We start from the raw sequence: 72089 nt of genomic DNA, 5'->3' as shown, positions 1-72089 counted from the left end.
CTTGTCAGTTGCTTATTTTGTCGTGGGAGTAACAGGTGTTTTGGGTAATCCTCTCTCATGAGAAGGTGCTGGTGGTTTAGAACCACTAACCATGCAGACCAATGCAGAACTACTACGCCCTCAGTGCTCCTCTGTCTACCAGAGATTCAGGCATAATTTTGTAGTCTAAGGATGACACCTTTTCTTATTTTTAAAAACAGTCTGTCATTTCAAGGACTGTGAGACAGGGTATCAGGCAATTCTGGGTCTTCAAAACAGGAAACCTTCCATGAATTTTAAAGGAGGGGCAAGGAATTGGTTTGCTTGCAAAGCTATCGAAAGAACCAGAAAGCAAAGGTCCAGGAAGGCATTGAGCTGTTTCTGATGTGGTTCGCCCCCTTTCCTGTGATTGGAGAAGTTACTACTGAATCAGATCAGGAATTGCAGCAAACTCCTGCCAATGGGCACAGTGTCAGCACCAAGCACCAAGGCTGTTGATCCTGTGGAGAAAGTCTGGGGACGACTACAAAGTGCCACGAAAAATGGAAATAAAAGATGATGGGATTTTTCCCAGAATATTTTGAGCCTTTAGTATCTCATTGGGGGAAATTAAATTTAGCTAGCATAGTGGTGGCAAAAGATTCTGAGGAGCACAGGAAGGGAGCAGAGACAAATGCTTGGTTGTTAAAGCTTACATCTGGAATTCTCACAAACGGACGCTGTTCTTGGGCTTCGTTCACGGTCCCAGTTCCCCTTCTCTATGCAGGAGGCTCAAGATTCTAGCTGGTCACCTCTTTGTAAACTGTGTTTTTGGTATGATGCATTTACATTAATCTGAATCTTATTTCACTAGTAAAAATTGGTAGTTAAAAATGTAAATAATGCTAGTTAAAATGTAGTCTTGGAAATATATCTTTCAGGGTTTGCCCAGTTCCACACATAATACCTAGAAGTCATGTACCTAGAAATCTATGGCTTTTAGGTGTAAACTGGTATTTGCTATTAAGTTGAAAAATGGAAATGGACAGGAGGATAGACTCTATTATTTTTCAGCAGTACTATAGAAATATGATTCACATATCATGCAATTCAATAGTTCAATCATATCAGAAAGAGTTGTATAACAATCACCAATGAACAGTTTTAGAACATTTTCTTCATTCTTGTATTCATTGTTTTTAGCTCCTCATGTTTCCCCGAGGCCCACCCACCTATCTCCGTGACCACATAGATGTACTTACCTTGTATTTCATACACAGAAAAATATTAAAGAGTGAGCAATAATAACATAACTAACATAAAAATCTCAATCAAAAAGAAAGCAGAAAATACTAAAAACTAGAACAGTTCCTTCCCCTCACTAGATAATCTATTTTCATTTCCTGTGGCACTCCCTTCCATGGTGGGGGTCGGGCTAATTCTGGTTGGGGCTGGGAGTATGGTCCAGTCTTTTTGTGGATTCCTCCGCAGATTACATTACCCTCCTGGTTTGACGCATCATGGTAGTGGGGAGGAGATGAGTCATTCAGGGTGCAGTATAGTATTGATGAAACCCACAACCTTCCTCTAGTTCTTAAATTCCCCCCCCCCCCCCCCCCGCCACATACACTTTCATGATCCCAATTCTACCTTGCAAACCCGGTTAGATCAGAGGATGCATAGCAATGCAGATGGGAACTGGAAACACTGGGAATCCAGGACAGATGGACCCCTTGGGGCCAGCGGTGAGAGTAGAGACACCGGGATGGAAGAGGGTGTAGAAGGGGGGACCCATTACAAGGATCTACATATAACCTTCCTTCTGGGGAATGGGCAACAGAAAAGTAGGTGAAGGGAGATGCCGGGCAGTGTAAGATGATAAAATAATAATTTATAAATTATCAAGGGTTCAAGAGGGAGGGGGGAGCATGGAGGGAGGTGGGGAGAAGAAAAATGAGGAGCCGATTCCGGGAGCCCAAGCGGAAAATGAGTGCTTTGAGAATGATGAGGGCAACGAATGGTAAGTGTGCTTTACACAATTGAGGTATGTGTGGATTGTGATAAGAGTTGTATGAGCCCCAATAAAATGATTTTTTAAAAACTAGAACAATTTTAAATGGATCATAAGGGAGATCAAACGATAGGTGCTAAATTTCAATCTAACTGTATCTGCAGTGATCCATTTTCCAATGGATTCTTTATATTAGCAAGGCTATTGACATCTAAGGCTGGTCCCTGGTCAAGAGGGGATTTGTCACCAAGTGCTTAATGCACATGTATTTCCCCTTCACTTTTCTTTTTAAAAATGAAACCGCTTTAAAATGGATCAAACAGATCAGATACTAGTGCAATTTTACCTAACTTTGTCTACCAGAATTGAGTTTCAATTCTCTCTCTGATAAGTCACATCCCTCACCTATGACCAGGGGAGACTCACTGGAGGTTTAATCCACGTGTAGACCCTGAAAATGGACTTTGGGCTTTCACGGTCATTTACAGCCTTCTGCAAACCAGGTATTCGCCATTTAAACTCTGATAGCGTTCCCTCCTTTAGATTTGGATGATATTATTTAGAATCCTTGGATCACAGCGCCTAGAGTGCTTCTTCTATGTGGACTCGGTTGTCACTTCACTTAGATGGCTGTTTATTTTAAAACAAACCTTTAAGACCCCAGACATTATTCTTTCTTACAGCCGAGTACTATCTCGTTTCTTCACCGCATTTTTCCATAGCACCCATATCTTCAGATCTCTTCATGAGCTTGAGCATCATACAGGGATATGCCATAAGAATTAATTGTTCTTAGAATGGGGATAGAATTAAGTGCAACCCCCCAAACCACTCACTATATTTATATATGTTTCTGATTCCCCTTAGAGAAATCACTGTCACTTTATGTTAGAGAATGTTATCAATCATCTCTCATAAGGCATTACATCCACTGCCATCGAGTCAATACTGACTCATAGAGATAGGACAGTGTAGAACTGCCCTTGTGTGTCTCTGAGCCTTATCCTTCCACTGGGGAGCTGGCTGGTGGTTTTTGAATTGCTGACCTTGTAGTTAACAGCCCAATGCATAACCATTATGCATTAACAATGTCATTAGGTTAGCCAATGGTAAATAATTTAAAATTCTGTTGAGAAAAAGGAAGTTATAGGAGTATAGACCAGCTTTAAACCACAATTGAATTGTTGACTTGTACAGACCAAACTCTTAAGTAACTGGACACTATTTACACAAACAATAGTAGTTGGTGATAGAGCAAATCTTCCAATAATATTCATGCACAGCAACATAGCCAAACCTACCAGATTAATATATGGCATAATGAAGTAAGGAGGGCATTAAGATAGTAAGCATACGGTAGCTCCAGACCACCAAGAGAATTTTTGAACCAGAGTCCCATGTCTGCCAGTTCTCTGCCCTTGGACTGCTAGCCATCTGCTTCTTATTGCACTAGGGAGCTTTAGTCTCAAGTTTGAGGTAAAACCCAGTTCACTTAGTGAAGGTTTCCACCTGGAGTTTTCCTGGGGTGGCCTATGAAGAATGTTGTGCACCTTATAAAACAGAGTCTAACATATGAGTAGTTTACAGCACACCGACTGGGCCAGACAGACATGTGCTGACTTAAACATCCCTTTAACAACATAAAATATATGAAAAATAAATCAGAAGATATATTGTGTCTGCAAGAATTGAAGAAAAGCTAATAATTACAAGCATATATGTGCAGGCACATTTGTCTGTCTATCCGTCCTTATCCTAGGAGACCAGTATATGAGAATAGGCAACAGGAAATCAAAAATCCAAGCAGAGAAAAGAACTTTTAATGATTAATTGCAAAGCAAATTGAATGAGATAAATATCCCCAGGAATTCATTGAAATTATCATATGTGCATTTTCTATAACTTTTTTTAGAATTAAGAGGAATAGGGGTATGGGGGATGTAATGCGATATTATTTTAAAATATGACTCTGGAGAGCATGAAAGATACTCTTAATTTTCACATCAAAAAATATTGGAAAGCATTATAAAATTTTCATTTATAAGTTACCTCCAAAATCTTGATTAATCACTATCAGAACTTTGGTGATACAAACTTTAGGTAGGTTAATCTGATATATTTCTGTTGATAAGTACTAATCCAATTGATATACTTAAAGAAATGCTTATAATAGTTCATAGTTTCTTTGTAGGGAACAGAAATGATTTAAAGTTTGAAAAACAGATTCTTCTACATCTGGGGAGCATCATGAGTGTCACATATGACCTCTTCCTCCTCCCAACACAGACTGTCACAAAGCAGCATGCCTCCCTCCTCCATTTCTTTTAACCCTGTTCATTCAACATCTGTGGCTTGCTATGATAATTCATTGTTATAACCATATAGAACTCACAGACAAAACTCACAATTTGGGGATTTATTAAAGAAGTTAATAGGCATGAGCTGTGAAAGAGACAGTAATTTAGTCAGGACATTTTCTTCCCTACCATTCCTGCAGGGTCTCTGTGTCTTGGTCAGAGCCTCTGCCCTGCTTAGGCGATATAACAAAACGATTTAGAGCTGCTAATATGTGCCCAAAGGGCATGCCACTCCACTATAACACTATAAGCCTCAAACTGAAGACACTCAACTCCATCTGCACTCTGTGCAAAGCCACCTCCCCGAATCAAGTGCTTAGAAGCACCCCACTTCCAAAGCCAGCCTCCTGCCCCAAATCACTTAGCTCTACTGCTTCTGTGGGCTGGGAAGTCTGCTTACTCCTCTACTGCACGCTCCAGCTCCTGGTTCTGCTGTTGCTGTGCCTTTCATGTCAAAGCCGTCTCCTGGATCAAGAAGTTTCAATGCACAGGGATCTCATGTTCAGTCATGCACCCTACTCCTGACTCTTCTCTCTAACTAGGAGCGAAGTCCCACTTCCTGCATCTGAGTTCATTTCAGACCCAGCAGGGTAGCAATCACCATTAATGCTGTGGCTAATCTCAATCACAGCTGAATCACACAATCCAATCATGATCTTCTTCCACCTTCTTACCCAATCTCATCAGGAAAACAAAAGTGGTTTGGTGGGAATGACAAAGGCTATGACTAGAAAAGCCATATTCAATACTTCACTGCATCGTAATGTCTCAAAGATAAAATGCTCTAAGGGCAACTAATGGACCTGCAGGAGTTTCAGGGATATTGAGTGGGTTCTTCTGCAAAATTTGTGTCATGTGACTTAATAAGGAGAGAGTAGGTTTCATATGAATCAGGAAGGGTCCGTGTTAGATATTAGAGAAGCTCTTTTGATTGAAGAATGGGAAGCTTTGGAATATGTAATATCCAGAGACGCTGGAGGCTCACTCTCAGGGACATTGTGAGAATATGGGAAATTCTTTATTGAGAATTACCATATATACTTGTGTGTAAGCTGAGTTTTTCAGCATATTTTAATGCTAAAATTAGGTGCCTCGACGGATATTTGGGTCGGCTTATAGGATAACGTAAGGAAAAACAATTCTACTGAGAATTAAGTTCTAGACTTAGTGACTCCTTTCCAGTATATAGATCAAAAATAGGATTAAAAACCCAGATTGTAGTTACAGACCTCCAAATAATCCCTAGAGGTTATAAAAGGCAAGTGGTCCAGCAGGCAACATGACTAAGAGTGCTCGGTTATTAAGAGGCCAACTGGGGAGAGACCAGTAAAAAAAAAAACCTATTTGCCTAGAAACTCAGTCTTCAACATTTCTTTAACAAAACAGTAAATAGAGCTGAATAGAAGTTAAGTGAGAAGGAAAGCAACAAATGGTCCCTGGATGGCACTATGATTTGAGCTTTACCACTTACCTAAGGTTGGCTGTTTAAACTCACCTGGCAGCCCTGAGGAAGGACGTCAGTGGTCGCCATGGGTAGAGATTACCACCAATAAAGTCCTATGAAGCAGTTCCACTCTAATACATGTGGTTGCCACGAGCAATTCAATAACAATGGAGACTAATAAAAACCTACATGTTACTGTTGGACTGTGGCCTAAGTCTTCCGACAAAGCTGGAAACTCGGCTGCTGGCATTTTAAGTATCAGCAGATGAGGTAGTTAGTTTATTGTGCCAACCTGGACAATAAACACATGTGGAGTTAATTGAAAGGTGGAGGGATAAATGGCTCAGCGAGTCTCGCCTTTGGAGTTCTCGGGTATCTTGCTTTGTGATGCTCGGACCAGGGTGCAGCTACCTTAGACAGTTACCTGCTTCAGCTTGCAAGACTGACTTCCTGCAAGACATCCCTGAGGAGAAGCCACATGGACCTACCCCGATGCAGCCCAGGGATGCTGGAGCAGCCGTGTGGAGACCCCTGCCAGCGCTGAGATGCTTACACATTCACTGACTTGGCTTTGCTCCTGCAGTCGGTGTGATTGCGTCTGTTTTGTGAGATGGAGGAGGACTTTATGGATTGGTGCTGGACATAGAGGTTAATGGGTTAATGTTGGACTTGTGGGCTTGGGCAGCACTGAGTTGGGATGTTTTCTTGATGCAAATTTAACCTTTATATAAAACTCTCTCTTATACATTAGTTTCTGTGGATTTGTTTCTCTGAAGTACCCAGACTCACACAGCAGAGTTACCCAAGGCTTCAGTGGAACTTCCAGACTAAAATAATCAAGGGAGAAAGACCTAGTGATCTGCTTTAGAAAATTAGCCAACAACACTGAGCTAACCAGATATTGTCCAAATAATACTGGAAGACGGTACAGGGCCAGACAACCTCTTCTTCTGTTATACATCCGATCATCCTGAGAACCATCTCAGCAGCAACAAATAATACTGGGAAGGACACGAAGAGTTAAACACGTCTACAGCAGTCACTAGATGCCAGTCATGAAGGATTTCTAAATGCTTTTATGTGTTAACACGGAGAGAGGAATAAAAAGCATCGGATGATTAGAACTCAGCTTATAGGGAGGAAGAGACCTGAAATTCTCATTTAAGAAATCTTAAAGTTCTTACTTTCATATGCCCCTTTGATTGTCAGGGAAGGCATTATTTATGGGAGTAGCAAGCCAGATCTTTCTCCCGAGGAGCAGCTCATGGTTTTGAACTCCTGTCCTTGCAGTTAGCAGAGCAATGCACTGTCCCACCAGGGTTCCTCAGTAATCTCTGTAGCTATGTGTTATTATTACTATGTGATAGTGAAGAAACCAAAGCTCAGAGCTGATAAGTCATTATCTCTCAGCTGCCTGAGATCCATCAGCTGTTCAGGTCTTTGAGTATGCAAATGGTTTTTGCTCAACTTGCTAATGTCCTGGGAGAAGGACATCCTGTTTGGTAAAGTAGAGGGGCAGCCAAAAAGAGGAAGGCCCTCAAGGAGGTGGATTGACACTGTGACTGTAACAATGGACTCAAGCATAGGAACACTGAGATTGACTCAGGACCAAGCAGTGTTTCATTCTGTTGTTCATAGGGTTGCTACGAGTCGGCACAGACTTGATGGCATCTAACAACAACAACTAATTAAAGGTTTCGGTTTGGAACTTATTCAGTGGTGTTACAAAAGATAAGGCAATCTTCTTTCATTAAGACGAGAGTCAAGAAAACCCCATGGACAGAAGGGAGAAGGAAACAGGAAAGCTATCGGAAGCAAAGCTATGGATAGAGGTATAAACAGAGGTGTGCACTTAATGTAAATATATTAATTCATAAAAATAGAGGTATTAGCTGATGTACATATTATATGGCAATATATCGAGGAAGTGGATGGATTTTGGGCCTCTGCTCAAGCCCTCCCTCAACGCAAGAACACTTTGTTCTATTAACCTGGCATTCTGTGATGCTCACCCTCCCTACATGATTGCTGAAGACAAAATGGGTGCATAAGCAACCATGGTGAAGAAAACTGATGGTGGCTGGCTATCATCTGGGTTCTCAAGGGCTTGAAGTTAAGCAAGTGGTCATCTAGCAAAAAAGCAACAAGCTCACAAGGAAGGAACACACCAGCCTGGGCAATCATGAAGTGTCAATGGTAACAGTCACCAGAAGACCCCAAACAAGCAAAAAAAGGAACATGGGGGGTTGGAGCAGAGACCCAAACCCATCTGTAAACAATAGGACATTCCCTTACAGAAGGCTCACAAGGAAAGTATGAGTCAACCAGGGTGCAGTATAGCTCTGATAAAACACACAGTATTATTCTGGTTCTTTGAGGCTTCCTCACCCCCACCATCATGACCCCAGTCCTGCCTTTCAGTTCTGGCTAGACTGGAGCATGTGCACTGGTACAGATAAGAGCTCATGACACACGGAATCCAGGTCAATAACCACCCCAGGAACAGAAATGGGAGCAGCAATCCCAGGAGGAGAGGAGGAAGGTGAGGGTAAGGAAGGGGGAACCAATCCCAATGATTGATGTATAATCCCAACCCCTCTGCCCACGGAGACGAGTAACAGAAACCTGGGTAAAGGAAGACAGTGGTCAGTGTTAAATATGAAAATAATTTATAATTTATTAAGGGGATATAAGCGTGGGAGGGGGGAAGGAAGGGAAAAATGAGGAGCTGATACCAAGGGCTCAAATAGAAAGTAAATATTTAGAAAATGATGATGGCAATGTATGTACAAAGAGGCTTGATACAATTGATGTATGGAATGTTGTAAGCTGTAAGAACCCTCAAAAAATGAATAAATAAACTGACATTAGAAACAAAAGAAGAGAAACCCCCATGGAACAGTTTCCCTCTGCCAGACACAGGATAGCCACAGTTCAGAATCTGGTTGGAATGGACTTGGTTTGATTTTATTTCTTTGTTTGGTGTGTTTATTTTTCTTTTTTAGAATTCTATGATATAATCTTACCCAATTATGTAAACTACTACATAATGGGTAACAATGTTTTGATCAATGAAAGATTGGTTGGGGGGGAAAAAAGGTATAGTTTAGAAGACCATAAATCTACGATCAGCACTCTGTGCTAGTTATTTATTGCTAAGTATCAAACATGTTAGAGATATGAAACAACAATGATTTTAGTATGTCCATAGATTCTTCCGCTCAAGAATGAAGGAGAGATATTCCTGGTCCCTGCTCTACATGGGGGATCTCAACTTGAAAAACTTGAATGGCACAAGGTGGCGGGATCAGCTGGGACTCCAATCATCTGGAAGCTTCTTCACTTGCATTTCTGGTACTTGTACTGAGAGGACACTAAGGGTGGGTTCAATTGGGACTATTGACCCGAGTCACCACTTATGGTCACACCATGTAGTTTGATGCCCTCACAAGTTGCTTCAAGGGGCACCCCAGAGAAAACACCTGGACGATGAACTTTCACAGAGAACCAGACGGACACTGTCTGACCTTTTATGGTCCAGCCAAAGAAGTCCTGGGACATCACACGTGAGTCATAAGGTCAGGCCAAGTGCAAGAGAGGGCAATAAAATGCTGTTTTTTGAAGAGTGAGTGATAAAGGTACTGCAGGATAACAGGTGGAATGGAAAAAACTGTGTTGAACACTTTCGGATAGATCTATCTGCCGTATGTCAGGCAACGGCCCTCCAAAAGTGGAGGAACGATTGGAATATGTGTGTGTCTTTGCCTTTAGTTTTTTTCCACCTGTAACATAACTATGCAAAAAGGTGTCTAAATGGTCAGTATACTCTTTGAAGGCAGGCACCACTGTAGCCGGAATAGAGAGACTGGCTCCAACTCCTGGTCTATTGACCATGACACCGTGATAGAAGTGGAAACTGTAGGAATTATGTCCTAAACTAACTAGAGTACGTGGTAAAAAGAAACAGTGTGTCCTAAGGTCTGGAAGGGATATGACTATCTGTTTTCTAGGTTAATATTGTGACTTTTTCAAAAAGACCTTAAACTGTTGCTTATAAGGGCTTAATTTTGGTTCAAGAAAAATCTCTGTCCAGTAAAGTTTGTTAGAAACTCCAGTGAGCTTTCTGGAGGAGGATGACAAAATCTTCATGCTTTCAGTGGTTTACTTAAAGGTGTGTGAAAATATAACTTACACAGAATGAGTGATGTACTACTTAGCAGTTAGCAGTTAGGTTTAGCAAGTGCTGCTGGATTGAATTTACTTGTTCATAAAAGAAGAAGGTGCAGGGCTGGATAGGGCAGAGGTTGTACACTGGTGCATATGAAGGCTGGAGGCACAGGGAGTCCAGGGTGGATGATACCTTCAGGACCAAGGGTGTGAGGGGCGATGCTGGGAGAGTGTAGGGTGAGTGGGTTGGAAAGGGGGAACTGATTACAAGGATCCACATGTGACCTTCTCCCTGGGAGAGGGATGGCAGAGAAGGGGGGGAAGGGAGACTCCGGATGGGGCAAGATATGACAAAATAACGATGTATAAATTACCAAGGGCACATGAGGGAGGGGGGAGCGGGGAGGGAGGGAAAAAAAAGAGGACCTGATGCAAAGGGCTTAAGTGGAGAGCAAATGCTTTGAGAATGATTGGGGCAGGGAATATATGGATGTGCTTTATACAATTGATGTATGTATATGTATGGATTGTGATAAGAGTTGTATGAGTCCCTAATAAAATGTAAAAAAAGAGGAGAAAAAAAAGAAAATGATTAGGGCAAAGAATGTACAGATGTGCTTTACACAATTAATGTATGTATATGTATGGACTGTGATAGGAGTTGTATGAGCCCCTAATAAATTGTTTTTTAAAAAAAGAAGGTGGAAGAAAGGAAGATCCATTTTCTGATCTGAGGGTCATTGTTTTTCTGTCTTTTGAGTCCAGAATTTTCCCGAGTTTTGTAATGGATAATTTGTGTGTGTGTGTGTGTGTGTGTGTGTGTGTGTTATTGGAAAAAGGATGCCCTCTGCCTACATTTGGAAAAGTATCACCTGGCTTTTGCCCAACTGTTCCTTTATCAGCTAAAGTTTTCCCCAAAATTCTTAGTTGGTAACTTTTGGGTGAATTTCTACAGCTCTGTCATAGCAACCCAATAGAAGTATGAAATTGGTCCATAGAACTACATGTGCATGATGAATAGAGCTTGGTCTCCGTTGAGTAGCCTCGGGGTATTACTGAGCAGGGACAAAGTAGGAGCAGACACCAATGTGGAAGCCAGTCTAGATAAATACTTTATTTAGTGCAAATAGTAGCAAATATTAGACGGACTTAACAAATACCCGTGGCTGTCACTTATGGTTTGATCCAGTCATACTGCAAAGAAACTTCCAGATTAAATTAGGTGGTACTTAAGACCAACAAATCAAGCCTACTGTCATCAAGTTGATTCCAAGTCACAGCAACTCTGTAAGACCGAATAAAACAACCCCGCTGGGTTTCCAAGACTCAATATTTACAGAAACAGGAAGCCTCATCTTTCTCCCACAGATCGGTTGGTGGATTTGAACTGCTGATCTTGTGATGAGCAGCCCAATTCAGAATCCACTATGCCACACATCCAAACCTGCTGCCATCAAGTTGATTCAGATTCAGAGTGATCATATATAGCAGCGGTTCCCAACCTGGGGGTCGCGACCCCTTTGGGGGTCAAACGACCCTTTCACAGGGGTCACCCAATTCATAAAAGTAGCAAAATGACTGTGATGAAGTAGCAACAACAATCATTTTATGGTTGGGGAGTCACCACAACATGAGGAACTGTACTAAAGGGTTGCTGCATTAGGAAAGTTGATAACCACTGCTGTATATATTTTACAAGACTATAATGTTATGAGTGTAGAAAGCCTCATTCTCCTGCAGTACTTGGATGCATTAAAAATTAATATTGCTTCTATGAGAGTGTATAGAAATTATTCAAGGAGTCCTGATGCTGTATTGGATTACACATTGGGATGGCCATTGCAAGGTTAGTAGTTCAAATCTACCAGCCACTCCTTTGGAGAAAAATGAGGCTTTCTGTTCCCATAAAGATTTACAGCGATGGAAACCCACAGGGACCATTCTACTCTGTCCTATAGGGTCTCTATGAGTCAGAATTGACTCAATGGCATTGAGTTTTGCTTTGGATGGAAACTAACTTGGTGGGATTAATTTTATTAGTCTTGTTCGCTGAAGGTGATCATTTCCCAATTGTAATGAATATAATTTGCATGCAATTTTTTCAAAGACACTGCTTTCAGAGTTGATACGCCTAGTTTTATTGGTGTTAAAAATAACTTCTGGAGAAATCAAGAGAGTTTTTTTAAAAGGCACTCTTTTTTTTTTGTTGAGATTTTCTGAGTATAAAATACAAAGGATGGACTGCATTTTGATTTGTTCTTCCTGTTTTACTCTTTTGCCTGTTGACCAGTATTTCTGCCCACCATCTCTTCTTGAGAAAATAACATGGGAAAGCAGTTTAATTCCCAGGAAGAGGGATTAAAGCTAATTACATGGCAAAAAAAAAAAAAGCCTGTCCTTGAGAGTTGTTGAGCAAGTCCTGCTGCGGGTTGGGCAGATCCTTCTCACACCCTACAAGGGCATCCAGGCCCGGGCCCGGGCCCGGGCGAGAGAAGGGGTGTCAGACCAGTCTCTGCTCCACAAAGCAATGCCGCAACATTAGAAGATACACCTGCCACTGTCACCGTGGCCAGTCTACATGTGAAGTGATCGAAACAACCCAAAGAAGGTCTTTGTCGACAGATGTGGAGATGAAGTGGGCTTGTTTACTGGTTTCCCAGCCCGCCTGATGATTCTTAAACTGCCTTCCGAAAGGCGATGGTACAGGCACTGAGGGCCAACACAGCAACATAATGTGCCAACACCCAACAGTGACCATGACAGAAAAGAAAGAATCTTTCCCCCATTCATGGAAATGGAATCATCTGAGCCATGAAATCATAGACAGTGATCTGTTTAGATTTTATTCATTCAATATTTTTAAATACATGTTCTAATTTGATGACAACGGTGTTTGACATTCTGTCAGCTAATCCACTCTGGCTCATGGGGACTCCATCTGTGACAGATCAGAATTGTGGTCCATACAGGTTTCTGATGGCTAATTTCTTGGCAGTAGACTTTTCTTCTAAGGACATTCCTGGCGGATTCAAACCTCCAAACTTTCCATTCACAGAGCACCTTTACTGGTTTTACCACTTAAGAGATTCTCATACATATTTAAGCTGGTTTAAATATCTTGGAACTACCAACATCTGTAGTTTGAGTTCCAGTATTGGCAGGGGTCCTGTCTCTTTCTTTTCCTTTTTTTTTTTTTTTGATAAGGCTAATGACATAACTCAATGCATAGTATTTTTTCTTTTAACTGATCATTTACTTGGGTAGATAGAATAACACCTATGAGTGTTGAGGAATGAGATTAATGAAAAAGTAATAAACACAGATAGCCCAAATGTTTGAGTACCTATGACCTATGAGGTCGACACGCTGATCATCATTCCATTTTACAGATGATACCTGAGGCTTACAGACATGAACTAAATCACTTTACATCACAAGCCAATAAGTGGCTTGGACAAGAATAGAAAGTAGCTCTGTCTAATGTCCAAACTCAAGCTGGTATCCGTCTTCCCTCTCAGGAGGTTATGAGGAATGACAGCCGAGTACAGTGTCATGCTGATGCGGCAAATTCAGAAATTGCTTGGTTCCAGTGATTGACAAAAACAGTTAGCTCAAGAAAATTCTTATCCATCCAAAACTCCAATTTAAGTCACACTGAAGTGATGCCAGGAGGCCAGGGACATTAATTTGACAAATGAGAAGTGTACACTGTCACCCTTGGGCATGGGAGTATGTTTTCAGAATAGAGTTGCTTGTCTCTCCACTGGTTTGTAAATCCCAAGCTTTCTGAATACCAAGGATGAAATAAAGGACCAGTTGGGCAGCACAGAATGAGGCCTGGACTAGACATGACCAATTAAAACATTCTACCAGGATAGCAAAGAATATACTCCCAGAGTGGAAAACCTCCACGAGAGTCTGCAACTTAGAATTAAAATCTCATCTAACATCGTGTATATTCAGAAAGAACTCCTCAGGCAAAATTAATTTCTCCAGAGGTACTAATCGGGGCCAATGCTTATTGAGCATTTACTATGTACCAGGTGCCTTGCTTTTGTGAAGATGGAGCAGGAGTGCACAGTGTTTTGTTCTGTTGTACACGGGGCGGCTCTGAATCTGAACAACAGAGTGCCTTCTTGCACTTTCTATGTGCAGACTCACTTAGGTCTCACACCAATTTATGAGGGAAGAACTATCATTATCCTCATTTTCTAGTTGAGAACATTTAAGCTCCGAGACAGTAAAGAACTTGCAAGATTACAAGGTAAGTAAGGGAGCCAGGACGGTACGACGCCAAAGCTAGTGCTTGTGGTGCTCATTGTACTGATGGTGCTGGCGTATGTTTAGAACACACGAGAGGAAACAGAGCAAGCTGAAGTCAGAAAAGCGAGAGTCTGTTACCTTCGCTCTTTTTTCTTGCTTTTTGGAGATAAACTCTTCAGAGGCACCCCTAAGTTGACAGCAGTAGGCATTCCTTTCTCATTAATTTTCTCAGTGCCTGCCTACTTCGTCTTTCTACCTAAGACTCTATGTTCTATAACGTCTCCTAACCGATTCCCTGTACTATCCTTTCCCTCCGAACTTATCCACAAAATGTATTGTACAAACCTCCAGTCCTGCGTGGACCAAGTCCTTGTCTCTCTTTGAACTAAGCCAGTCAAACTGCTGGGAAGTATAAAGTATAAACCCTTCCAGTCAAGTGGTGGTGCACCCAAAATGCTTCTTTAACAAGTCCATTGGATCCTCCTGGTCACAGGAGTCTATAATTTTTTTCTCCAGCTCAGCTGCAGAGAGAGAAGTCTGATTGCTTGTAGGCAGTGTCACATGGGTGCTCCAGAGCTGTTTCCAATCTACCAATGATGGAGATAATCTCTCCCCTCATTAGGACACCCCTCTACGGACATTGACTCTCCACCCCAAAGTGCTTTACCTTGCACCCCCTCTCCGGGTCCATGACACCGACTTTTGACCAAAGTACCCCCTTTAGGAGTCACCTAAAAATAGTAACACTCACTTGCTTCATGAGATTGGGCATCAAGTCCCGAAATGTCTACAGACGTAACAGCGTTCAAATCTGAGCCTGCCTTTGCGCTCCCGGCGTCACTCCCCCACGTCAGGCTCCCAGTTTCACTTCCCTGGACCCTCGTCCCAGCCTCACAAGCGTCTCCCTGTCCACTGTCCATCACGTACGCCGCTGCCAATTTAACTACCCTTTTAATATTCCAATATACAATCGTGACTCCTTTCTTTCCATAAAAGAAAAGGCCTTTTATTTGTTTGTGATGGGAAATTGAGATTTCTTACCTTAGCGCATACGCCATTTTGTAGTCTAGAGATCTTCGACGTCATCTCCTGACCTGCTATCCCATGCATATTTCAGCGGTATTTGCGATCTCTCCGTGTGTGCCTATCAGCCTTTAAAACTCTTCTCTACCACAGCCCTGTGCCGATCCCAGGTGCTTTCACTGATGTGGGGGAAGCCTTTCCGCTCCAGAATTCTGCCCTGCTCTGCCCACCGAACTTATGGGTTTCAGTCGTGTTCTCACAGTGCGATGTGAATACATCCACTACATCATATCCATCCAAGAGTGCATTCGCTACCTGTTGCTTCTAAGTGGCTTTGTCCCTTGGGGTTATAAATTACTAAAATGGGTTCCTTTTCATATTAATTGGGTTTAATACACATATAAAATCATTCCATTGTTCAATCTCTTCCAGCAGAATTATGCATTTGCTACCACAATCAGTGTCCAAACATTCCTTTTCTGTAGGGACTCCTTGTCATCACCCCTTACCCGCCATCCCCTCTGAGCATCCTCCCCCCAAAACCCTTATGCCACTTGCTGACTCTATAGGTTCATTGGCCCTCATTTTCTTAAGACGAAAAATTAAAAAAACATATACCCCACCTTCAAGAGGGTGACCCCCCCCAATGACATAACACTCCCGAGATACCCCTAATATGTACAATCAAAAACCAACAAAACAATACAACCTCCAAATACATAAGATTGTGGAAACCAGATCAGGTCTAGCATGCATGCTAGTGGGAATCTGTTGCCATTTTAACTGTTCGAGTCAGGCTCCTGCCTTCCACCTTCTGCCCACTTCCTCCTATCCTGCAGCTGTTGGCAGAGGGAGGTCACTGGACGTTAAAGGGGGTTCGTTTTTTAAATTCCTAGAACGCAGGACAGAGCCTGGCATGAGGCAGATACTCAACATGAACGGTGAGTAGGCTCTTTGGCTGCTAATTGAAAATAGACAGCCATATACACTTCCGCTTGATGTCTCGTAACTTCGCGAGAACAGCTCCGGGATGCCGACATCTGACAGGAAGTGACGTAAGAATCTGACCACAGACTGCTTGGTTGTAATTACGTCATATTAGGAGAGCTCGGAGAACTTTTTGTAGCAGGCAATTGCAATTTGATTTATTTATCCTTATGAACCTTCCCTCCCCCCACATTCCAGAAATTACAGGGAAGCTTATCAAGATAACGTAAAATTCCTGAAGATTATTGTGCTGATGATAATTCCCCACCTCTTTCTATTGCTCTGATTTTGTCCGCATGGAAATGAGCCCAGCTAAAACAAACAAACAATGGGAAAAAAAATCCGACATTTCCCCGCGTCCCTTCCAGCTAGGTTGGTCATTAGATAAAATGCTGAGTAATGAAAAACAAGCAGAAATGATGTAGGCCTTCTGATCCCTGGGTTTCTTCGTCGTCATTTCTGGAATGAAGATTTATTGCCGGAGAGGAAAAAAGCTGTCTTGAGACCAGGAAATAGCAGTCATGGGATGAGAGCCTCCACGTGTATTATGTGAACAAACTCAGACCCTACTCGTTTAAGCAACTGCTTGGAGGAGTTTCTGGTGCTCAAGCCAAACACACGCCTAACTGATAGATTAACAGAGTAAAAGTAGGGAAATGTGAACCCAAAAAAACAAGGGCAGGGTCAAAAAACAGAGCCAAAAATGTGGCTTATACAAAACATGTCATGAAACGCTGCACACATTCTGTGGGTGAGCCGTATATTGGTTTCTAAAACGTCCAGGAAAAAAAAAATAGGATGTGGGACTGGGGGTGGAGTAAAATGTACTCAAAAGAAGAAAATAGAATTTTGATAGTAAGATGTTGCTCTTAAAATGTGTTTCTATTGTGGTGAAAATTCCCTGAGCACACACGTTTCCTGTTGGATGGTCTGAACATTAAGTGCATCCCCACAGTGTGTCAGCCAGGCCCTTTCCACCTGCGATCCCTGTTTCCTTTCTTTCGAAATATCTACCCTTCCTACCCTTGCATCTTTGCTTTCAGGGACATGTCCTTGGATCTCACAATTGATTGCATTCAGGAACATGTTCCTTCTCAAGTATTACTGTTTATTTCATGCTTTCTGCTTATTTTTTTTAATCAACTGTTGGGCTGAAGGGGTCTCTGGGAATGACTTTCGTACCAGATCATTGGGTGTTTGAGAGCACCCGTCTCCAGGGTTCTCCTAGTTTCTGCAAGACAGAGCATTTATTTCCAAGCTTCCTTTTATAAAAGAGAGACTGCATGGCCTGATAGCTAATGTGCTTGTCAGCGTCCTTACAGTGACAAACAACTCTGGGCCATTCTTGTAACTGATGGCTCACCCAAAGAGCACTTGAGGAAAACCATCAGGGAGTTTTCATAGGTAGTCTTTCTCGAATCTTTTGTAGATGAGAAACCTCATGAAAAAAATCTGATGAAAATGGCGCATTTCCTAACAGAAGAATGCACGTACTCATGAGATACTAATTTGAAGGTGCCTACAATTTTAAGGTGCTATTGATTTTGAAGGATTTGAGAGAGTGAGTCACTGGCAGAATTCTCATTTCCTTTGCAGGAGACACGGGCATGGGGCATGATTGCTAGTGAATATACCTCATCATACTCATCACCTGTCTGACGATGGCAGCTTTGCATATGGCTATGATGCTTAACATGTTCCCATGGAGCTTCTAGACTAACACGGGTTGACTCAGGGCATCGAACAACAGCAAGGGATTGGAGGTTTAGAAGTCCAATCTGGACTCATGATGGATATTTAGCAGCCACAAAGACTTTGTTTACAACTCCTCTGTGTTATCATATAAGTAGGGTGACTTACTGTGCTGATTTGCAAGGGACTGATGGGTTTTGTTTCCTGGAACACGAGACCTTGAGTGCTATAACCATGCCACGCCACTCCTAAGCAAACTGCAATGATTGATTACCCCACATATAAATACAGTCATTGAAGCGGTGTGTAGGGGTGTGCTGTGAAGGAAGTCGGGCTTCTTTCTCTGAAAAGTAAGGGGCTCACCAAAAACAAACAAACAAAACACCATGATTAAAGTCAGCCACAAGGCCAATAAACTCTCTTAGGCTGTTCCTAAACTGACTTGAAAGAGCAACATTTTAAATAATTTTAGATTTAAATCTGGATTTTGATCATCATAGATCAACTTGATCTGTTTATGGGTCCCTCCATTGACACTCTGTTAATTCCATCCTTCAAGACATCTTGTACTTCTATGATTAATGGAGACTCGTATCCTCAAACCAGAGAAATGCTAAGTGATGGATGAAATCCTAAAGTTACACCAGCTCAATCCACTCAGAATCCACATGCAAATGTACAGAGGCATAGCCTAGGCTCATGCTGAAACTGCTAAATTGGGCAATAAATCTCATGAGAGTTTAGCACCAGAAATCTCTGGTATTTCCTGCTTTTAAGTTGTCCAGAAATACTTCAAGGATAGCTTTTCTTACCATATTTCCGAACATGCCCTTGAAAAGTAGGGACACATAGAAGAGACTTGATTTGTATTAATGAGCTTGGTTCAAATTTGGCTCAGGAGTAGTCATCATCTTACTGGGACCAATTCCTTTATCTCTAGACCCAAAAGAGAATGGAGAACTCTTTGTAAATAGAAGCTCTATGGTCAGAATTTTAAAAAAACGAAAATTAAAAATAGGAAAACTACCTACAAATCTAAAGTTATGCCACAGAGCAGAAATTCATGGACACAGAAATAACACCATTTCATTCTGAACAGCTGAGAAATTATCCCCCCTCCCCCCAAAGCTATTAAACTCTTTCCAGCCAGCTCATCATGTTGTTTTAAAAATTCTTTTCCCATGGTCGTTTTCTTTTCTCTACGTGGATAGCAAAAATGTCAACATTCAATGACCCTACAATGGATACCTAGCTCCTTCAAAAGCATATACATTTATTTGAATTATTCCAATAGTTTATTCCTTTGAGAAAAAGCATCATGAATCTTGATGCAAGCAGAGGGACAGCATGAAGTACAAAATAAACCATAAGGAATTTCAGCATTCATATTAATAATTAGCTTGACTGAGTGATAACTATACCCCATTTTCTTTTTTCTTTCTTTCACCATCTCTGTGGGGATACACCTGTGCTATTTTTTCTAAAGTGTCAATGGTGCTGAAGAAATTTTTTTATACACTGTTTTCATCTGTCTTCTCATGTAACTTTAAAATAGTTTTTGAAAACTTAAGTGTTTGTGTTCTTTATGTGCAATGACTGTTTTGTTTAACAGGGAAATTTTAGTGTCCTCTAATCTCTAAATCAATGGTATCATATATCCATGAAACTAAATGCAAGGATGACTTTTCTTAGTGTTCTTACTGTTATCCTAATGGTGTTTTATTTGACACGAGAGTCCCAGATCAATTAGTTATATGGGAACTTATTTACTTTTGCTTAAGGAGTGGGATGGATCAAATTACGTTTGTCAAATGTAAGGAACTATTTCCTGCCAGACCTTAATCAGTTTACACAATTGATGATTGGTGGTTAAACAGGAGCTCGTTGATCACAGATGGAGTCTCCTAACTGTCTTTTCAAATAAAAGAGATCTACTAACTCAAAAAGACCCTGGAATATCATCATGTTTTACAATAGGAGGGCCAAAACATCAAACTGCGATTGGATTAGGGAACGGATGGAGAAAAACACACACTTGCTCTGAGGAAGAATACTAGACCCTGGATCCAAACAGATTTTATAGAGGTCCCTTTATTAAGCCTCAACTAGGACAGAGACAAAAAGTATTCAGATGAGGGAGCTCATCAGCATGAAGCTATAATGGCGTCCAAAGGTTTCACAACCATATGGCTAATGATAGATAATGACAACAAAAGAAATTGACAGACAGTCATGAGTCGTGATCAGGGCAGATCAATCCATCACTGTAGCAGATAGGATTTCAGCTGTGGAGAAAGGACCATGTTTAGGACACTTATGTAATTGGATACTTCCATAATTGGTCCTGGGTACTTACTAGTTGGAGTATGACTCATGGTCATGGGCTGTGGTATCCCAACTTTCAGGTGACACAAATCTGTAAACCATTAAGGGCATGCCCAGCAAGTCCCCGGAGAGTGGAGGTGCCCCACCCCATCTAGGCCAGGCGAGTTGTAATCTACTTTCAAGCACACTGTGCTTGAAGACAAAGCAGCTGCCAAATTGCTGGTTAATGGTCAGAAAGAATTCAAAATAGAGGCTGAATTTGAGTCAAGACTCAAAATGGAGTCAGAAGTCTCCCTGTAAATAGCAACCTTCTACAATCAAGTGCTTTAGAATCTAAGCCCTAAGAGACCCCACACACTAGCATTTTCATCAAGACTGGACGTTGCTTTCGTTCAGCCCCCTAGTGTACTTTAGATATATGCAATGTACAACAGAGCCTTATAAACTATCCTCACCAATTTTCTCTCCTCAACAAAGGTTATGTCTATATTTCCTAGTTTCCAAGTTAATTTATGCTAAGGATTGAAGCATAATAAATTATAAAACCAGTAAGCATTTTTTGGTAGACATTTATAATGCTCAGAAGAATTTGCAGAGCACATCGACCTTTTGAAGTCCATTTTATAGATCTTTAGTCTTTTAACTCGGACCATAACAAATTATAACAAGTTACATGGAAGTAACTAGGCCTCAATCCTAGTTAGTTATGACTGTGTTGTATACAACTTTAGCTAGTCTCTTACTGGCAAAAGTTTAGTCTTCTTGGTGAAATGAAGATCTGGTGGACTTTAGACAGGAACAGTTTCAGGTCTTGTAAATTAAACACTACAAACAGAAAATTAGGTGTCAATAAGGTACCCTCCCCCAGCCCTCTGTTAAGTTGCCATATGTTAGTAGCCCCTGGGATGCCATGATACTGGAAACTATGCCACCGGTATTTCAAACACCAGCAGGTAGGACTGAACAAGGTAGACTCAACTTCCAGAATAAAAGCAGACTCTGCAAAAGGAACCGGCTTCACTTTTGAGAGATCAGCCACAGAAAACTGTGTAGTTACCAGGGACCACTGCCAGACATCGTGCCGAAGATGAGCCCCTGGAGTTGCAAAGTACTCAGAACGGGACTGGGAAGAGCCGCTTCCTCAAAGAGAGAGAAGCACACACTCTGAACGACGTGAGTGGAGTTACTGCTTTGAGAACCTTCATTGGCTTAAGGGGCACGACTCAAAATAAGAAGAAACATCTGTCAACATCCATTAATAATTGGAGCCTGGAATGTATGAAGTAAAGTTAGGAAAATTGGAAGTCATCAAACATGAAATGGAACAGTGAGCTGAAATGTCATTTTGAGTTAGCTAATCGTCAGCGTGCTATGCCAGGAATGACACATGTGAGAAGGATGCCATCACTTGCATCATCTAAAGGGACACTTCAAGATGCTCTTGTAAAGAAGTACAGTCTCAGGCACCCCCAGGGATAGTGTTAGTCTGTCTGAGAGGGTTGCTATGATGGACAGCAGTGAGGGCTATTTGTTTGTTTGTTTGCTTGTTCTTTAGTTCTTAAAGGACTTGTGATAGGATGATATCTATCCATCCCCAAGGAATCCCAGTTAATACAACTATCCTTCAGGCTTATACAGCAGCCACTAAGGCTAATTATGGACGGAGAAATTCAAGAATTCTACCAACTCCTTCATTCTGAAATCAATCGGTTTCAAGAACACTGGTAATGTAGTAGGTTGGGCTGAGACTGGCAAGGTTACCTGTTTGAAACCACCAGCCTATCCTCAGGAGAAAGATAAAGTTTTCTACTCCAGTAAAGAGTCTCAGAAACATATAGAGGCAGTTATACTATATCCTATAGGGACTCTATGAGTCAGAATCAATTCCATGGTAATGAGGATCAGAGTGCAAACAATGAGGAAAATGAATAATGGGAAATATGGTCTTGGTAAGAAACAAAGCTGAAGATCACACTGTAGAATTTTGCAAGATCAGCTACTTCATGGCAAATACATTTTTTTCAACAATATAAACAGCTACTATGCATAACAGCTACTTCACTAGATGGACTACAGAAGAATTCAATTTATTATATCTATGGGAGGAGATGACGGAGAAGCTCAATGTCATCGGCCAAAACCTGGTCAAGGGGGAAGTGTGGAACATTTCATCAATTGCTCATATGGAGCAAAATTAAAACAAGACCAGGAAAGTCAAAATGAAACCGTGAGTCCATCCTATCTGAATATAGAGACCATTTCAAGAACAGATTTGACACACTGAACACTAATGGCTGATGAGTTGCAGGAGACACCAAAAACATGATACATGAAGAAAACAAAAGTTCATTAAAAAGACAAGACCTAAGTAGGTGTCAAAACAGATTCTAAAGCAGCTGGAAGAAATGATGGAATAAAATAATTAAACAGAAGATTTCAAGGGCACCTCAAGAAGGAAAAGTAATGTCTTACAATGAAATATACCTGGGTTGGAAAGCCAGAAGAGAAGAACACACTCAGTAATCAACAAGTTGAAAGAACTAAAGAAAAAAGCCAAGCCTGGAGTTTTTAATCTTGAAGGATTCGATAAACAAATTATTGGAAGATGTAGAAAACATCAAAAGAAGATGATAGGGTGACTCAGAGTCACTGAAACAAAAAGAATCGGTTGACCATGAACCGTTTCAAAAGGTAGCATATGATCAAGAACCAATGGTATTGAAGGAAGTCGTTCAAACTGCACTGAGGCATTTATGAAAACAAGGCGGCAGAAGTGTTGAAATATTGATGAAAACATTGGAAGCACTCGCTGAGTTATGTCAAGAAATTCGGAAGATGGCTCTCTGGGCAACCGACTCGAAAAGATCCATATTTGTGCCCATTCCAAAGAAAGATGACCCAACATAATTCAGAAAAAGTTGAACCATATCATTCATATCACATAAAAGTAAGATTTTTGCCGGAAGTCATTCAAAAACGGTTTCAGAAGCACAGAGACAAGGAGCTTCTGGAAATTCAAGCCAGATTCTGCAGAAAAACAACTGATCCTGATGTGAAATGTTAGCACAGAAGAACGTCGACTACTCCAAAACCTAGCATCTGCCAAACCAAAGTTATTATAGTTATTATTTTTGATGATTCTATTTAATGTATAAATTGATTTTCTGGGGCTTCAGATGTGACTTTCTGACTTGTCTTAGCTTGCCAAAATTACGAAATCTAAAAGTGTACATGGATTTTGAAGCCTGGGCAATCTCCTTTGAGCTTGCTGTCTCTATATAGCTATCACCTCTTGTCTAGTGCTCCTTTGACATCCTCATAAGGTTAAGACAATAAAATAGTGAATTACATAAAATATGAAGATGTTTGAAGGACATCTGATTAATGGTCCAAATGAGACACAAGAGCCGCTTTCTCTTTAGTAAAAATAAGAAAAGATTGTATAACGTATATACTCGTGTATAAGCCAAGTTTTTCAGCACATTAAAAAAATCATTTTATTGGGGGCTCATACAACTCTTATCACAATCCATACATCCATTGTGTCAAGCACATTTGTACATTTGTTGCCATCATCATTCTCAAAACATTTGCTTTATACTTGAGCTCTTGGTACTAGCTCCTCATTTTCCCCCTTCCTACTACCACCCCGCTCCCTCATGAGCCCTTGATTATTTATAAATTATTATTTTTTCATGTCTTACACTGTATGTCTGACGTCTCCCTTCACCCACTTTTCTGTTATCCATCCCCCAGGGAGGGAGTTATATGTAGATCCTTATAATCGGTTCCTCCTTTCTACGCCACCTTCCCTCCACCCTCCTGGTATCGCCACTCTCACCACTGGTCCTGAAGGGTTTATCTGTCCTGGATTCTCTGTGTTTGCAGTTCCTATCTGTACCAGTGTACACCCTCTGGCCTAGCTGGATTTTTAAGGTAGAATTGGGCTCATGATAGTGGGGGGGGGGGGAGGAAGCATTTAAGAAGTAGAGGAAAGTCACATGTTTCATTGTTGCTACACTGCATCCTGACTGGCTCGTCTCCTCCCCGTGAGCTTTCTGTAAGGGGATGTCCAGTTGTCTACAGATGGGCTTTGGGTCCCCACTCCACACTTCCCCTCATTCTCAATATGAATTTTTGTTCTTTGGTTCAGCACATTTTTAATGCAGTTTTTGTGGTAAAATTAGGTGCCTCGGCTGATATTTCTGTCGGCTTATACCCCAGTATATATGGTAATTATTGTTCTTGGAGATTTTCATTGGTCCCTCTTACCTATATCTGAGGTTCACAGATCCAAGGTCAGGAATGAGCACTGGCTTGTGATAATAGTTTTATTGTATCAAAATTAAAGAAACAAATAAAAATTCTTGGTGGGGTTTTAAAATAGGGATAAATGTTGAACAAAAGGTGCTTTTCTGTGTATGGTATTACACCCAATACTTTTGTTTCAGATACATCCATGAATGTGGTGGAGCATACAGGGAGCAAATTATAAAAACTTCTTGGATGTATCCGAACACTAGGAGGGAATGGGTCCTTGGGGCTGGGAACTCAGAATGATAGTCTGGAGACAACTGACATAACATACTGCAAGACAATGTTCTCCATCCTAACTTGGTGAGCATCAGGTAGTTTCTTACAGGCTTGTGAGTGGCCATCTAAGCTGTAAGTATTGGCGATGAAACTTGAAGCTAAACGGAAGTAATGAGTACAATGACCGTACAAACAGAACGCAATGGTAGCTGCCTACCAAGGGATCTGAAAGGGATCGCATTAGAAAGTCCTAAATGGAGTGGGGGGGGGGGACCCAAACTCGAAAATCATAAAGGAGATCAAGCTTGCTGGTCTGGCAGAGATTGGTGGGACCCTAGAGACTATGGCTCTTAGTTGCCCTTCAGGTCTGAACTTGACCTCACCTCCGCGGCTCAATTTTCAGCCAAACAATAGACAGGTTTACAAGGGAAACAGCTCTAGAAGAGTATGTACATCAATCACTGGAGATGAAAATGTCAGCATTTACCCAGGACAAAGTTCAGAAAGGATCAGAAGGGGAGAAAGAATGGAAATAGGTCATACAGGGAGGGAATGAGGTGAGTGACATAGTATCATGTCTTGAAATCAAGGAAATTAAACAGAATGTGTATGAATTACTGGCTGGTAACTGGTGATCTGCTCTGTAAGCCTTTACCCAGTTCAAAATAAAAAGTTTTTAAAAAACAGGTTGACTTTCTCTAGACGAGCACATGCTGGGAAGACCGAGGAGCCCATGGAACCCTCGGACATGGTTTGTGGTACAGGAAAAGGTAACAGGGCGACCTTCCTTAGAAAGCTGAAAATAGAAAAACTGTATGATCCAGCAATACAATTACTGGAGCATACAGTTTTTCTATTTTCAATGATTAACAATGAATTGGTGAAATACCGCAAAACCTGGGTGAACCTAGAAGTTATTATGCTGAGTAAATTTAATCAATCACAAAAGGACCAATATTGGTAAGATTTTCACAAACACACATACACACACACATTCTTTGATGACTGCAGGAGTGAGCAAGGAAGAGATGGTAAATCACTAACTGGAGGGTAGATGTATTAACTTGGGTGAAAGCAAAGACAATAGACAATAACGGGAGGTCAGTAAAACATTATCAAGAGAAAGGAAGACAATAGAAGGAGTACAAGAGTTACAGGCAGCAAAAGTAAATATTATTATATACAAAATTCTGTAAGGCAGCAGAAGTAAATACTATTATACAAAATTCTGTGATAAAAGTAATAACAAGGATCTATGAGTGGATGTATAGATAGACTTGCAAACTGAACAGGTGTGGGAAAGAGAATGAGATGGTATTCACAACTATGTATAGGTTTGATGGAGGACATTTATATATATTTGCATATGCTACAACTATATCCATGAACACAGTAGAGTAGATAAGCCCTGGTGGTCTAGTGGGTTATACTTCAGGCTGCTAACAGCAAGATTAGCATTTCAAAACCACCAGCCACTCCATGTGAGAAAGATGAGGCTCTCTACTTCCGTAAAGATTTAGTTTCGGAAACACATAGGAGCAGTTCTGCTCTGTCCTACCAGGTCATTATGACTCGGAATCAAATGGATGGAAATGAGCTTGTTGTTTCTTATAATAGAGCATATAGTGGCTACAATTGTGCAAACATCTTAGCCAGAACCAAATAACATGAGGGCCATACTTAATAGATCTTAACATCATCGTCTCGGGGGATAACAAGCTCAACCAACACAGCAGAGTTGAAGAAATGGTGTGGGGGGCCATGTCTACATGTGTAATCCTCTGGCTACACAATGGAGCCAGGAAATCCAAGTCCGCAGGTGCCCAGGGATTATTCTTATGAGGCAAAGGTCAGCCATAGCTCCTCCTCCATTTCTCATTATTCTATTCCGACCCTAACCATTCTGCTCCACACATACTCTCTCTCTGCTGGGTTTGATAATCCATCGCAACGGCTACTATTCATAATGATGAGGATTTAGTAGGGAAGTTAGTGGGTTAATACAAATAAGGATTAGAAAGCAATAAGGATACAGGCCTTTGTCCGTAGAAGTGCCTCTGCCTCTTCCAATTCGGCAACCGTGCCTCTCTGTGGTCTTCGTGTTTTATCCACACGGTCGCTTGGTTTCTGTGGGGAAGCTCAGCATTCTGCCTCACTCTCCATGTGGCCCCTTTGCTCCGTCTCGTGGTCTCAGGCATGTAGTCTCTGGTGTCTATGCTGCCTCTGCCACTTCAGACTAGGCTCTTAAATGGGCTCTGCTAATGGCTCTTCTTTGTTGATGACCTTGGTATTTTCTTTATTCTTGTTTCTGAATTATATACCAAGTAGAATGACAAAACTGACCAATCACCTCTATTTCCAATTCCTACGATTCCACTCAATCACGTGGTGAAAGTTACAAAAAAACTATGGATAGAAAATCCATACCAAATAACGTTATGCCCCATAACTGCTATTGGGATGACAACAGATTTATGGGCTATTGCCGAGAAAGATAATGGGCTACGCACTACTTGCGTGAGTACTGAGCGAGTCTTGACAGCTGCTGTCCATTTAAGGTGTAACTTGGTCTCTTCCTTCCTGGAACAAATAAGAGTGAAGAAAACCAAAGATGCGTGGGAACAATCAGTCTGAAAAACAAATGGACCAGTAAAGCTTCAGCATCTATAGCGTTGAGACTAGAAAATCTGGATGGGGCCTGCTCCCGCTACTGACTGCGCCGAAACGGATCCAATGAAGAGGTCCTGGATGGAGTGGGGAAAACTATGGGATGAAACTCAACATCATCAAAAAGGCCAGACTTACTGTCCAGTGTAGAGACTGGCAAAACCCTAAGACTTTGCCCTGAAATGGAGTTCAGCCGTGTGCCTCCGTTTTCAGCCAAACAATACCAGATCTGTGAGATGAACAGTGACAGGAGGGAGATCCACATTCCGACTTCACAAGACAGCATTTACCCAAGGACCAAGGTCAGAAGATGGGAAGGGTTGGGAAGAAAGAAAGAATAGAAAAGAGATGCATAGGGAAGAAGTGAGATGAGGGATATTTCATTGTGCGGATTGGAATTAGTAACATGAAACAAATTGTGTGTGTGTGTGTGTGTGTGTGTGTATGGAAGAACCTGCTTTGCCCAGCAAACCTTCACTCAATTCAAAAGCAAAAATTATCTAAAAGAAAGATATGCTCCAAAAGGAAGAACATTAAGTTTTGAAAATGAATAGTAGTTAATGTCCCTGTCCTGATCACTTGTCCCTGAATATTCCCATCTGGTCACCCAAGGAGGAAATCGAGTCTCCCCCTTTGAAATCACCACTGCTGCTGAGCATGAACGTGTCACCTAATAGCATGATCATGGGGTTTTCTGTTTTGTTTTTCTTTTTGCCTCCTAGAAAGTAGGATCCTTAGCACAAGTTCTTTTGCTCATTTATTCTGTTATCCTCTGTGTCTATTTAGAAGGAGCGCTGGTGATGATGTCGGGTAAACGGACTGCTAACTGCAAGGTTGGCAGTTCAAACTCACCAGCTACTCTGTGGGAGTAGGCCCTGCTGGTATACTGGGTTAGACATTGGCCTGCTAACCACAAGGTCCACAGTTCAAAACCACCAGCCACTCCTTGGGAGACAGATGAGGTTTTCTACTCCATGAAGATTTACAGTCTGGAAAACCCACAGGAGTCACAATCACCTCGATGGCAACTATCTGCTCCTGTAAAGATTTCAGCTTTGAAAACTACAGAGTCACTGTGAGTTGGAATTGACGCCATGGCCCTGCATTTAGTGTTTTGGTTTAGGAACCTGGTCAGTGGTTCAGACAAAATAGGTGCACAATAAATGTGTAATTGGATTTTGAATGAATGATTATATGTTATCTTACACTATTCTTACATGCATCCATTTATTGAGTAGTTGGTAATGAAGTATTTAAGAGCCTTCTATGGAATAGCTTAGTCGCAAAGCATAAAAGATAAACTTTGAGTTCTCCATAAGCCAATTGGGAAAGGCAAAGGAACCACATGGGTAATATTATATACCCCAAGTGATCAGAGATTTGCTTCAGGGCAGCATATGCAATGAGAACCTCAATGGAGCCTAAGGGGAGTGTGTTCTACTTCTATCAGGAAACTTGGTCATTGTTTGCACTGGATGGGGAGACAACAAGGGAGACATAGAATCAGTACATCATAATCCTTCTGAGCTACAGAGCCTGGGCCACAAAACCAAGACTCCTATTCTCCTCTGGTGTGACCTCCCCACACCCCTGAGCTGCCCGCTCCATCCATTTCATGGCGCCCTGACCGATTTGCCTGTCATAGCCTTTGCTCATCCCTCACCCTTGACACTCATGACTGCCTTTCAGTCTATGATCTTTCAGCTTCTCCTCCCCAACTGTAATGGACACTTTCTGCTTGTTTTTTGTAGCTGACTACAAAATTCTATGGTCAATAACCCACCTGGCATTTCTAGGCCAGTCCTTTCATTTTATTGCCAAGAAATCGGAAACTTGGATGGTCACGACTGACCTGAGACATGCCCTCCAACCCCGGCTGTGATGGGGCTGTTGCCCCAGGGGTCTTCTCACACTCCGACTTGGTGCACCCGTGCTGGGGCAGCTTTCAAACGGTCCAAGTCATTGACGATGCCTGGCTCTCTGACTTGCATTTTGCTTTTCCCAAGAAAGGTTTGGTCATTGACATGTTCACTAGAGGACAAAGGATCTGTGTCTTATTCCACTTGGTTTTTCTGCCTATTTTCCAACGTCAGAAACTACCTGATTTTAGCTCAACAAAGTTATTCTGCATGATACTGTAATGATGGACACCTGACATTTTGCATTTGTCAAAATCCAGTTAATAATAATGTATTAATATTGTTTTGTCAATCATCATAAACGTACCACAGGAGAGGAATGTAAGATATTAAAAATAAGATAAAGTAACAGAAACTGCACGGTGGCGACAGGTGACATGGATGCTTGAGAAATGGCTGAACTTTCTGCACCGTCTTCTATAAACCAAAGTAAAGTCTACTTGCAAAGAAGAGGAGGAAGCAGCAGCAACCACTTGCGTTTTTATGCCCTAGGTTTCTAGGTTTCATGAGGCACACCTGCCTCTAGTTCATGCAGTTCGTTTTGGCAGTTTGCATGTATCAATATACCTATGAGGTTAAAGTCTAGGTGGTATGTGTTGGGCTGCTAACCACAGGGCCAGCAGTTTGACACCATCACCGGCTCTGCAGGAGAAAGATGGGGCTTTCTATTCCTGTGAAGAGTTAGTCTCAAAACGCACAGGAGCAGTTTTAGGATGTCCTATAGGGTTGCCTGTGTCAGAATTGACATGATAGCAGTGATTACATGTTTTCCAGGAGCCCTGGTGGCATAGTGGTTACACATTGGACTGCCAACCACAGGGTCAACCACAGGGTCACATTGGACTGCCAAGCACAGGGTCAGCAGTTGAAAACCATAGGTGCTCCTCTGGAGAAAGATGGAGATTTTGACTCCTGTAAAGAATTGCAGCCTTGCAAACCCACAGTGGGGGTTCTACTCGGCCCTAGAGAATCGCGCTGAGTTGAAATCAACCTGTGAGGCAGTGAGTGTTTTTAGGATGCTCTTCAGGCAGAGCTGTCATTGTTCCCCAGTTGCGATGATGCTTCCAAGGGCAGGGTTTCTCCTCCTCTGGCTCCCAGGATGCATGGTTGTTTTCATTGCAGCTCGTGGTCTCACAGTTGTTAATTTTGTCCAATTTTCTAGTGTTTTGGTAATAATATTGTATTAAGTAGTTATTTACAAGCCTATAAAATAATTTTATGAGAATTAAGTAGCAATTAAAAGAAAGGGAGGAAAGTAAAAAATACTTTCTCAGAGTTAAAAATGCTCTTGTAACTAATGATGTAATTCAATGTAGAGTTGTAAAAACTGTCCTATTGCTAGCATTCCTATAATCTTAGAGACACGGCATTGAAGCAATTTGCAAATATTAGTTTATGATTCAAACTGATCATGAGTGTTACTGGGGAGTCTGTAATGTCTGGTATGGAAGGAGGTCAATGGGAGTGGGTGATGTGACACTATAAATTACCTCTCTCGTTGACAGCACATATAGCAACACCACTGCTAATACTAAGATTTCCCCCAGCTTCTATGTTCTCACACGATTAATGGAGATGTTGTATTTACACGTGTTTACATTTCACATACCTAGTAGTAAGGCTTAGTAGAAATATTCAAATGATACAAAAGTATATAAAAATTGAATGTGTTTGGTTAGTTACATACATCCCACCCCCGATATAAACACACTGTTCTTTCCCTCCGCTTCTCTTCTCTTCCTTTCCCAACCCTTCCTCCCCCCCCCCCCCCCACACACACACACTTAGATTCAGAAACACAAGACCTTGTTCCTCCTTCTTCTGAACTCTTTCATGGTGCATCTCCTACTCTGGCTTCTCTAAGTTCTCCAAACCCTACCCAAATCCATTATCTTACATTCTCTCTCATTTAGTCAATGATCAGGGACTTGCAAACAGTAATCAATTGTTTGCAACATCATATCCCGCCAGATCTGAGCAATTACTTGCAAATAAATAACTATTTTTTCTTAATGGCAATAAAGCTGAAAAACATCAAAGGTTATTTTCATCTCTATTAAAATCTTTGGGTTTATGTAATTACTTTTAAAATCAACTTTCAAGCCCCATTTAAGCATGCTGTTTTCAAACTAAATTGCACCCGATTTACATTCACTGAGATGTGACTGAATGAAGTCCCCACTTTTCACTATTTTCACTCTTGTTTGGTATGAAATCTTAGTTGTTTAACGGGCTTCAGTATTTGCATTTAGCTAAATCTCTGCTATCATTTATAACCAGATGATACAGCCATGGGATGATAAATTGATAATTTATTCCTCTTGCATTCAGGAAAGAGTTCTTGTATTTACAATATGCTTAGTACAGCAATTCCCTGCCTAGCCTCCAAATATCTGTGTATATTTTATGGTGGAGTATGACTTTCAAAATAAAAAAAAATGTTGCAAGAATATTGACTAGGAAATCATCCTGAGAGGAGATAGCAGAGAAGATGTAATGAGATTTTTCACTACCCTTAGCTCTGGGCTATTCAATCATTTTTCTTCTTTAAAGCTAAGAGGGAAAATAGGAACCTCAAACTGAGTGGCAGATGTTAAGTCAGGAAATGGGAAACTCCGCCTCCCCCAGCTTCCAGTCATCTCCATGACCTTTGTGGCCCTGTTGAAAGGCTTCCTCTGAATTGAATGACAGCACTGAGGCTGTGGGTAATATCGCAAATCAGAGAATGTGGGTGTGAATGGGAAGCTGTGACCCTTGCCCTCCGGCTGGTTCAGCTCTAGGTTAGTGGAAAGGTGTGGGGTTGCGCTTCCAGTCTGCAGCCCTGCGGGGAAGGGCGCTGCGATGCTGGTGGTCTGGCAGGAATTTTAAGACATCTCAGTCCTTTTAGATGCTTCTTAGAAGATGCCAGTTACCGAGTCTCAGCAATATTTTTTATCGTGATCATTATGCTTGATTCACTTTTTTCAAAGCGGCATCCTTTACAATTGGCCATGTATTGATTGACATTCTTCTATCCAATCTACATTATGTTTCCTTCCCCGTCACTGCTTATTAACCCAATAACCCCCTGGAATATGTGCCTTTTAGCAGGCTTCCCAGCCCTCCTCTCTCTGTGTAACCTGCTGCCAAGCAGACTGAAATGAGATGGATCACATAGGGGCAGGTTTTCACTGCTGATAAGCATCAGCTGTCGGAGAGACCAGGCCGGTGGAAGTTATGAGTAGTTTTCAGGAGGGGAAAGGGGAACTGAGGAAGGTTTCCTACGGAGAGCTCAGCGGCTCCTCCCCACCAGCTTGCAGAAGACACTGGGGGAAAACTCTATGAAAGACAGGAGGTCTTACGGCAGGGGGAGGGAAAGAGAGAAAAAAAGTAGGAAAGAAAGGAAATGCTTTAGAGGTTAAACCTTGACACGATGATATTACTTACATGGGCACGCAAGTGTGTGTGTGCGCCTGCGTGGGTGCACGTGTGCGGGTGCACGTGCGTTACTAAGGAAACAGTAGCTAACAACAGGTATGGGGTGAGTGACATTCATGAGTGGGGAAATAAAAAAGGGAGAAGAGAACCCAGCAGTTGGAAGCCCAAGTGGAGTGGCTAGAAGGAATGATGAGACACTGGATTAAAATAACTTCAGGTTTGAAAGGGCATACGATGTCTTATGACGACAATGTGTGGGTGTGGCTAAGGCAATGGGAAGCAGGGGTGGTCAAGAAAGGCACTGCCATTGAGAATCAGCAGGTAGAGAAGCAATTATGCCTAGGTGCTGAGAAAGGTTTGTCCATGTATGAGAAAACAACAACAATTCAAAAAATATATGAAGATGTAAAATAAAATGTTATCCATGTCCCACCCATATAGACTTAGTGAAAATCCATCACACTGAAGCCTAATACAATTGCAGGCATATTGTCTTTTCATAAAAAGTTGACTCACTAAGCTATATTTCAATATTACAGTAAGATATTGTGCCTAATACAGCAAACACAATGACCTGGATGCTCACTACCCAGTTTAAGAAATCAAATATTACAAAAGCGTCATTCATCATCACCTGAACACATTCCTTCCCATATCTTCAGATCTCTAGTATCTTCATTTTATAATTTTTCATATATCAGCCAAATAAAACCCCTCAATGCCATTGAGTCAATGCTGACTTGTAACCACCCTGTAGGGCTGGGTAGAGCTGCCCCTGTGGGTTTCTGAGGCTGAAACACTTGATGCGTGTAGCAATCCCTCTTCCTCCCCCAGTGGGGCTGGTGGTTTTGAATTGCTGACCATGAAGCTGACTGTCCAACAGGTAACCATTAAGCCACATGGACCCTTCTTCATATCTGAGAGTAAGTTACAAAGTATCATTGCCAGGGCTCCCGTACATGGACAGGGTTAGTCCAAACAAAATATGTTTAAACATGCCCCTGAGATCACGGATAGCTATGGACAATTTCTCTCAGGAATGGACTTGTCTTAGTCTTCTTAAGATGTCTTTTAAAAAGTCCTGGGGAAACAATGACTTCTGGCCCAGTTAGATTTAGGGCAGAGAGACTGGTTCAGAAGGTTGGACAATGTTTTACAAAGTTTTACTGACATATAATTCACACATCATATAATTCAATGAGCATATATAAAAGACGTGCACCATAATCAATTTTAGAACATTTTCTTCTTTCTAATGCTTATTAGCATTAACTCCTTGTTTCCCCCTAACCTCCTCTGCCATAACCTTTAGAAACCATGAATCTGTCTCTATAGCTTTACCTATCTTGGATTTCATATAAAGAAAACCATTAAAAATAAGGAAAAATCCTACAACAATAATATAAAACAAAACAGAAAAACCTCCAGGGAAAAAGAAAGCAAACAATAACAAAAATTAGAACAATTGGGTCAAAAGGGAAAACAAATGATAAAATGTTAATTTTTAACCTAACTGTATCTGCATTAGTTCACTTTCCAATGTACTCTGATAGAAGGGTCATAAGAGAGTCACGTGAGGCTTAATCCAAGTGGAGACCGGGCAAAAGGATTGGGGGCTTTCACTGTCATCCATCGCCTTCTGCAAACTGGGGGCTCAGAATTTAAGTTATAATACCATTTCCTCATCAGGTCTTGGATTTTATTATTTACAATTCTTGGATCACACAGGCTGATATGCTTCTTCTAAGCATATGTAGGTGATACTTTCACTTAGATGGCTGCTTGTTTTAAGACAGGTCTTTATTATTTCAGACACTATTCTTTCGGATAGCCAGGTGATTTCTTCACCACACTTTATAGCTTCATGAAGGTAGTATCAAGCAGGACCATGCGTGACAACTATTTTTTGGATTCCAAAGGAGTGACCATAATAGATTTCCTGAAAGGACACAGGGTGACCAGGCAGGCTTATTAGGAAAAAAAGTTTTAAGGAAATTGAAAACTGCATTGATGAGGGGGGAAAAAAAGGAAGTTGCCTGAGGGAAGTTTTGTCATCCATCCCCCCTCTACCCCCCGCCACAATGAAGACAAATGTACCTGCTTATTCATAGAGGGATATTAAGGGTTGCCATATAAGAATCTCATGGGGACATCTTATTTCTTTCACCCTGCAGCCATGATCTTGTTCCTTCAGAATTCCTTTATTTTCAGAACTCAAAGGAAAATGGAAAGAAATATGTTTGAGTCCCTCTAGAGGTCCCATGGTGTCCTTGTGGTGTGATGGCTCCATGCTGGGCTGCGTTTCACTAGATCAGCAGTGTGAAACCACCAGTCACTCCTCAGGAGAAAAACTGGGCTTTCTACTCCCATAAACAGTTGCAGTCTGCAAAACCCAGAGGAGCAGCTCTATCCTGCCCTGCATCGGATGGGCTAAGAGTTGGCATCGAGTTGGGTTTGGTTTTGGGTAAGATGCTCAAACTGCTGGTTTGAGTTGTGTAAACTGAAGAGCAGACAATTCTGCCAGGAAGGGTTAGAGAGACAGAAACATTGCTTTCAGAAGTGTGTAGCCCTAAATAAAGGAAATGTTGATAAATATCATATTTTGATATTTTTTGTTGAATAAGGTTTTCTATGATTTTGTAGCAATGCTTTAAAACTTATCCTTACGTGCCTCTGTACGTGTGTATGTTCATATAATAAAACAAGATTTTCATTTTTAAGAGGTAAAGATTTCATACTTAAATTTAAGCATAACATTTAACTCTAAATGCACAAAGTGTTAAGTATTAGGTTGCTAACTACAAGATCAGTAGTTCAAACATATCAACTATTCTGTGGGAGAAATATTTAAGGAAATTGAAACCTGCATTAATGAGGGAAAAAAACAGGGGGTTGTCTGCTCCTATAAGCTTTAGTCTTGGAAACCCTAAGGGGGACTTCTACTCTGATCTAAAGGATTACTGTGAATCAGAATTTAATATATATTTTCATTAAAAACCTATTGCCATCAAGTCAATTCTAACTCATACTGACCCTGTAGGACAGGGCAGAAGTGTCCCATCGTGTTCCCGAGTCTGTCCATAAATCTTTATGGAATCCAGAGATCTGAGCTTTCTCCTGTGGAGTGGCTGGTGGGTTTGAGCCATAGACTTTCTCAGTTAGCAGCATAACACTCAACCCACTAGGGTTACTAGGTTTATTAAAAGTATCTGTTAATTAAGTCTTAATCTGTGATTGGACAAGTGTTCTGGAATATTTGAACAAGTCTTGACTTTTTGTATCATGACATAAATTTAAATATCAGTTTGTCAAGCTCCATAAATTTCCTGATTAGAAGAGTGACAGAAATCACATTGAATTTGTTAATTAAAGTTGGAGAAATTGTTATCTTTATAAAAATATTGCGCATTTCTCTCCATTTATTTACATAGTCTTCCATATTGTGATAGATACTATTCACTGCTGTGTTTGTCTGCGTACACCAGAGAAACAAATCCATAGACGCGCAAATGTGCATAAAAGAGAATTTTATATAAAGGGTAATTGTACATTAAGAAAGCATCCCAACCCAGTCTAAGCCCATAAGTTTGATATTAGCCCATATGTTCGATACCAATCTATAAAGTCCTCTTCAGACTCACAAAACACATGTAATGACACCAAATGCAGGACAATCACAGGCCAGTGGGTAGAAAGTCTTTGAATCCAATGGCATTGAAAGCATCTCAGCACTGGCAGGGGTTTCTACGTGGCTTCTCTGGCTCCATAGATCTAGTTTCATCAGCATAGGTCCATGTGACTTCTCCAGCTCCCCAGGCACGAGGCTTATCACCATACTGCCATGTGTCTTGTCAGTAGAGCATCTCCAAGGGAGTGAGCAGAGAGAGTCTCCTGCCTCCAAGGAAGAAATTCAGGAATTCCCAAAATTCTCAGGAGAAGGTCATGCCCACACAGAGGCCTCATTTGTTATATCTTGATTGACAGGTCAGGCTTCATCCCTTCACTCTTAATCCTCTCAAATTGACATTAGATTATGTAACCACCACAACTGCCTACCTTGTGTACCCCAAACTCATTGCTCCCTTGCCAATAGAAGTTAGAAACAAACCAATGAAAAATAAAAAACTTGTTTTCCACCCTTATTGCGAGAGTGATCAGAGGCCTGTATCATGACAGGGAAGCTGGTGTCTCTTGGGGCTCTGCAAAAGGTTATGGTCTTTTCTTTTCTTTTTTTCCTGAAAAAGGGGAATGACATGAATAGTAAATTTTCCTCTTCTGCTTGCTCTGAACAGGGAAGGGGTTTGTCTATTTTTCCCTTCAGGTCTGTTGGCTTTTGAGTCATGTATTTTGGAGTGTGTTTTAAAAAGGTGAATTCACATTTAAGATTTTTATGTCTGTATTTTTATGATACCTTGATTATTTTGCAGAATTCATCTTTATCCCCAATAATCTTCCTCTTCTAACAGCTACTTTGCCTGACCCGAATATAGGCAACTCCTGGGTTCTTTTGGGTATGTTTGCATGGCATATCTTTGTCCATCTTTTTACTTTTAACTTATACGAGTCTTTATACTTAAAGAGAGCTTCTTATAACAGCACATAATCTTTATGTTTGTCGTGTCTCTACATATAATAACATGATCATGTATTTCCGTGTATTTATAGATATACTTTTATATATTTATATTTCACCACAAATGAACATGTTTCAGCAGAGCTTCCAGACTCAGAACAAGCAAGAAGAAGAACTCTGGGGAAAGGAGGCACTGGAAACCTTATGCATAGCTTCAAAACATTGTCAGATACCGACGGTCTCATGAGGGGATCATCATAATATTTTCAGGTGGGACCCTCAGGTCTGAGGACACTAGAAACGTGACAAGGAGGAGATGATTTCACAGAGCAGAGTTGACCACTGTGATGTGAGCTGGGAAAAGCCTGTGGGAGTTGAGGCTTCAGGATCTTCATTTGCTGATGAGGCATCATTCAAGGTAAGGGGAGAGAGCTTCAAACCCTGCTAATGATTGGAACTTGGAATGATCCAAGGATGAAACCAGGAAAATTGGAAGTTGTCAGAAATGAAATGGAAAATATACTGATTGATATGCTAGGCATTAGTGACCTGAAATGGACTGGTATAGGCCATTATAAAATCATATGATTTATTATGCTGGTAATAACACAATCAAGATGAATGGCATGGTATTCATTGTGGGGAAAAAAAAAGGATTGCAAAATCAACCATAAAGTACAATGCTCTCTGTCATAGGATTTTATTTATCTGCCTTCAAGGAAATCCAATCAATACAACCATGATTCAAATTTATGCACCAACCACAAAAGTTAGCGATGAAATTGAAGAATGCTACCAAGGACTTCAGTCTGAAATTGATTAAACATGCGATCAAGTTTCATTGATCATTATTGGTGATTGGAATGCAAAGGTTGGACACAAAGGAAGGAAGAGTAGTTGGAAAATATGAACTTGGTGATAGAAATGAAGCTGGAGATGGCATGATAGCATTGGCAAAACCATATTGTTCTAGCAAATACCTTTTTTCAACAACACAAAGGGTGACTATCCACATGGATCTCTTGAGATGGGACACACAGAAATAAAATCGACTACATCTGTGGGAAGAGATGTTGAAGAAGCTCAATATCAGCAGCTAAAACTAGGTCAGGGACTGACTGTGGACAGGCCATCAACTGCTGATATATAAGTTCAGTTTAAGATCAAGAAAATTAAAACAAGTCCACAAGAGCCAAAATATGCCTTGAGTCTATCCCACCTGAATTTTGAGAATATATCAATAACAGATTTGTTGCATTAAACACAAATAATAGAACACCTGGTGAGCTACGGCAGGAAATCAAAACCATCGTTTATGAAGAAAGCGAAGGTCATTAAAAAGAAAGGAAAGATCAAAGTGGGTGTCAAAAGAGATGCTGAAGCTTGCTCTAAATTGTAGAGTAGCTAAAGTAAATGGAAGAAATGATGAAATCCAAGAAATGAATAGAAAAATTTCAAAAGACAGCTTGAGAAGACAAAGCCAAGTATTGTAATGAAATGTGCAAAACCCTAGAGTTAGAAAACGAAAAGGAAAGAACATGCTCAGCATGTCTGAAACTGGAAGAACTTAAGAAAAAAATCAAGCCTTGAGTTGCAATCTCAAAAAATTCTATGGACAAAACATTGAAAGATGCAGGAAACATGAAAAGCAGATTGAAGAATACACAGAGTGTGTCAGTCTGGGTAAACTAGGGAAACAAATCCACAGAAACTCATGTATCAGAGAGTTTTATATACAGGGTAAGTGTACATTAAGAAAGCATCCCAGGCCAGTGCTGTTCAAGCTCCAAAGTCCAACGTTAGTCCATATGTGAGACACCAATGTACAAAGTCCTCCTCCATCTCACAAAATACACACGATGACACCGACTGCGCACTGCAGTGAGTGTGTAAGCATTTCACTGCTGGCAGGGGTCTCCACACGGCTGCTCTAGCACCCAGGGCTGCATTAGGGTAGATTCATGTGGCTTCTCCTCAGGGATTTCTCACAGGAAGTGAGCTTTCAAGCTGAAGGAGGGAACTGGCTAAGACAGTTACACCCTGATCTAGCCATCAGAAAGCCGGATACCCGAGAACTAGAAAGGTGAGGCTCACTGAGCCATTTCTTTCTCTGCCCTTCAGTTAATCCCACATGTGTTTATTGGCCAGGGTGGCACAATAAACCTTAACTACCACACAGAGTCACTGTACTAAAAAGGACTAGTCAACATTCTACCATTTCAGGAGGTAGCATATGAGCAAGAACCAATGGTGCTGAAGGAAGAAGTCCAAGAGGCACTGAAAGCATTAGCCAAAAACAAGGTTCCAGGAATTGATGGAATATCCATTGACAGAAAGCTGAAGAAATACTGGAAACACTCACAGGTCTATCCCAAGAATTTTGGAAGAGAGCTACTTGGCTAACTAATTAGAAGAGATCCATTCCAAGGAATGGTAACCCAACAGAATGTTCACCTTATGGAACAATGTCACTGATGTCACATGCAAGTAGAATCTTGCTGAGGACATGCAAAATGGTTGCAGCTGTATGTTAACAAGGAGCTGCCAGAGGTTCAGGTTGGATTCAGAAGATGTGGAACAAGGAATAACATTGCTTATAGATCTTAGCTGAAAGCAGAGAATGCCAGAAAGGTGTTTACTTGTGTTTCATGGACTATTCATTTGAAGGTACTAAACTGTGTGAATCATAACAAACTATAGGAAACTTTGAGAAGAATGGGAATTCCAGAACACTTCATTGTGCTCCTGCTGAACGTACATATGGACAAGAAGCCGTTGTGCAAACAGAACAAACTAAGGCTGCATGGTTTAAAATCAGGATAGGTGTGCATCCACGTTGATTCCTCTCATCATATTTATTCACTCTCCATGCTAAGCAAATCATCAGAGAACTGGATGATATGAAGAAGAATCTGGCATCAGGATTGAACGAAGGTTTATTAACAACCTGGCACACACAGAGGGTACAAAGTTGCTCACTGAAAGTGAGGAGGAATTGATGCAGTTGCTGCTGAAGATCAAGAATTGCAGCCTTGAGTGTGGATTATGACTCTATGTAAAGAAGACCCCAATCCTCACAATTGGACCACTAGGTAAATGGAGAAAAGATTGGCACTGTTAAGGATTTTGTTTTGCTTGGATCCACAATCAATGCTCATGAAAACAGCAGTCAAGAGATCAAAAGACATGTGATCACAGCACCTCTTTAAGTATCAAAAAGCAGGGATGTTACTTTGAAAACGAAGGCGTGCCTGACCCAAGCCACTGTATTTTCCATTGCCTCATATGCATGAGAAAGATAGATATTGAAGAAGGGAGATAGTAGAATTGGTGCATTTGGATTGTGAGGCTGAAGACTATTGAATGAATCATGGAAAGCTAAAGGGACAAACTGATCTGTTTGGTAGGAAGGACAACTAGAGTGCTCTTTAGAGGGAAAGATGTAGAGAGTTCATCTTATGTACTTTGGACCTATTATCGGGAGAGACCCGTCCCTGGAGAAGGACATGATGTTTGCAAACTGGAGGGGCAGCGACAAAAGAGGAAGGCCCTCAAAGAGCTGGATTGACACGTGACTCTGACAATGGACTCAAGTGTGGGAACAGTTCCTAGGATAGGGTTGGACTGCAGAGCGCTTCCTTGTGCTGTGTAGGATTACTATGGGGGACCTGCCTCTGTGGCACCTATCAACAACATATAACTTTCTGCCTATGTGGGTCAATGCAATGGATTTGTTTTTTCATACGTGAAATTAAGAACCTCTAATCCGTGGTTCTCAACCTCCCTAATGCCACGATTCTTTAACACAGTTCCTTGTGTTGTGGTGACCCCCAACCTTAAAATTATTTTCATTGCTACTTTGTAGCTATAATTTTGCTACTGTTATTAATTGGTGACTCCTGTGAAAGGGTCGTTTGACCCCCAATGGGTTCACGAACCACAGGTTGAGAACTGCTGCTCTAAATGAGTCATTGGACTATCAGAGAACTTTCTTTGGGATTTTTTTTGGGAGGGCAGAATCACAATATTTAATTCCTAAATTTCTGTACTTCAGGCATACTTTTTAAATAGTGAACATCATGAGCAGTGACTTGAACACATGATTAAGGTCCCAGATGTGTAGAGGAAGATTTAAAATGATAAAACTGAAGAATGTTGAGTTTCTTGAAACTTTTCTTAAATTCAGAAAATACTGCTTCATCACATGAGACGGGAGTCAAAATTTCATGGAAAAATGATAGAAAAAAAAAACAAATCATAAAGATGATGGAATTTTCCCACAAAGTTTTGAAGTCCCCTCTTATGTAGTGCTTACGACCTAACATAGAAAGGATTTGGACAGAGTGCAAACAGATTTCGATGAGCTCAGATTCAATGCTCTGGACCCATAGGTAAGACACTGAAGGCCAAGAGCTGGTTGGCCAGGCTTTCCTTCACCAGAGGCTATTTTCCTTGCGCTCCTGGTAGAATGGAGTACAATAACAGGTTACATGGTGTTGTGATTGCTTTGCCAGTAAGATTCATCCCTGCAGCTGCTCAGATTGCTATTTTTGAGTGGCAATAGGAATGGGAAATAAATTGCTTTCTGTGTTAGGGGTTGCAGGAGCTATAATAAATAAGATGTTCCACTTGAGGTATGGGCTTCATGTCTAATCTCACAACATTTTTGCTTTCGCTTCCAGTGATTACAATGTTTAATCTTGAATTAAATTTCCCAAATTGTATTTCCCTATTCCTAGATAGGCTGATTTTTTTGTGAAACTAGAATCTCTTTGTGCTTGGGTACCCTATCTTTCAATCAGAAGAATTGGCTTGGATAAATGGCTAATGCTTAGCAAGGCAAAACAAGTTTTCTTTGGATAAAGTTATAAATGGGAGCCTAAGAACTTCAGGATCACTTAGATTTGGCTAAAAACAAGAAACCACCACCCCCCTCAAAATAAATTAAGATGGGAATTATATAAAGCTCAAATGTCTTCAAAAATTCAAAGATAAGAACCTTCTTTTGATATTAAAAAAGTATTCTGATCACCCCTGAAACCAGTGAATAATAATAAAAAATCTTTAATTTAGAGATAACTATCACCAAATATTTGCAGCATTTTCCTGTCCATTGCTTGGCTTGCTTTATTTCCAAATGGAACTTAATTTACCCAACAGACTTGTCAGCCTCTTGTCATCGAGCCTCCTCACAGTATCAGTATATTGACAGCATTGGAATGGCTTTCCATTTTTGCAGAAACTCTGCTTTTCATAAAGTACTGGAGGAATATTCAGGGAATTCCCTATAGCTTCACGGTGGGGCTCCTCCATTGAGAAATGCTTTTCTCCTAATGAAAGGGGGCTGAACCCTTGAACTCTGCCAGGAACTTAGGCATGTTTCCTAGGCCTGATATTCTTCCTCTGAAAATACATGTCAAGAATCAAAGCGGGGTGAGAGTAGTTACGACTTTGCACATGTCCGCATGACGTTAACGTCTTGAGCTCCGTGTCTGATACAGGGCTTCCCGCTGATTCATTTCAATTAGACCTTTCTGCTGAGAATTTGCTTTTCCACCCTAGGTCTACCAAATCAGAGTCTACACTGAAGAATCACCTAGGGATCTTGTTAAGATTTGGATTCAGTATATCTGGGGTGAAAATGCATATTCACCAGGTGGGGGCATCAAACCTGAACAAACCATTGGAAGCCCTGCTGACTACCTGAATTGGTCCTTGTACCTATGGCGAAGGAGCGCATAAGAACTTCATGCTGGGCATAAGGAAAGACTGCTTCCAAAGATGAAGATCACACTCCACCCCCCTCCACCCCTCCCCTGCTCCCGCCTCTCCCACCCCTTTATTCTGTTGACTGTTGATTTCTGGAAGTTGCCTAGCCAGCAAACATCAGGAAGGCCGTAGGTGGCATCCTCTTTTCTTCCCGCTCCTCTCACAGGTTGCTCCCAGCCCAAGCATTCACCCAGCTTCCCCTCAAAACCTCCATCATCTAAGCTGTGAAGCGACACTGGCTCTCTGCTTAGCACACGAATGATCAAGCGGTCTTGCCCATGCCCATGTGACTATGGAAGCATGACTGTGTCTAGACATGTCGATGGATCCGAATTTTCTTCTCTTCAGTCCCTGTGTCTTTTCCTTTAAGTTCCATGATACTTCCCTTCTCTGCCATACTTTGGTGACCCTTTGCAAGGGACAGCTTGATGCTGGATTGTTTTGTTTCTTCAAGAAACTGTCCTTTATTTTCTAACCTTAGGTTCAGTTTGTGCTTTGACATTATGTATTGCATAACTACTCTGTACCCTCATTTGATAAGCATGTGATTAGCATAGGGGAACCTAATCATATTTATTTTCTTTATCGTATCTCTGTCATCCCAACTCCAGTGGGTTCATAATCTTAGGCGGGCAAGGATTCAAGTGTTCTTTACATTCTCCACCTTAGCTTTATTTCTGGCTCTGATTGGTGCCATCAAGTCAGTTCAGACTCAAAGTGAACCTGTCTTGCACAGACCTGGCCCATCTGGGCCTTTAGTTTCCTGAAGTGGATTGAAGGTCTGACTCCTACAGGGCCATTGCATGGGTTTGGACTGCCAACATTTTAGTTAGGCCAAGCAGCTGACTGGTGACAAGGGAAAAAGGAAGTCTGATTTTTATTGAAATCCATTCGCCCATAGCTGCAAGTGTCCTGGGGTGGTCAGATCAAGTTTCTGGAACTTAGTGCCCAGATTTGGGGAAAAGGATGCTACTTACATGATTCCAATCATCACTCCCCAAGGATGCTTCTAAAATACTCTGCTCACTGTCTGCATGGTCCGGGTAGAGCTGGGTGGCACCTTGGCTCATTGTTGGGGTACACAGAGTTTTGTAAGTCAGCCTAGAGCCCCATTCTGTAGATGTGCACCATCCGCCCTTTCCTCTCTGGGGTCTTCCCCACAGGATTTTGGTGACTGGTGGAGATGTACTTCTTTGCTTTTATCCTCATCTACTGTGCGCAGCTCTCCCCTCCCTCCGCCCCACACTTCCTCTAAGAACATTTGTCTAGTCGAGAGGAAATCCTTCTTTCTCTGTATTTCTTCCAAGACCCTCAGCCTGTGGTGGATACCACAGTTCCATGACGGTTTACACGTTTGTGAAACATAAGCCAGAGCACGTGAGCGTTCTGCTCTGCTACTGGTTTCCCTTACAGCCAATGGCCTCCCTGAACGAGCAGAAGGGAAACAGAAACTTAAAAGGAAGGTCAACACACACACACACACACACACACACACAGCAATCCCCCTGCCAAAGCAATGCTAACAGAAATATCTCAAACTATCTCCCAACTAGGTTGATAGCAAAGGAATAGATAGGAACTAATATTATGGAATATATTTCTTTCTTCTAGGTGTTCTATTTAATTTTCTCAGATATGCAAAGGACCTCAAAATGCTTATAGAGAAATAGAATTAAACGATAATGTAATCCTTCCACGGATTTTTTTTTTTGAAGCCCCGTTGTATCGGCTTGTTTGGTCTTCCTGGCAAGTCCGTGAACAGATACAGTTACAAGTTCACCCCCATCTCACAATCAGGTGACTGAGGGTTAGAGATTAAGTAACCAGCTTCATGGCAGATCTGTAGTCAGGTCTTTCCAACGATAAATCCCATTCCCCTATTTCCTTTGTGCTACCTCACAATATGACAAAGACAACTAACTGAAGCTAGTTAACAGAGGAGCAATTTGGAGACACAATCACTTAAAATTATATTAGACCAAATGAAATCTTCATGAAGAGATTTAGACTGAGAACTAGGGCCTGGGATGTACCACAGTCTAAGTAACGTGGGCCAGACTAACAGAAGAAGACACAAAATGAAGTTACTCAACCCTGGTGTTACTGTACTGGGCAACAGAGAAAACAACTGTGGGGCTTTGTACTGGACGGCTACTCAGCAGGGTAAAAGGATCGATGTACTGACACACACAACAATATGATTGATGACAAATGCATTGCTATAAATGAAGAGATCCAAATTAAAAGACTACCTAATGTGAGACTCATTTATCTGACCCTCTGGGATTATTTTATATTTTTATTTTATTTGTGACTACATGCTATATACTTGGTTTAGAGAGTAGGGGAACACAATGATTTACTAACCTAACTGGGGGGAAAAACTGCATACATTTTTGGTTAAACATGGAAAACAGAATGGATTCAGTCCTTAATACACAGTCAAGTTTGTTTCATGGCAACCCTTGGGCAGGAGAGCCCTGCTCCTCTGGGTTCCGAGACTGTGACTCTTCAAGGGAGTAGAAAGCTCATCTTTCTCCCGCGGAGCAGTTGCTGTTGCAGTCAGCAGGCCAACACATAACCCATGATGCCACTGATGTTCCTGCAGAAGCCCTCGGGACACTACAAACCTGATTTCCTCAAAAAATAAATCAACCTGTATGAAACTAAAATATTTCTTATAATCAGTGATAAGAAAAAAATTGCCAGCTGTATTCGGATCTAGCAATACATTTTAATAAAGTATTTTAATAAAGTAGTCATTATCTACAAATGTGTCAAATGTATAAAACTATCCTTTGAGCAATTCATATTAACCTTTAATTATGCTTAAATTTGCTGACTTTTGCTTAAAATGATCACAAAATGTGACAAGTTTTGTACACAGAAGATTGACTGACACCTGTCCGATAATTCAATTTCAAGAGTGGAAATTGCTAAACCCAACCTCCAAAAGAATTTTTTTTCCCTTTGAATGCAGGAAATCTTGGGCATCACCTGTCCCTATATTTGAAGAATTATCACTGAGCTCCTTTGATAAAGCAATGCAAGCCTCTGATGCGGTTTTTATTTTAATTATTATTATTTTTATTTTCAGTTTTATTGGCACATTATTCACATATTATATAATTTAATAGCTCAATCATATTAAGAAGAGTTGTACCATCATCTCAATCAATTTCCGCAGTTTCCCCACTCTTGTACTCATTGTTGTTAGGTCTCCGTTTCCCGCCAGCCTCCCCTGCAATGCCTAAGTAATTATTAGTCCAGTTACTGTCTCTATAGATTGACCTCTTCTGAATCTCATCTGCAGAAAATAAATGAAGCAACAATGACAAAATAAAACAGAGAAATGATTCGATTGCAAGGCAGCAGAAAATATTAAAAATTGAAACAACTATAAAATGGTTCTTGTCATGGAGAAGTCTCTTAACTCCTTTCATTTCCTGGGTTTCTGATTAGGTCATAGGTGGCTGACTTAGTTCACACTGGAAAAGGCAGAGGGCTTCTTATGGGAAAGTAAAGGAGACTCAGAAAGCATGTGAAGATGTAACTGGGAAAGAGGGCGTTGTTTCTTTTGTCTGGGAGCTCCTGGGTGGTTCAGATGGCTGTGCCCGCTGCTATTACCAGAAAGGTTGGCAGTTGGAATCCACCTAGAGGCTTTTCTTGGGCTTGGAGACGAGATCGACTTCCAATAGAAAACAGTTATTGGGAACACACAGAGTCAACTCAAAGTCAACTGGACCATAGTTTTGTTGTGGTTGGGAGGGAGGAGTCCAGGACAGGATGGTGGGGAGGGTTGATAGAGAGATGGAGAAGAGTATTTAAATATGTTTTTCTTCTGTAATACACATAAAATCCATTTGGGGTATTTTTTAAAGATTGTACTAAGGATGTTTTAAAAATTAATTTTAGATGTCAGACTGTTTCTGTTTTGTGTTTGCAGGTGACATTTTGCCAAGATGGGCCAGACTGTGGCTCAACTTTGATGAGGAGCATAACTGTCAAATCTTCAGGCTGACTTTGAGGAAAGGTTGTTTAACTTCCAGGGATGTGTCATTTAATGCAGGAAAATATGAGGCTATTAGTTTAACCAAATAGAAAATGCAGAAAATCCTCTGCTATTCTTCAGTACCCCTCAGAATTATATTGTCAGTCTTCAAGGGCTACAGAAACCAAGACGATGAACACTGGTTATGAAAATCAGCCTGTCACCATGATGCCACGCTTATCTGTCAGGGGCTGAAAGGGAATTCAAAGACTCTTTAGATTCGTATGTCGAGCACACCTTAGGCTCAAACTTTGCTCATTACACCAAAGAAGAAAATTTGTCTATAGGATATAGACATCTAAATGCTTTTTTGCCAGTCATTAAAATATGTATCTTTAACGCAAGGGATTTGCCCCCCTTGAAAACCTGCAGTTAAATAAAAGGTGCATCTTATAATTTATGACATTCTATAGATTGAAGCCAAAATAATTTTAAGGAGACCATATTTTTCATCCATAAGACTCTCAGAGATATTGGACTAGACTATGTGCTCCGATACCACTCTTACTTGCCACTGCGGTTCTGGTGACTTTCAAACCTCCTTTTCTGGCTTCTGGTTGTGTATGCCGTACGACTTTGACTCGGATCCCTTCAGTAACTGTATCATGTGAAGCAGTACACACACACACACACACACACACACACACACACACACACACAAGCACGCACGAGAGAGATCATTTTCGACCTTTTGTCTTGAGATTACATGCTTTCTGTATGAACTCATGCGGGGAACCTACTAGTTCCTTTAGACATTCCTTTTTAGGAAAAAAAAAGTGTGTGTGTGTGTGTGTGTGTGTGTGTATTTAAGCTGACTGTACACTTGGATTTTAGGTGCTCATGATTTGCACCTTGAATTTTTGTTGGTCGGGATCATCTGAAGAGAGCAATAAAAATTAAATTAGCTTTATAGTTTATGTAACTCATTGCTTGCGATGAAGTCTACATTACGAGACTGCTCTGTCTCCGTGACCAGTAAGAGTTTAGCCGTGTGTGATGACGTGCTGAGTAAGCATCTTCTCGGCAGAAAATCAGGACTAAACAAGAACTCTGAAAACCTGATGCCTTGAGCGAAGCTAGCCTCACGCGTCCTGCCTGATGTCAATGGAAGAGGACAAAGACAGACCGCCCAACGGGAAGAGACTCCAGCAACCCTTTGTGCCTGCATCCATCAAGTACTCCTTGAGTGCCCACTCTGCGTTACTGGGCTGCCGACCCAGGCCTAGCATCCATGTCTTCGCGGCGCAGGAAAATGGGTGGTTGCAGAGGGCTTGATTCGGGGGATAATGTGTTTAACAGGGAATGTCCCTGAGCTCATTTCTTGTAGAATTTCATTCGTGATTTTTGCCAGTGACTCATTATTGTCCTTTTAAATGAATTGACTAAGTGATATGCATTACAGGCACATAATATTTCTTAACCCCCTGAACCTTGTAAGCAGAAGCATCAGCCTTGAATTGAGGAAGTCACACTACCAGCCTGAAGTTGCTCCATTCACCATGAGGACACTTCACTATTCAGGACCTGTCATTTTTCTTTCAAGAATAAAGGATGCAATTAGTGGTAGATACTGCATTGTTTATAGACTTCCTTAAGACTCATAGCTTTTCATGTTAGTCCCAAACAGATTAAAAAGTAATTCTACAGGAAGAAACAATAATTCAAACAATAATTCAGTGTAGGGAACTGCTATTTAAATTTTGTGACAGACTTATACCTGTGATAGATTTATAACCTCTTTTATTGTGGCAAACTTAAAAAAATGAAAATTTCTGTTGATTCACAGAGCAGCTAGAACATGGTAGATCACTATAATTGTGCATCCCCAAAGATCACAGCGTGGAAGTTAGGCACAGGAACTATGAAGCCGGGTGAGCTGGATTCAAGTCCTTGCACTATATCGCTTACATCTTGACAGGGCAAATTATTTCCCCTCTCATGGCCTCAATTCCCTCATTTATAAAATAGCGATAATCAAGTGCTTGTTTCCTAGGGCTACAGTGAACATTAAGAAAGTTCATGTGCAGCACACAAAGGAGCCTGGCGGCATAGTGGTTTTGCTTTGGCAGCTAACTGCACACTCGTGCAAGTGATTGTCCCCTTGCTGGCAGTGAATGGTGGTTTTGCATTGCATCAAGAATTTGTCCAGGGTCAATATCCCACCGGTGTTTGCTCTTAGATCTTTGAGACTCATAGGACTCACGTATTTGCATTTCTGTAGGATTCTGTTTCAACACATGCCCCTTGTGATGTTTCAGCAACTGAATGGTGGCCTCCAAAAATATATGTCATTTACTTGGGTCATGATGCTTAGTGATTTGGTTCTTTAATGATGAGGATCAGATGATAAAGTGTTACATTTTAAAATGTTTATTTATTTCACAGCTGTATGGTAGATGAGGAAACCTTCCCTGTGAAATTATATCCCCCGCCAAAACCATTTTATTAGGACCTATTCCAGACATCATACCATTCCATAGTTCAATCACATCAAACAGTGTTGTACAGTTGTCACCAAAATCACTTTCAAAACATTTTCTTCCTTTTTAAACTCCTTGATATCAGCACCCGCTTACCCTAAACCTCCCCACTGAACCCCCCAGGGACCCTTATTCTAGTTGTTGTCTCTATAGGTTCTTCGAATCTGGGTTTCATATACAGCACAACGTAGAACACATAACAAAGATTCAAGAAGGCTACCCACAATGACAAAGTACAACAGAGATGAACTCCAATAAGAAAAAATTCACAGAAATATTAAAAACCACTTCAAGCTCAAAGTGTATCAGAGGGAGATCAAGCACAAGATTTTAGCCATTCAAGTTAGACTTATCACTACAACCTACTATAGTCAACTCTCTGATACTCTGCCTGATAACCAGGTTAGGGAAACCACAGGAGGCTTGAGTAGATCCTGCACATGAATTTTTGAACGTCTGTTGTCATCGATAGCCTTCTGCACACGAGAATTTCACAATTTAAGCTCTGATACTATTGTTTCCTTTGGATTTGAATGATATGGTTTACAATCCTTAGATCATGGATGTTGGTGTGCTTCTTCCATGTGGGCTTAGTTGATGTCTTACTTAGATGGCTGTTTGTTTGGAAACAAGTCTTGAAGACTGCAGGCACTATTTTATCTGATAGTCTGGCGCCATCTAATTTCTTCACTACATGTTGCTATTGGACTCATGTCTTCTATGTTTCCTTCACGAGGGAGAGCGCTGAGCAGGACCATGTGGTAAGAGCGAATTGTTCTCACATCAGACCTAGGAGCAAGTGGGAGCTCCAAACTCATTCCTAAATCGATGATTTTTTTCCTGCTTCTTGTTCACCTTAGAGATAAGCGCAAGTCTGTTGGTAGAAAAGGGGGAAGTTGGTCCTCCCCTTGCTCTACCCACAGACATCTCTTATCTCTTCCCAAACCTCCCTTTCCCCCTCCGGACTTGACTTTCCATCAGTATCCCGCATTACTTCGACAGGAATGGCTGCCAACCTGGGGGATCTTTGCATGGCAGCCACTAAGCAGTCATCTGCGTCCCGACCCCTCACCCATGTTTTTCTCTAGAAAATCTGCTCCCTGCTGATATGAGAACTCCTCTTCCAGAGTAGCCTTCAAGATACAGACACATGGAGAGAAGCTGATGCATAGGTCAGCAGACGGATGGATGCCTGAGAGCCTGAACCTGCACCCCTCCTGGTGCTCATCCTTACAGCAGGAGACTCATACAGTATTTGTCCTTTTGTGATTGACTAACATCACTCTGTGTAATGGTTTGCAGATCCCTCCATGTCATGAGGTGTTTCATGTTTCATCACTGTTTTTCAGGAATTTGTGGGGTACCCAAAACTTCAGTCATCTCTTCATGATGGCAAACACCAAGCAGGGCCATGTCATAGGAAATCATGGTTCCTAGGTTAGGACAATGATTAAGTACAATCCTAAAGTCCATTCATATATCTATGGTTTATATAGGTCTCTGGTTCACTTTAGACACATCATTATTTTAGAATAGAGAAAATTATAAATTATCCCCAGAGGGGTATACCATAATTCTATTGATAGTGTCATTAATTTTGCCAATGGCCTAGAATTTAAAACACTGTTGAAAGAAGGAAATTATATAAGGATAGTCTAGTTTTTCAGGTCACAATACATGAATTGTTGACTTGTAGAGATTAAACTCTTAACCGACTGGAGACTATTTACACAGTGAGGTTTGGGGATAGGGCAAAACTTTCAATAAAACTCATTCAGGAAAGCAGACCCATGCCTAACAAACTGCTATATATCATAGAAAAGCAAAAAGAGCATTAAAATGGGAAATTTATGGTAGTCCCCAGCCACCATTCATTGAACACCCTTGAAGCAATAGCTCTGAACCAACGTCCAATGACCACAGATCCTATGACCTTGGGATAATAATAGTCTGCTGTTCTTTACACGAGGGTGTTTAAGCCTTAAGTTCAAGGCAGTTCCTTAAATCTACGACAAGTAAGTTTAAAGTAAAGCCCAGCTTGGTGCGATTTCCACAGTGAGTCCTTGTGTGGCTTAGGAAGGATGTTGTGAGCTCCAGAGGACAGAGTCTGAAGTTCCAGTTGTCTGTAGCACATGGCTTGTTACAGCACATGCCCACCGACAGAGGTGCCGCGCTCTTCCATGAGACAGCATGTCTGCAGCAGCCGCCCCCATTTCAATGTGATTGCCAGTCATTGTTGCCAAGCACACTTGTAGAAGGGTCTGTTGATTTGAGGTGACCGCAGGTCCATCCATGTCATGAGGTATTTCATGGTTTTATCACTATGTTTAGTGATCCACAGTGTTCCACTATGTTTATATACCAGAGCTACTTTATCCATTTTCCCCCTATTTATGGGCATTTGTGGTGCTTCCAGTTTCTTGTTATTGTGAACTCTGTTGCAGTGAACATGGGAGAGTCTATGTCTGACCGTGCTCTGTCTTTCACTTCTTTGAGATGCATGCATAATAGAAATATCATTGGGTTATAAGATACTGTATCCTCAGTCATTATAGGTAGTACCCTATCACTTTCCACAATGGGTGTGCATATTTACAAGCCCACCCGTGTGGACAAGAGTCCCGGTCTCTCTGTACCCTCTCCAGCATATGTTTTTCTCTCTTTTCAATCGGGTTTTCGTGAGTGTAAGGTAAAATCTCATCATTGGATGATATTTGGGTCAGTTTATACTCAAATATGTACAGTAATTGTTCCAACAGCATTTGTTGAAGAGAGTCTTTCTTTCCAAGTTCATGGTTTTTCTTGGTCCTTTGTCAAAAATAAATTGACTATAGGTGAATACTTTTATTTGGGGGTTTTCTATTCTCCTCCTTAGTTCTATGCATCTATCATTGTGCCAGCATCACAGCCTGCATCACGTTTATGAGAGATAGAAAAGAAAGGGAGTCTAGTAAGAGAGATTTTCTAGTAGAGTGAGAGATCTACAACCAAGAGGCGGGGGGTGTCGGGGTGGGGAGAAAGTCAGGGATAGAGAATGTCCTTTGGTCCTGGAGTCCCTGAATTGTGACATTCCCTAGATCCAGAGAAAGGTTAACAAAGACCTTCAGAGAGACAAGCCTTTGCCTGGACTTGATGCCCTGAGCTAGGGCTTCTGGTACCCTCAATTGAGAGAATAAGCTTTCTACCTGTTAAAGCAACCACTTATGGTATCACAGCAGCAGATAGCCAAGAGAGTAAGGCCCATAAAAAAAGAATCACATCACCGTGAATGAGGGGGAGTGTGTGATGGGGACCCAATGTCCTTCTGTAGACAGCTGGACATCCCTCGCAAAGGGGTAGTGGGGAGGAGATGAGTCACTCAGGGTTCAGTGTAGCAACAATGAAACTCAAAACCTTCCTCTAGTTCTTGAACACTTCCTCTCCTCCCAGTTATCATGATCCCAATTCTACCTTGCGGACCTGGTTAGACCAGAGGATGCACAGCGGTACAGTTGGGATCTGGAAACACAGGGAATCTAGGACAGATGAATCCCTCAGGACCAGAAGTGGGAGTGGCGACACTGGGAGGGAAGGGGGTGTAGAAAGGGAGAACCGATCCTGGAGATCTGTGTGTAACCTCCTCTCTGGGCGATGGGTAATGGGAAGGTGGGTGAGGGGAGACGCTGGGAAGTGTAAGATAAAATAATAATTTATAAACTATTAAGGGTTCAGGGGGGAGTGGAGAGGGAGGGGGAGGAGAAAAAAGGAAAATGAGCTGATTCCAGGAACACATGTTGAAGGAGAATTTTGAGAATGACGAGGGCAACAAATGTATAAGGGTGATTTACTCAATTGATGTATGTATGGATTGTGATAAGAGTTGTATGAGCCCCAATAAAAAGATTTATTAAATTAAAACAAAGTTAAATGAAGCAAAGAAACTAAATATTTGATAATATCTGTTCATCTGGATTTTCTTTGCAGATCATGTTCCAAAAGTTATTTACATTTGTTTCAGTGTCCGCTCAGTTTTGCTTGCCAGTATACATTTGGGAGCAAAATGATGCGAAGCAAAATGGAATTGTGGGAGGAATGAGTCCTATGTAGTTAAGAACGCTCTGCCGGAGATAATGACTTAATCACTTTTACAACTTGCCAGTGGGGTCAATAATACTTACTTCTTAGAGTTGGTGTGGGGATTGAATAAAATGCATGTACCTAGCATAGATTAAAGATCCATATATGTTGTCGCCTTCTGCATGATTCGTGTTAAGGCATTCCTTGAGCAGAGGTAACTGTGTTGTGACTTCAATAGGCCTACCCTCCTTGCCCCTAACAGGCCAGCCTAAAGCTCACCCCCACAAGAATCCATAAACACACAGCCGATCTGAGCAGGAGTTAAACCTTTACTAGTTTGACCTGTAGTTCTGTTGTTGAGTGCCGTTGTGTCCATTGCAACTTACAATGACCTGATGTAACAGTCGACTCTTCTCTAGAGTTTTCTGGGTTACTGTCTTTACAGAAGTAGCTCTCTAACTAATTCAAACTTCCAACCTTCTGATCAATAGCTTAGGACTAATCATTTCTCTACCAGGGGGGTTATGGCCTGAATCAACAACCTTTAAAATCAGTTGGCATGAAATTTTGTCTGCAAATAAAAATGATAAAGGCATTTTGGCCAATTAGAAACTTTTCCACTTAGAAATTGGAATGATACCTTTTAGCTAAAGCTAAAAGACCTATGTGTCAGATGACCAAGCCCACGAGTATGTTCAAATAGCAAGGAGGCAGAAACCACGAGTTGACACTAACTATGAGGTAGGAAGAGTTAGAGAAGAGAGGATGCAGCTGGCTGGTTGGATCAGGGAACGCGAAGACCAAAGTGCTGGGACTTCCTGATGGTGGAGGCACAGTCATCGAAATCATTTCTTCCATATGATTTTCGACTTACCAAGCTCATCTCTCTTGAGGTTGACCTTCCACAGTGCCTGTTTTTCCCATGAGGTAAAGGGTTATCTTTCAATGGGTTTGTAAGAAAGTCTGGCCCTCTAGTTAACGTCCTTGCATTTCTGATTCCTGTTTCCACTCTTAGGGTAAACACTTGTCTTAAAAATTATGTAAGCCATTGTTCTTTTCTCCACCAAGATTAACACTGTACAAAGGAAATAGAATGTATTCAATATTGTTGAAAGATCTCTGAATGTGACGTCCCAAGCTACCTATCAAATTGTCCCGACTCAGATAGACATTTTTCTATGTTTTTGTTTTGTTTTGTTGTTTAAGAAAGTCTGATAAAAAGTGGTTTTCTCTCTCTCCTGATTCCTTAGCCCTCAAACCTAAACAGTGGTCTGAGGGGCTTAAAGAAAAAGGAGGAAAGTGAAACTGAAGTGGACTTGGAGTCTTGTGGCAAACAAGTTCACTTCAAACAATAACACACACACACACAAAAGACTATATACGATCTACATTAAAGGGATATTTGCACACCAGAAAACAAAAATACATACTACTGATATACAGCCAGAAAAAACGTGGCTTTCAAAGCCTGCGCATTAGACTCCAAGCCCTGCCTCACTGGTTTATTGTCCCTAGTCTTTCATTTTCATGACATTTCACATGCGTGCTGTTAAGAGCATGGCTCTCGAGTTAGATTTTTGGGGGTTCAATTTCTGTCTATTACCACTTACAAAGTTGGGCAACATTCTTAATTGCTTTATGGCTAAATTTCTTCATCGTTATGCGTGCTTAAAGATTATTATAAATTAATTAAATATTATACTAATCCATCACTTGTTTTTCCCTCTCACTTCTCGTGTCGTATTAGACACCGGGCTCCTTAATAGCAAAGAGAAATGCATCCTTTGTTCCCCCAAATTGACAAATAATTGAAACTCAACAAGTTAACGTTGTGTTTTCTTAAAAAGATGAGGCTTTCTTCTCCCACACAGAGGAACAGTCGCAGAAGCTTCCAGCATCCGCTCTAGCCTGTCCTACAGGATTGCTGTGAGTCGTAATCGACACAATGGCAATGAGTTTGGGTTTTGGTTTATTCTTAAAAAAAACCCAAAACTTCCAAAATATTTACCCTAATCTTCGTTCTCTGAATTTTGCTGAGATTTTTAAATATCTCACTCTTATTCCATATAAAAATTACCATATATAAAAAGTACATGTTACATGCGCTTTAATTATTCACTAATTTGATTAATTGTGTGAGTCGTTTTATTAGCTCAGCAACTTTTCAGACTACCTACAGTCCACTTAAATAGAAAACAGGTAAAACAAAACAACAACAAAAAACTAAGTTGTCCCTTTCTTCTACCATATTTTTAGTTCTGTTTTTACTTCTAAGGCAGTTATTCTTAGCATGCTTGAATGTCTTTCTACTTCTTCAATTTAGCAAGATCATTTTGAATTCTTTTTTTTGTCTCCCCCCCCCCCCCGTTTTGAATTCTTATCCCATCTGCTAAGGAGTTTGTTTTCTCTCTAGGTGACTATGTCAGCTAAATCAATGAGCATGTTTCCTATTCCTCTGGCCGGGTCATTGAGGAAAGCTAAAACATCCAGCTGACACCTGCTTTACAAACATAACATGCTGCTCCCCAAAGCTAGTGGGCCCTAAGGAGATAAGTGAAACGCAAGCGTTAATGGATATATGATTGTCTTGCATAAGACATTTCTATGTTAGAAAAAACATTTGCTATGGGAACAAATGATTCCTTGGCTCAATAATTTTTTTAAATTATTATATTTCCTAAAACCCAAATATTTCAGTTTATTAAACCAAGATATAGCCAGTATAACTGTTTGGGCTGTTGTTTTCAAGTCTACTCGACCCTAGTCTTATATCTGTTTTATCCTGTATATACACATGGTGTCCTATGTGTAGGTATAAATAAAAATTTAGCAAACCCGCAGTTAAAAGGATGGTTTAGTTTTGGGGCAACTGGGAAGAGTTACTCTAACAGCTTGGGTTGTGGTTGGTAGGTGCCTTCTTTGAGCAGGCACTTCATGTAGATTTTTAGCAGTGATTAATAAGAGTCTTGATTCTAAGAGGGCAGGACTTTAATTGGTAGGTCCCTTTAAAGAAAAAGATGGGCCAGGAGGTCAAAATCGTTATATGATAACACTAATACATCTAAATTAATATGTTTTCAGGTGAAAGGAAATGAATGTTGTGTTTGTCTTGGACAGATATATCCTAATCAAATATCACAATGGCTTCTTCCATACACTTGGCTGCCTTTAAAGGTGTGTCCAACTTTCTTTCTGGACGATTGTCCAGGCAGTTCATGGCACCTCTCAGGATGAGGTTCCTTACCACTGCACCCAGCCCCCAGGAGAGCGGCATTTCATGCCTCTTTCCTGCAAACAGACCTCCACCAGTTTGTTTACATGATCGCTCCGAGAACGTCAGAAAGACTCACGACACAGTGAAGATTGACATTCCTAGCTACCCTTTGGGCTGAATTTTAGTGGATTAATTTGTTTGACTGGGAAAAAATATTTTACAGAGCTATAAAGATGTTGTAAGCGTGGTCTAAGAAGATGTTGTTCAGCTTTTAGCTTGATGTTTTGGTGTCCCTGGTGGGGGTTTTCCCTTGAGTTGTAAATTCCAGCTTTCCGCTGGCAGCTCTCTCCTTGGTTGAGCTCTAAGGCATTTCTGGAATTACTCAGTGAAGGGGCTGTTGACAAACCTCTGCCCTGTTCTTCGCCCACAGAGCTGATTTACGGTGGGAGTAGGGAGGTTCAGTCAATAGGAGATGAGATTGGTGAATTGTTATTCATTTATTAAAGTGCATCAGGAGCGCCTGCTGCCCACCAGAAGAAACCACTGTGGGTTGCTTAAATATAATCAGCCCCAGTTGCCTCAACTTAGTACTATTTTTGTGAGCTTGATGACAGGAAAATAATTTCCACCCTTATGGAAACTGTTCAAAGGTAGATTCTGAAGGGTCCACTAATAGTGGTATGGCCAATTCTAAATCTGTTGGTTCAGCGGAATAGCATTCAAGATCATCACAGAAATGGCTGCTCCCTACCAGTGTCCATGTCCAAATTCAATATTTGTTCAACAACATTCATTAAGTGCTCTTTATGGTCATGTTTTGTGTGTTCTAGGTATGGGAGCTACAGATGAGAATCAGATAAACTGCATTCTGTAAATCATCGGGAAGAGTTATTAAACAATAGCAAATAAATATTCAGAAAAATAGCAGGTTATGTTCAGGGCTCTGAAGAAAACCGTATCTTCCAGGTATACTAAAAAACTGTTTTTTTAAAAAAGCAAACCTTTCATGTAATAATAGAGTAATAATAATGTTTTGGTTCACATTGTAAAGAAGTGCCCATTTTTGTCAGGAATTATTTGATGTATCTTGAAAATAAACCCGATGGCAATGGGTTTGTTTTCTCCTAGGACCTAGAAGTCTGGTTTGGGTCTCACTGTGCTAAAACCAAGATGTCAGGTTTTAGGGGAGAATCTTTTTCTGTGCCTTTTTCACATTCCAGACGTTTCTCAAATTCTTTTGCTGCGATTCCCTTTATCTACAAAGTCAGCAACATCACATCTCTCTGACCCTTTTTGTTCTGTTTCATTTTTTGTTGTCACCTCTCTTTCTCACTCTAGCCAGAAAAGGTTCTTTTAAGGATGAAAGATTCCTACGATGAGATTGCAGGAGCACTGGGGCCTCCGTGGTTACACAGGGGGCTGCTGCAGAAAAGGTCAGCAGTTCAAACCCACCAGCTGCTGTACAGGGGAGAGCTGTGACAGCCTGTTCCCATCAAGATTTACAGGCTTGGAAATGCTATGGAAGTACTCTGTCCTTTAGGGTCCCTCTGAGTCAAAATGGACTTGACGGAAATGGTTTTGGTGATTAGATTGGGCTCACCCAGGTAAGCCAGGGTAAGTGCACTGTAAGGTCAGTCGGTTAGCATGCTTAGTTCCACTTACAATCTTAATTTCCCTTTGCCATGTAAAGTAACATGGTCAAACATTCCTGCGGATTGTCAGTGAACATCCTTAAAACAAAATCCCCAAACTCACTGCCGTGGAGTCGATGCCAACTCATAGTGACCCTACAGGACAGGGCAGACCTGCCCCTGTTGCTTCCTAAGACTGTAGTTCTTCCCAAGGTCAAAAGGCTTTCTTCCAAAAATGGCTTGTTGTTTTGAACTACTGACTGTGGGATAGTAGCCCAATGCATAACCACTAAGCCACCAGGACTCCTAACGAACATCCTTGAAGATGCATTACTCTATCACCAAAAAATTCACTGCCATCGAGTTTCACAGGGTCCTTTAACTAGGTCGAGTTGAAAAGAGCGCATCGTAATGAATAAGCCTGGAATGACTCAGCCCGCAGGAAGAGGAGGAGGAAGAGTGCTGTCGCCAGGTTGTTCGGTGATATTGAGTTGCTCCTGTCCCACAGCAAGCCACCACAGCAGAGCCAAACCCTGCCCAGTTCTGCCTCGTCCTCACAATGGCTCCCATGGCTGCAAGCCCTCTGTCCATCCATACAAGGGCCTCAAAGAGGAGAAGGATGTCTCTGAGGACGACAAAGAAAAAGCCTGTGAGTGGAGCCGAGGAAGATGATTGTCTGGATGCGCCATTCTGCCAGCAGTCTTGGTCATGGGATCTGGCCTTTATCACTGGGCACTTTAGCACTCTTCTATCTACCCATTTCCAAATTGCTAAACGACTTCTGCATCGTGGGCATCTTTTTAGTGCAGTGCCTTACTCTTCTGGTACCCAATTCTTGGGAGATGATGATTAGAAACGGAGAATCTGGTCAGAGTCTAAGAGGCTGGCATTTTATTCTCAATATTATAGGGATCCAACAGAGACTCTGGATAGGAGAATGGTGCGATCTGTCAAAAATCACGAAATCACCATCAATAAAACAATACATCTGCTCTTCCCTTATCAACATAATGAAGCTCCCAAGGCCAGATTGCTGTGTGAAAATGGAAGTTGACCACGGAAGATCACACAGTGGTAGATGACTACATCATTATATAACCGCCAAGTAATCTCATGACCTACCTACCAAGCCACTAACAAGCATGGGCCAATCAAGTTGACAATGCATTTCAACCATACTCATCACAGCCGGCGTCCCTCTCCCCTCAAACCTCAGTGTGTACTGCTGCAGGTGCACATTCCTCATGCACAAGGGGTCTCACGAAAGACTTTTCACTCTTGTCATAAAAGCAAAATGTCAAATAACGAGATAGCCCATAAGTGGTGAGTAGATGTACTGCTTAACTTACTGATGTTCATTCTTTTTCACAATTAAAAGAGTCTCTTAAATAACTTAGTACATGCAGTTTTAAGTTATATTCGGTTTACTTTAACCTGGAATCTCATGTGTTTTCCATGTATTTTCTTTCACTAATACGGCATTTTTAAAGTATACAGCCCAGGGGTTTTGTTGTTGGCTTTAGAATAACCCTCCCCAAAGCTCCAGCGGTGCAATCGGTTAGCACACGGTACTTATAAGAATGCCCCTCCACTTGGATGTGTCTGATGTTTTCTTATGACGAAACCCAAGTTTCATGATACACCACAGAAGTGATGCTGTGACTTTCATTGTATAAATAATAGAAAACATCTGGTTCTCATTTCTCTCATTACTGTTATTGTTATTTGGTTAAGGTGGTATGTATGTAACCAAATCGTCCACTGTAATGTTGCTATTTTTCACTTTTTAATTCATAAATATCTTTGGGGAAAAATACTTTAAAATGGTGTATTTCTAAGAGAAGTCTCACTAGTTTTAGCGTGCGTTGGTGATTCTTGCACAAATGGGTAGTTATGCCAATACCAAATGAGGACTTTTCTAATTCCATCATTTTGTCCTGCATTTCAAACTCAAAGATGGATGTTCCCTTCTGCTTCATTTAATTATTTAAAATGAAGCATGATTCTTTATTTACTAGATCATTATCTGCTAATTAAGGATTTACTTTATCTCAGCTTTAGTCTGTGTGAGTCTCTCAAGTTGGCACCTATGTCCTTTTGACACGTCCCTATCCAACTTCGAGCAGTTTCTCTCTGGTGGCACATTTGGTATACTTCCCTAAAGTCCAAGAAATCAGATATTTCCAAAAAATGTCTGGCTCCTTTTGAGTAAAAAATTAGTATGAGTTCCTAGATGTGCTCATTGCTTGTGAAATCTATATATTTTTTGAAGGAAGAGTCTAACGGGTGTCAGGGACCATTACCCAATAAGCAAGGCAAGCACATTTATAGGGCACCACCTGAGCAAGGGCCTGACTTGTCCAAAGCCAAGACCTATAGATGATAAGCAGATCAGACAAAAGAAAGAGTGGATTTTACCTCTTTTGCATTCAATGGCTAATATATATATTAAAAATGATTTTATTTTGGGCTCATACCACTCGTATCACAATCCATACATACATCAATTGTGTCAAGCACATTTGTACATTTGTTGCCCTCATCATTCTCAAAACATTTGCTCTCCACTTAAGCCCTTGATATCAGCTCATTCTCCCCCCACCCTGCCCCATCCCAGCTCCTCCCTTCCTCGTGAACCCTTGATAATTTATAAATTATTTTGTCATGTCTTATACTGTCTGATATCTCCCTTCACCCACTATTCTGTGTCTGTCCCGAGAGAGGAGGTTGTATGTAGATCTTTATAATCAGTTCTCCATTTCTACCCCACCTTCCCTCCACTCTCTGGTATTGCCATTCTCACCACTGGTCCTGAAGGGATCATCTGTCCTGGATTCCCTGTGTTTCCAGTTCCTGATAGTGGGGGTGGAGGGAGGAAGCACTTAAGAATTAGAGGAAAATTGTATGTTTCACTGTTGCTACCATGTACCCTGACTGGCTTGTCTCCTCCCCGTGACCCTTCTGTAAGGAGGTGTCCCATTACCTGTTGATAGGCTTTGTTGATAGGCTTTGGGTCTCCACTTTGCACTCGCCCTCATTTACAATGATATGATTTTTTGTTCTTTGATGCCTGATACCTGGGCCCTTTGATACCTCATGGTCACACAGGCTGGTGTGATTCTTCCATGTGGGCTTTGTTGCTTCTGAGCTAGATCGCTGCTTGTTTACCTGCAAGCCTCTATGACCCCAGACACTATATCTTTTGATAGTGGAGCACCATCAGCTTTCTTTACCACATTTTCTTAGGCACCTGCTTTGTCTTCAGCAATCGTGTCAGGAAGGTGTGCATCATGGAATGCCAATTTAATAGAACAAAGTGTTCTTGCATTAAGTACTTGAGAGGAGGTCCAATCTCCAACTGCTGCCTTAATACTAAACCTATAAATATATGCACATAGATCTATTTCTCCATCATCCTATATAAATATATTTACATATGTACATGCCTGTATTTAGACCTCTATAAATGTCAACGGCTAATATTATGTCCATTTAAACATTTAAAAGTAAGTGGCATCATGGCATCCCATACATTACAAAATAGGAACATGGTTCATTCAAACATATAAATATGCAGAGGAGGGGTCAACACCAATGATCAGTGTTTCAGGTCCTCACATGCCTTAATCTGGTTCTGGGGGTGAGTGAAATAGAATTAAGGATGATTCCTGGTTTTTTATTAGCAATAATAGAAGGATTGATAATACAGGGACGGAGATGTTTGGCTATGTGACATTGAGCTATTTAGTAGACATCTGGTAGAGATAAAGCAGTTGGATATCTGGGTTTGAAGTTCTGAAAAGACTCCTGAACTAAGGGGGGTGGAGAGAAGGGAAAATCATTAGTTCATAGGTGGTATTTAAATCTCTGGAAAGGAGATGCTTAGTGAGGGTGTGAATGAGCTAGGGACGGGAAAGACTCCTGGACACTCCAACAGAAGAGACGGAGGAGAAAAGGACCACGCTACAAAGAAGGCTTGACCACCGAGGCAGGAGAAAAGGTAGAACTTACTGTCCCAGAAGGCAAGTTTAAAAAAAATCAAATTGGGGAGATGTCAGACAGTGTAATATATGACAAAATAATAATAATATATGAATGATGAAGGATTCATGGGGTGGGGGGGAGTGGGGAGCGAGGGGGAAAATGAGCAGCAGATATTAAGATCTCAAGTAGAAGGCAAATGTTTTGAGAATGATGATGGCAACCAATGTATATATGTTCTTGACACAATGGATGGATGTATGGATTGTGATAAGAATTGTACGAGCCCCCAGTAAAATGATTTAAAAATAAAATGACAAAAAAATCAAATTGGATAAAATGATCCATCATGCCAAATGCTAACAGATCAGGTAAGATGAGAACTGAAAATTGATCACTGATGTGGAGTTAGCTTGACTGGAGTAGGTTTAAATAGTTCCATACTTAAGAAATATGGAACTAAATAGAATAAGTTTACATATACAAAGTCTTTTACAGGACTTGCTGAAGAGGGGAGAGAAGGGACAATAATTGTTGGCGAATTGGGGACACAGTGTTTTGTTTGTTTCATATAGGATGGGCAGGGAGTAAGAGCTTGTTTGTGTGCTGACCCAAATGAGCAAATGAAGAGTGGAAAATTGGAGGATGGCAGCCAGGTGGGTTAGGAATCTGTTCCCTTGTCATTTCTTGTCTAGAAGCTGGGAATGCCAAGGTTTATCGTGCCCTTATCGTATTTTCAAAGCCTGAAATAGCAAGTCAGGTCTCATTCATACCTCTCTGATGCCTATTCTCCCCCATGATTCTCTCTCACTGCAGCAAAGAAAGGTTCTCCAGTTTTAAGGATTCATTATATTATATTATATTATATATTATATAGTCCCATCCTGATTATCCACGATTATCTCCCCATCTCAAGATCTGTACCTTTAATCACAACTATATTATTATTGTTGTTGCTGTTGTGTTACTACTACTCCTGTATCAAGTAACATATTCACAAGTTTCAGGATGAGAACTTGGATGTCTTCGGGAGGGATGGCCATTATTCTGTCTATCACCAAGCCCACTGCTATTGAGTCCATTCCGATTCACAGAGACCCATACAGTGCAAGGTCCCTGAGACTGTGAGTCACTATGGGACCAAATAGCCTCAACTTTCTCCAGCAAATCGACTCACTTACATCTAACCCACAACATCACCAGGGTTCCTCGGTGTCTCAGAATTCTCTGAAAGCTTTAGTTATCCTTTTAACTTGCTTGGCTTAATTTTAAATTCTTAGAGTAGTGTAAACTTATTTTGAGTCTTGATGGATTATTTTTTTTAAGATTGGAGCTTAATTGTACATGTACCTGTATGTAGGAATCACAGATCTGAATTCAATGTAAGAGAAAATGTGGCCCCAACAGAATGTATCTTCTGCCTTTCACCTGCAAATCCCAAGGACTTGCACAACCTTTCTGGGAAACGGAATGAAAAGATAGTGGCTTTCCCTGTCATCAGTTCCAGGCTTCCTGGGACCTGGCTTCTTACTAAATTCCACCCATGGAGATTGAACATCAGGAAGGAAAAAGAAGTTGGGGTACCTGTCCCTTTCTGCTCCTGCTTCATGGAATGCCTTCTGCAGTGACGGCCTTTCCCATGGCATTCCGCTTCCCGGCATTTCCCCTTCGTGGCTCTTGCTTCAGCTGAAAGACCTGCTTTCCTGGTCCTAGTACCACTACCTCCACTTCCCGTTGTGGCTAATCTCTGGGTTGTCTCCTCTTGCCCTATTTGACAATTTAACTTGTGTCTTCTACTGAGGTAGTTTATTGTGCCAAACTGGCTGATAAACACTTGTGGGATTCATTGAAGGGCGGAGAGATAAATGGCTCGGTGAGCCTCGCCTCTCTTGTCTCTTGCTTTTTGATCATCGGACCAGTGTGTAGCTGCCTTGCTTGTTCTTTGCCTCAATTTGCAAGCTACGCTACCTGTAGGACACCTAACCCGTGGACTGTGTCGCTGTAATTTGAGGTTCCTTCAAGACCTGTTCGCCACACCATTGGAATTTACATCTCTTGAGCTGGGGACTGTCAGACCCTGTCATCTGGCTGACTGTTGGTGACCTGCCTTGCTGTTTGATGCCTGTGCCCAGATAGCCTGAATCTCTCTACAGAAGACTACCTGGTGGCCCTCAAGACTTGAAGGACTGCCAGAGTCTCACAACTGTCTCACGGGAGTGAGTTACACTGAGTCATTTGTACTGCTTTATAATTTAATTAACTGTTTATTTCTTATGGTGTATATCTATCTGTATATATATATATATAATTATTAGTATTCTGGTTTTGTTTCTCTGGAGAACCCTGTCTAACACATCGAGTAAACAATTCACTGTGTTAAATTTCCTCCGTTTGAAATACCTGGTGAAGTTTCCATCTTCCTCACTCAATCTTGGATGATGGAACGGACAATACAGCTAGGTTAATTTCTCAGAAATATTCACCCTGTTAATCTAAAGGTGACTCTTGTGCTCTGAAAAAACGAACAGTTGAACAGGAAATCCATTCAGTCTGTTGAGAAGTATATTAAAAAAGAAGTAGCAACTGGCATATGTGACAGGAAATACATGGTTTGATGTGTACTTAGTGAGACTGATGTCACCTGGGGAATTCAGGAAGCCAGTGTGAACTTCGGAGCATTAGATTTCTGGAAGACGCGCTGGTGGTGTCAGTGTAGCAGAGTGCAGGACCAGGGTCCACTTCCAGTGCCAATCAAGAACACCTAATTGTCTGTGGGGCACAAGGACGGACACAGAGTATTCCATATGTGGGAGAAGTGGCTTCTTTTGTGTCAAGGAGATGGAAAACTGGGACAAGGAAGAAGAATGGCAGTGAGCCGCTACCAGTCATGTCTTCCTTAAAAAAACAAAAAATTGGCAAAAAGGATGAAGGGAGGCTTGCTCGCCTCTGAATAATAAGGCTATTAGCAAGAAGAAAAATATTAAAAATAATTTGCATACGTGATTATTAGAACGGAAAAGGATGACTGTAACTGCAGTTCTTGACACAACTTTGCGGCGTTGTGTGGTTGAGATAATGCACATGGAGCAGAGACCCCGCCATCTGACCAATTAACTCGGCAGCAGGGAGAGAATGGATGAAAGGATAATTAATAGGTCAAAGACCCAATGCTGTGTTATGATCATTTGAATAATATTATGATAATTTGAGTAACATACAAGAGTTTGTGAAAATTGGTTGCTGGCTAGGAGGCCAGCTGACTAAACATTGAATCATGCTCATTTTGTACCTCCTGGGCCGCTGTTCTCCTTCCGGAAAGCACCAAGCATGCCTGAATATTGTTGCAGGGAAGGGACGACTGAAAATGAAATACCCAAAAAGAATTAGACGGTCTTCAGAGTCCTTGCCGGAACCAGGCCCTCTTCCTATTCACCTGGAAGTGACCTTAACCGCAAGCCCTGTGTGCAACGATGTTGCTGCATTTGTGTTCCTAGGACTGGTTTTATAGAATAACAATCTCAGTCCCCACTTCCTGGCTTTTGTTTGCGAATGGATTCCTTGATTCAATTAGGTCTCCGGTCAATGGATTTCCAGCCGTATTTAGAGAAACCAACCCAAAGCATCATTTTTAGTTCAAATACGCCGAGGTTTGAAATCAAGACATTCAAGCTGTTTTAGAATTTTGAAAATAAAGTGGAATGAGTCTCACACTCAAAAACTTGGTTTGAAGACTATGGAGACCCTTTGCAAATGTATTGGTGTTTATCATATCCCTCTCCCTGACAGTGGTGCGGCACCGCACCCCGGATCATCCCAGGGGATTTTATTTCAATTCTTTTACCTGAGAAAATGGACCTCACTGTCAGTGTCCAAGCAGCAATCTAGAGCATGACCTGAGGGTGTTTGGGGCCACTAATAAAAAGGCCAGGCTGTTTCTGCAGCATGAGTTTATTTCCAGCAAGAGTTCTATGTGAGTTTTATTACTTATGTGAAAAGATTAGCTTCCTTCCCATATTCCCTGAATCCAGTGGTCCTCAACCCAGAGGGTGGGAGGAGGTGACCCTCCAGGGAGGGAGAGGATGTGTCTTGGCAGTGTCTGCTGACTGTCACACTGGGAGAATGCTGCTGGCATCTAGTGGATACAAGCCAGGGATGCTGCTAGACCCCCTCCAATTCATAGGGCAGCCCAGGCAGCAATTGGCCTACTTGCCAATAGTGCCTATGTGGAGCAACCCGACTTTAACCTAATGGAAGCGTGAGCTTGGGTGAATGTGAGACTGGAAATGAAGCTGCCTTGGTGGTTACTCTTTGGACTGCTAGCTAACCACAAGGTCAGTAGTTTGAAACCACTAACCTCACAGTGGGAGAGAGATGAGGCTCGCTACTCTCGTAAAGAGTTACAGTCTCAGAAAACCACAGGGCCAGTTCAACTCCGCCCTATAGTTCAACTCGTTGACAGTGAGCTTGAGTTTGAGCTTGCTTTTAAATGTACTGGAAGCCTTTGTTCTATCCTTCTTCCAAATCTTTGCCCTCCAGCTGAAGAACACCCTATTGTTTATCTCACCCTCTCTAGCAAACTTTAACTTTTAAGTTGCCAAGTGGGCCAAGGAGAATCGTGTTTCACTACCCAAACAAGAAACCAAACCCACTGCCAGCAAGTTGAGCCTGACTTATCTACTCTGTGTCTCGGAGTAGGTGCCGACTCATGGCGACCCCCAGGACAGGCTAGAACTGCTCCCGTGAGTTTCTGTGCCAGTAACTGTTTACAGGAGTAGAAAGCTCAGTCTTTCTCCCACAGAGTGGCTGGTGGTTTTGAACTGTAGACCGCAGCCCCACGCATAACTGCTCCACGGGAGGAAGATAAGGCCTTTTGGTGTGATACATATTCATGAAACACTGAGAGTCATAGAGACCATAGTTTTCGAGGCTGTAAATCTTTACCAGAGCAGACAGCCTCATCTTGCTCCCTCAGAGTTGTTAGTGGGTTTAAACCACCAACCTTGTGGGTAGCATACAAACACTTACCCAGCAGGACTACCCAGGGTCCTTATTTACCCTCTTATTTACGTTAATAAATTGTAAATACGGAAAACATCTGTCGTTGGTATGAAGTAATTTTGACAATCGGGAGAACGTTCTTGTAATTCTTGAACTGCAAATGTGTGTCTTTATGAAGCTATTACTGAAAAGCAGCAGAAGTGTATTAGATTCAGAAGCTTTTTGCTATAACATGTGTGAGGCTGTGGAGGAACGTAGCTTTCCACTTAGAGAGTCTTGTATTGTAGATGTGAGTCTCTTCCTGTTTGGTCCTTAGCATAAAGAAGAATTTGTAAAGTTTTCCTGTGACACAATGGCAAACAGAGGATTTTATCCTTAATATTGGCTTTGTTATTTACAAGAAGGGTTTGGAAATAAATGATAAATGTACACTTACTGGCACCCATTGGAGAGTAGGAGAAAATGTTTGAATTTTTAATTAAACAATAAAATAATAATCCATATTGAAATTGTGTATAAATATAAATCTATACATACATGGTGACTTATCACATAAATGTATACCTATGTGACACATCATTTTGTATGTGTATTTATATTTACATATACAGTGGTGTCAAGATATAAAGAAACCAGATATAAAGATATACAGTACTTACTTTGAGAATTTTGGGTAAATAACCTGATATATGTATAGCCATTGGTGGGTTTGAACATAGGACCTTGAGGTTGCAGTGAGAGAAAGACAGTGAGAGAGAGAGAGACATGGTAGTGTATTGGGTTATTCATTGGGCTGAAGTTTGAGCCCTCCAGCCACTCTGAAGGAGAAAATACGTCTTTCTGCTCCAGTAAAGATTAACAGCCTCCAAAATCCTATACATGGTTGCTATGGGACAGAATCAACTCGAGGGCAGTGAGTGAGGCTTCTACTCGTGACAGTTAACAAGGTTGGCTACTAATCAAAGGTTGAAAGTTGAGTTCTCCCCAGAAGACCCTCAAGAAAGGCTTGGTAACCTACTTCCCGAAATCAGCCCTTAAAAACCTTGGAGAACTTGGTTCTCAAATGGAATGGCGCAGTTGACTTCACGTCACCGAGCACTGTTTCTCCAGCGCAGAAGCAACCAGGCTCAAGCTGGGGAGTCTCTTCTTTATTCAGTACAAGGCTCTGGTAGACAGTGAGAACTGGCTACACGAAGTAGCCCTCTCTACAACGCTCCTTAATACTAGGTCCCTTGCTCCCTACCATTGCTTGGAAACATTTCCAATTGTCTCCATAGGAGAGAGCAAGTGGAGCGGGGTTTGGCAGAATTAAACTTAGCAGAAAGAATGCTATTCTTAAAACCTTCTGATACAAGTCAGTTCTTGAGCTCTCTGAGAAGGGCAACTCTATTGACTTATTAACATTAATAAACATCAGCCGACTGTAAAGCACTGATGGGCCTAAGACTGACTGACTTCATGACATCCCATTATAAGAGGGTGGCGGCCAGAGGTGTGGCCGCTCCCTTCAATTACCACAATGCCCAGAGCCTCCTGACTGGGTTGGGATTTTTCTTAAGGGCTCCAGTACACTCCCCAAGTATTTTTGATATTTGCCAGCAGCATATGGATTCATGATTTGTACCTGGGCTTTCTTTCCAGCCTCTTGATTCCCCTCCTAGCCATGTTACTGTCCTAAATCCACGGAGGGATCTGACACCCAGCCCATAAATGCTCTTTGTAGCTCAACTCCTAAAAGGATCCTGGGTAAGCATTACAGAGGCTGTCATTGCCACCACCCGCCTCCCAGGCCCTCACTGTCCTGGCATCTATCATTGGCAAATAGCTGTGACTCCAGGAGGGGCTAACCAGAGGTGCCAGGAAGTTGCAGATGGCAGGAGCAGCCCTCAGCCAAGGGCAAAAGAATGTGAAAGGAAAGTATGCTAGTTTGCACATGGGTCACAGTGCGCCCTGCTCATCATTTTTTCCCAGAAATACCAGTCACTCGGAGCCCTAGTGGACTCGGTGTTACTGCTGTTGTGAGCTACGGTTGATAGGAGCCCCGGAATCATGGTGAACTAATGCACAATGGAAGCAAACACTGACCATTCCCGCGATCAGTTGAGGATCAGACTGTAGTCGCCCACGGGCTTTTCACCGGTCCATTTTCAGAAGCAGATTGCCAGGTCTTTCCGCCTAGTCCAACTTAGAATGCTCTGCTGCACCCTTTCACCCCCCGGAGCTGTGCTTGAAGTGCACTGTGACTGCAACAAGCCTGGTCTCCTGTCTGGAAGGTGAGCATTCTACAATTCAACCACTCGTGGCTCCTGGCGATCTAAGAATGACCACGCACCCTTCACGGACCTCCTTCCATTCCTATTTCTCCTACTACCGTTCACTGGAATGACCTTCCCAACCGTCTTACACTCGAATTCTTCTCTCAGCATCTTGAAGGTTCGTCAAAAAGTATTGCTTCAAACTATTCCGAGCTTCGTTCAAATGTAAAGCTATCATTTCATTACCTATTACCTAACCGCTGGCAAGATCTGTACACTTGTTATGGCATTGTTTCCATATCTTGAACCCCTCCCTGAAGAATTAGCCATGCTTCAATTTATATCGGGTCAAAATGGCAGCTTGGGCATCCCGAAGGAATCAAATCACGTTCATTTAAAATGTTCTTTGAGTTTCGTGAAGAAAAACAAATCTAAAGGGGGCAAGAGCAGAACTGTAGGGGGGGATGAGGTAAGGTTTCCCAGTGAAATTCTCATGAGGAAGCCTTTGCTACTCTCAAAGAAAAAAACAGGCGAATGATTGTGAGGAAAAATAAAATTCTGGAGTATAACCTTCCTAGCTCCTTTTCTCACAATGCAGTTATCAATTTCCTTTAAAAAAATTCTTAATAAGCCCCTCTGATGACAATATGTCCTTTCAGAGAACATCTCAACTAAGACAGGTATATTATGACAAGAACATGTCTGCAGCCATCCAGTGAGTGGAGAGACATGTTTAAATGAATTTTTTTTGGGGGGGGAGGAATAAACCTGTGCAAATATGAGCTGGAAATACAGTAGTAATACTTCTTGTCTTACTCTGGTATATCAAGGAGAACCCAAATTCTCTAGCATCATTCTCAGGTCACTTCTAGTCAAGTGGCATGCTCTTTGAGGCCACATACTAGCTTTCTCCTCGGGCATGGTTCCGATGTTGAAATCACTCACTTCGGAATTCACTTATTCAGAGCCATGGAGGTAACCACTTCTCTGCCATTTAACTCACTCAACTTGACACCAGCAAGCTTGCGTTTCCTCTCCACTTAAGGTTCTTTCCCCCATATCTGAATCCCGGGTTTGTCAGTTTAATTACACCCATTTGCGTCATTGTCTAGCCCATAAGTCCCCAGATGTAATGGGCCTACCACCCCCTTTTCAGAAAAACAACCGCTCAGTTCCCCCATGGCAAAGAAAAGCATTTGTACGATAGCCCATAAGCCAGGGTAACATGTCAGTGTCTGCTTCGGCAGCCTCCCGGATCATGCCAGTGTCCCCCAAGGGTGGTATTGCCCGCTTTGGGAAACGCTGATAGTCCCTTAACTCTGGACCACTTTGTCCTCTGACTTTGAAAATCTTTAGGCACAGATAGATGGTTCAAGCACCTTATTAAGATTTAACTTGTCATCTCCAATCTTACCTATGGATTCTGTATATTCCAGGTATATAAATCTTCCACTATTCACTACAAATCATGTGTGTCTGTGTTTTTTAAATACCTCACAGGATTCGCATTCCCAGTGTATTTTCCCTGTTGTTTTGGACTCCCCCTCCTCCCCAGTTTAGAAGTTGACTCGTCAGCGAGACCCTGACGCTGAGTCTCCAGTGGAACGCGTCACGATCGGCCATGACATCCATACCAGTGACAGGTAACTAGTAGAAGCACCCCATGGGAGACTCTAACTTCTCCCATAAACCCGCATCCTGTCTAACCCAGACTACGAATCTAAAGGCAGGATAGTCTTTAATTAGCAATGCCTTGGCCTCATATGGCTGGAATGGCTGGACAATAGAGTCAGTGATTTCATGTATGTGGAAGGTATACAAGTTACTCATTAAAGTCCCAAGGAGTCCTGACGGCGGTGGCGACTCACCAGGCACTCAGTGGGAGAAAACTGAGGCCGCTTCCCGCCCTCTTCCCCCACCCCCACCCCACACCGCCGCGTCTGTACATATTCACACCAGCTCAACCCCTATGGAGCAGTTTGACTCCATCTCAGGGGGTCTCTTTGAGTTGGAATTGATTCCACAGCCTTGCATTTGGGTATTAATGGGATGCTATTTTCCCCATAACTGAATTTATTTTCAGACAAAACAAATTTGTGCCCTGCTATTTCTGTGGGATGTGCTGCTGCTCAGTCTTTTATAATGGCTGATACTAACAGGTGGGTATTTGTTATCCCAGCTTCTGACATGATTGATTGGCTTGCTAGTTGCTTCTGCCCACATGTCTTCCACTTCAGTTAGGTGTTTTCAATTACAAAGTCAGCCCAGGCTGACAGTAATCTGATTGGTTTCTGCCACCCCAGAAACCATGAGGCAGC

This window comes from Tenrec ecaudatus, chromosome 13 (genome assembly GCF_050624435.1).
Source record: "Tenrec ecaudatus isolate mTenEca1 chromosome 13, mTenEca1.hap1, whole genome shotgun sequence".
NCBI lineage: Eukaryota > Metazoa > Chordata > Mammalia > Afrosoricida > Tenrecidae > Tenrec > Tenrec ecaudatus.
The sequence above is the reverse complement of the archived record's forward strand: the minus strand, read 5'-3'. Positions refer to the sequence as shown.